This window comes from Nelumbo lutea, chromosome 7 (genome assembly GCF_056320005.1).
Source record: "Nelumbo lutea isolate HS-2025 chromosome 7, American lotus-T2T, whole genome shotgun sequence".
Lineage (NCBI taxonomy): Eukaryota > Viridiplantae > Streptophyta > Magnoliopsida > Proteales > Nelumbonaceae > Nelumbo > Nelumbo lutea.
In genome coordinates, this window is record NC_142690.1 from 2,333,411 (window position 1) to 2,405,499 (window position 72,089).

Here is a 72,089-nt window from a genome sequence, read left to right on the forward strand (position 1 = left end):
ATAGATTTACTAGCTTATTTGGCTTATTGTTGGTTTGGTTCCACTGTGTTTGGTTTAAAAAAAAGGTAAGGAAAGGAAGGGAAAAGTAGGAAAACCTTCACAACCTTGTATAAGTTTTCCTTCCTTTCCCTACCTTTTTCTTCAAACCAAACACAGCCTTGGAGATTGAGTAAAGAAAGATTCTCTGTAACACTTGATACCTTTGGTTCAGCATCTGAAAGGAAATATAGGCAACAGCCAGCCTTTGTAATTAATTTTCCTAAAATAAAACTAAACTTTTTATTCAAACTAATTGAGGGAAATGGAAACGTGCATATGAGTTGATAAATATGACAAAAGAAAATATAGTTGAGCCCAATTATTGTGTAAATACAATTGTGGAAGAAAGCTTGAGTGTTAATGAAGTGAACCAAATATTAATATTAAATATTCATTGAGATAAGCTTGGCAGAAAATTCATAAAGGAAAATATAGCTTGAGCCCAATTATTTTGTATTTATTGTAGAACAGTGGAAGAAAGCTTGGGCACATCATAAAAGTGGGACCTGCCATGCATAAGATGTGCGGTGTCAGATGATATTGACAGGGTGTTGGAAGATAGGTGATCCAAAATTCACATGCACCAGTATTGGGGATATGGGTTACCATTATATATATATATATATATTAAATAATAGTTGAGATAAATTTGACAAAAGATTCACATAAGAAATTATAGTTGAGCCCAATGCTACATGATTCCAAAATTGCATATAATGATGGAAAGTGTGGTTCCCATTTGCATTTTGGTCTTATAATAATGGGTTTGACTATAATGCCAAAAAGACATGAAATCAGAAAAAAACTTACGGCCAATCAGCCCCTATCATAAAAGAAGTGACCAATCCTAATACTCAATATTCATCATAATTCATGGGGGTGATTTGATTGGTTCCAGTACCATATTTTTCCAGTATCATAGATTTCCCCCTATGATAATAGAAGGAATCAAAGTTAATTTGAATCACACTTACTGCAACAAGCTGAAATTTGTTAAAAATTTCATGAAATAAAGAAAACATTGGAATCACAAAACCTACCCAAATATATGATCCATCCATGCATCATCAACGGTTTGTTAAAAAATCAAAGTAATATATCATTAGGAGTGGGTGGAGACATATTTGATGTGTAGATACAAATTTATAATGAGAAATGGACACGTTCTTTTGGATGGTATGGACCTAAATAAAAAACAAATCCGAATCTGTTGAGTTGAACAATCGAGGGTAGAGGCAAAAAACAAAAAAACGAGTTAAGAATATTATTTGAATTCAAAAGTTTGATCATTGATAATAGGTTATGGATTATGGATACTGTTCATCTGGAGTCTTGATGAACGATACGAAAGGAACGTTCTGAGGTTATTGACAAATGAGCTATCTTGCGTTCAAAGGAATAAAAAAAAAAGAAGGGTAAATTATATTTTGGGTAGTGTACCTTCTGAATTTTCATTAATGACAGATTTTTCTCTGATGGTCAATTAATTTTGAAAAATATCCTCTTGTAACTGTTTAAACTTTTTCTAAATCTTCGAACTATCCTTTTTTGAACATTTCAACACCAAGTGTTGGGGTTCACTTAAAATTGTTTTCTTCGATTTCCATTTGTTATTGGTTTAGTGGAGATCAACTTCATGTTGTAGCCATATAAGATTCTTGATATTTTTTGTCTTAATATGACACATGGCACCTTAGAACAAATAGGTGATACCCGAAATTACTTTGGCAACAACTTGCTTTAGCCAAGTTGATGGTGTCCCACCTGGCGGCCTGCCCTGGCACGACTTGGCAACCTGGCACAGGCACAACCTGGCCCTGGCGTGAGCTGGCAGCCTGGCATAGGCACGACCTAGTAGCCTGGCATAGGCACAACCTGGCACAGGCACGAGCTGGCACAGGCACGAGCTGGCATAGGCACGACCTAGTAGCCTGGCATAGGCACAACCTGGCACAGGTGTGACTTGGCACAGGCACGAGCTGGCACAGGCGGGACTTGGTACAAGCACGAATTGGCAACCTGGCCAGGCACCGACCTAGCGACTTACAAGACGTGCTCGCCAACGAATTCGGCATGCATATCCTAACACTCCCACGATCTTTGAAGTTGGCCCACATGCCAAACGATCTGGAGAGTGGTCAACGTGCATGGTGGTTGCCTCCGGGAATTTCGAACCACTAAGACGACCTCGCAGAAATCTCAAATATGGTGCGTGAAACCCACACCAAACAATGCCTATATAAAGGCACCAACCCCAAGGGCAAGGGGGGAGCAAGTAAGCAAGTAAGCATTTTCTAGCTCTCATATTTTATGATTTTTAGCTCGTAGTCTACTATGAGAGTACTGACTTAAGCATCGGAGCGACCTCGCCGGGTTAGCCACCCCGGGTCCTCTGACATTTGGTTCCTTACAGGACTCTAAAGAGCAAGAAAGATTGTCACCTAACTTGCCCAGCTCGGCACCTGGTCAGTTCGGCACCTGCCCAACACCTCATATGCAGCTCGGCACCTCTTAGGCAGTTCGCCACCAGGTAGCTCACCACAAGGCAGTTCACCATCAGGTAGCTCACCACTAAGTAGTTAGCCATTAGGTAGCTCACCACCAGACAGCTCGTCACTAGGGAGCTCCACTTCAGCCTCTGAGTCACAGGCCACTTGGGAACAGACATCACTGACAAGGTACTTAACCAAAAAATTGATACATCACAAAAAAATTGATAGATGACCAGGAAACGGTTAGATCACGTATTTTGGTAAGTTAACTTCCCCACCACGTAACCTAGGGCTCTTTGTCGGACTTTAAAACTTCACGGGGGTCTTGTCGCAAAAATTTTGATACACTCCGGTAGGCCAAAAGGGGTGTATCATTTTATTTTTTTTTATCTTTTGCACTTAATTCCAATCCTTTGTTTTAGTTTTTTTGTTTTTTAACAGCTGTCAAAATACTTATCAAATGCTCTATATTGTGCCCAATGGATCCTGTCACTATCTTTGGATGACTTTTCAGCCCTGCAAATTCCACGCGTATGAAACCAACAACTCTCCGTCTAGAATGCAAAAAGGTCTTCCAACTACCAATGGTGGAAAAATCATTCGCTGAGCTCTTTTTTTTTTTTTTTTTTTTTTTTTTTCTGTGGAGCAGAAGTGAATTCCCTGAATCCCATTTCTATGACGTGTTCCACAATTCTGCATTTTTTTTTTCCTTTCCATATTCTTCCGAGATGGTATGCATAACTATCTGAACAGAAAGTTGAGAAGTCCCTAAGAAAATTTCTCCTTATTTTTTGTCAAACCAAGTATAGCATCGATCTTTCTTCTTCTTGTTCCTTTCTGCACGTTCTATGATCGAGGTCCTCAATTACCTTTTCTGGTCAAGTCTAAGAAGTTTAAATTCAAAACGACCCATTATTGGCAAGCCACGATTGACCTCTTCTGTTACTTTTACAAGTTGTCGTGGTTAATCTGAGTCTAGATCTATACCCACAAAACACTACGACCACATAACTGGAATATATCATCATCATTAATGATAACATACAATTAGTAAATATCTTCCCGATGTACGGCTGTAGGCGGTAGTGTGTGAGTATCGTCTTGAGAGCAGAAAGAAGAAAACAAAAAAAAAAATCTTACTTTTACTTTATAATATGAAAACACATTTTGGCAAACAGATTCAGGGCAATGCAAATTTTTCTTCTTGTTTTTATAAACCTTTCAACCATGTGGCCTTTCATTCATTTATTTTCTCCAAAGTGTCCATAATTTAACAATGAATGTAACACGATAGAATGAAATGATGAAACAGAATTCATGTAACAAACCCCATGAGACAATACTAAGACCATTATGATAATATAATTTATCCAATTGGATATAGGTTTATTTATCTTTCTATCAATCACAAAAATTGGATATATTTTTACTACTGATTCATTGGGCCCTTGGTCATAAAAATTGGATATATCTTTACTACTGATTCATTGGGCCCTTCATTCACCACTTTCAAAGGTATTAAACCTTTATAAATTTTGTATAGATTTTTCTGTGTTTCCTTCCCTTTTCCCATCTTTTCCATCAAACCAAATATAAACTTTAGGGGTTGTATGATATTAATACATGGGTATTTCAATTGTAAACTCTACTATATCAATGCCACACACATTAACATTTTGAGGTCACCAGTCTTTTTTTCCCTATTATAGACATTTTGAGTTAGAATAGTTTTCAAACACTTCACATGAAAACATTGCCGGTACACGAGTTCACATCTTCCAATCCAAGGTCGGGATGTACTGTGGGGCGCTGATCTGAACTCACCAAACACGGCCTCGGAATTTAAGTTTAAAAAAATTGAAGCAACAAAACAATTTCTTCTTGGCTTGTTCAGGGACAAGCCATCTTTGATTCTTTACCGGTTTCGACCTACTCCTTTTTTCTTTAAATATATAATTTTTTAAGTATTTGGCTTGTTCAAAACTTAACCTGCATAGCATTGACTGAGACTACTTTATTTCTTGGCAGATTGATATATATAGAATAGCACCCTCCATTAATCGTCTTGTCCACTGTCCAGAGTCCAGAATCATGGATAGAAGGCTTCTCAAATCTTCTCTCTGGTTCATGGTTTTCTTCTTCATTTTCTTTAACTTGGAGGGCACTGCCGAGGGAAGTTACTCTAGGGTCCTGAATCCGGCAACACTTGGGCTTAAGAAAGAGAAGCTAACCCATTTCCGCGTCTATTGGCATGACATTGTTAGCGGTAGTAACGCAACTGCCATCCGGGTCGCAGAGGCGCCGACGACAAACACTTCGGCTACCGGCTTTGGCGCTGTGGTGGTGATCGATGATCCTCTGACAGAAGGACCAGAGTTGAGTTCGAAGCATGTCGGACAGGCTCAGGGATTTTATGCCTCGGCATCACAGAAGGATGTGGGCTTGTTAATGGCCATGAATTTTGCTTTCATGGAAGGAAAGTACAACGGCAGCACGATAACCATAATGGGGAGAAACCACGTTTTCTCCCAGGTGAGAGAGATGCCGGTGATAGGAGGAAGTGGGCTGTTCCGGTTTGCTAGAGGCTACGCTCAAGCCAGAACCCATACCTTCGACCTGAAGACAGGAGATGCTACCGTTGAGTACAATGTTTATGTCCTCCACTATTGATTTCTGTCATTTTCTCTTGCCGATTTTGAGCGCTTCTGTAGTCTGCTTTGCTTCTCTTATGGAGGAGATATGTCGTGCTTACCTTCCTATATGCATTATTGTCTCAGTTAAAATTTCGTATTTGTTTGTGACTTTGTGTCATTAATACATTGAACTTATTAGTTTATTAGTAGAAATTTATATATGACTAGTGTTCACATGCACTTCTCACCATCCGATCTAGAAAGTTGTTTGAATCGGTGATGGCCCTAAAAGTGGTCTGATGATCCCATTTCTGAGCGAAAAAACTTTTAGCTGTTGGGGGCTAACAGTTTGTTGTGTTAAGAGAATTTTTGGAAATGCCAATGTTATCTTAAAAATAAATAAATTAATAATTATATCTTAATTTATTTTTATTAAAAACCAAAGCATGGGCATGATTAGGTGAACTGCCCAGAATATGCCCAACCCAAAAACTGTCTCAACAGCCGCTGTTGGGCCCCACCAACAGCCAATGTTAACCCTTTCTAAGGGGGTTCAGACTTCAGATACTGCAGTGAATTGTTTTTTTTTTTTTTTTTTTTCTTTTTGATAGAAATGAAAAATAGGCTACAGACAGCGGGGATAGGCGGATAGCCCTACCCCCACAATCCCAACAATAACACAGACGAGTGTGACTGTTGCAGTAAAGTTGACCGACCATGTCGCATCTCTCGCATGCGACCCAGTGAAAATGAGATCTCATTTAAATATCAAAATTACATCTGTTGAGATCGGGAGCGCCCAATGAAATATGATCGCGTTAGAGCTTTGTTTTTTAGAGGCTGATATATTCTTATTTTATTGTGAGATTAAGGTGCTATTTGGTACGTTTTTTTATGCCGTCTTTCGATTGTTTATAAGTTAGAAGATTGAAAATCAGTCTATATTCCTATTTGGCATATGAAAAATCTTGCCGTCAAAAGACACGGCACCAAAAAGATGCGCAAAGCCCATTTTGGGCTGATTTTGGGAAATTTCAAATGAAGCTTCTCGGTCTTTCACGTTTTAATCTTGCACGAAAAGACCCAAAACAATGTACGAAAAGACGTGTGTCTGACAAACGATCTTCAGGCTGCCCATATCTTATGTCAAAAGCTCAATGCGTTTATTGATTGTCAAAGCTACGAGAAAATCTTCTCAAAAAGACTTGCCAAACAGGCCCTTATCAGCCTCCCACAAGACTACGCCCCACAACGTCTCACAACACATTTCTGCCATGTATTAAGAATATTTCTCAATAATAATACCAGAAATGATTATGTCATCATCTGAAGATATTTTCAATACATGGTGGGATGTGTTGTGGCCTGTGGGACATTATGGAGCGCAATCTGGTACTATCTCCCACAACGTCCCACATCACATCTCCGCCATGTATTAGAAATATCTCTCGATGATAGTACATCATCATTTCTGGTACTATCATCGAGGGATATTCTTCTAAACTAAGCCTAAGGCTCAATTTGGTAAGAGTGCAAATACAAATATGTAGAGTGCAAAGCACATTTATACAAAAGCATAAGAAAAAAAAAGTTCCCAATTAATACCATGCATATTGGGCCTAGTGCCACTTTGGTCCCCAAACTTTAAAATGCAACAATTCAATACCCAAACTTTCAAAACACGATAATCCAGTACATATTATTAACTAAATATTAACCAACCGTTAAGTGACATTTGAAAAAGACACAAGTGCCCATGAAAAATACAAGGATTTGGGACAATTAATTTGTTATCAATGTTTAACTGATCAATAAAAAAAATTAAATAACACTTGAATGGCATTTACGTCTTTTTCAAATGCCATTTAACAACTGGTTAATAGATAGTTAAGGGCAAATAGTGGATTATTACGTTTTAAATGTTTAAGTATTGAATTATCATATTTTAAAACTTGGGAACGAAAGTGATACTAAGCCCAAAGTAAAGGGTAATAATGGATAATTTTTCCCTAAAATAAATGAATGCAATCTTTTCAACTATGGTTTTTAATTAATATATTTGGATCGTGGGGATTGCAGAACGACTCCTGAATACCAATCAAAATAGTTAGAATTTTGGTGCAGCTACTCTCCAACCTTTCTCTCACCATCTGTCTCTCTTTCTCTCTTCTCCTCATTTTTCTTCTTCTTCCTCTGCTTCCCTCCTCTGTTCTATTTTTTGAATCACTGAAATCACCCAAAGATACTGTAGATCATCTTCACCTTCGACACAAATGTAGAACGTATGACAGTCCTTCCTCTTTCTTCACTTTGATCTTTGCCTCTTTGAAACGTCTGCTAAGAAAGTAGAATCGACTATAGCAGTGACCATGTGAAACTTTTCCTGATAGCATGATTCCCCGGTCGTAGAAACGAACTCAGGCCTATATTTGAGCAAAACTGGTGATGGCGCGGCAACTCTCTCAGCCCTCCTTATTCTGTGTCGACTACAGTAGCTCCTATCTTAGGTTTCATCTTCAATCTATTCTATGTCGACGCTCTCATTGAATGCAATGTAGTACCATCTTTAACTATTGTATCGATTACATTAGCTCCCATCTCACCGAATTTACACTTTGACAACCAAATATGATCGGTGTAAATTTTCAAAATCTATCAATCCCAATTTTCACCGACAACTAAATTGATTCACATTTCCCATATATGTAAAACCGAATTTACACTTAAAACAAATGAAGCCCAACGGATCTGGGTGGACTTGGCTTCAGGGATGTCCATCTTAAAAATGAGGCATTAATTTTGAAATTGGGCTGGAGATCTCAATAAGTCCAATGCTTTATGGTCAGAGGTTCTATGTGCCAAATATCTAAGGAATACAAACTTCTGGTGTGCAGATTTTAAAACCACTAATTCCTACATCTGTAATGGAATTTTAAAACGTATGCAGAGTTAATCTAAGACCAGGCTGCTGCCATTGGTTGTTTGGTGATTATTGGAAGATTGAAGCTCTCCATGATCCCTCGTTACCGCAAAACCCTCATTTTCACCAAGTTAATAGGTCTCCCCAAGTACTGAGAGTTGCAGAACTAATCAACCATTAAAGCACGTCGTGGTGTAGGGATGTTATCTTCTCAATTTTTGATGCCTCTACTGCTCAAACAATTTTAGAAATTCAACTGCCACTCACTGCAAATCCAATGCAAGAAAAACTCATCTGGAGCTTCACACCAAATGGCCATTATACAACGGCTTCCGGCTATCAACTTCTGGCTTCCTTCCAACCAAGCAACTCCTGTGCCCACCTTATTTCTGATGACTTCACGTGGAGACATTTCCAGAAGTTTAAAGGCATCTGTCTACAATGTCAAATCTTCATATGGCGCATCATTCATAACATTCTTCCTACACAAGCTCGTCCGATAAAGATTTGGAACCAAATTTGATTCAGCTTGTCCCTTCTGTGAAGAAGTTGAAGAAATAGTGGAACAAATTTGGATTTGACCTTGGTATTCGAACTACTGATTTCCCAATCAAAATTTCACTGATTGTTTCTCTCACTGGTTCTAGCCTATTGACACACTTGAGACCAATGATCTTACAGCTTGGAAAATCACTGCCATTCTTTGGACAATCTGGCTTCCTAGAAACAACATTATTTTTAATAGTCAAAGATGGAGTCCGGAATTTATCATCCATAAAGCACGACTTATCTTTCAAATTCATGCACCATCTCCTGTGTCTCATAGCTTTTGAAACGTGGTTAGTGGTTTCTACAACTACTTCTTTACAACCACAACGTTAGATCAGACCCCCCCCCCACCATAGAAATTGAAACTCAACTTTGACGGGGACACTCCAAGTTCAAAATCTGGAGCTAGTTTGATTATTCGTGACAATAATCGGGTTTGACCTGAATAGACACAATTATAATGATAGCTATAATTATTTAAATAAATAACAACCTAATTTTGGTTTTTGATAATATATTTTTAATAAAACGACACAAATAATAAATTATTTATATATTAATAAATCAAGTGCTTCTAATCGAAATTGTCTTAGACATTATCTATCAAATTTATGCTTTTACAATATAAAGTATAATAAGAATTAAAAAGAACTAAGGAATCTTTATACATTATTAACAAAATAATTGGTTTGTGCCTGAATTGAATTGTTTGTAACAAATAAAAACCAAAACTGATCCAATTATTAATCGGAATAAAATGACAAAACCAGAACCGATATAATCATCTCAATCGGTTCAGATCTGTCGAATTGAATTGACGCGTACACAGCCCAAGCCCCAAGGTAGTGGTGGGGTCGAACATGAATCTAACTACAGTCAAAGCTGAAGCCCACTAAGGCGCAACTTTTGAACCAAGCTGAAATCGTGTACTCATATATAATATTTTAATTCCTTGGACTTCATTGTTAGTGTTAAATATCAACAGTTCATTAACAAAAATCAAATAAATATGTCATTAAGAGTGGGTGGAGACATATTTGATGTGTAGATAGAAATTTATACCAAGAAATGGATTCGTTAGGATAGTTGAGTGTTGTGGCCTAAATAAAAAACAAACTAGATTGAGATTATGTTGAGTGGAACGATCAAGGGTGGAGGTATTAAATAAAAACAAATAAAAAAAGAATTGTTTACTAAAGCATTCCTTATAGTTTTATGGATTTATTAAAATCTATCCTATAATTCAATTCTATTTGGTCAATTTTGTTTTCTCTATAAACTATTAAGGGTGTTTTTGGAATAAATAATCATGGATCATGCCCTTGAACATTTTTCGCTCATTTAGGTGATCAAGTTATTATTTTCAGATGGCAAAACATATACTTCTTAGTGAAAGGTCCATTAAGTAAATAGCCTGCAAACTATAGGGAGTGTTTTAATAAAATAAAAACTGTAGGGTAGATATAAGTAAACCCATGGAACAAGAGAGGGTGTTCTAGTAAATAACCCAAAAAAAGTTAAAAGATATTATGTGAATTCAAAAGCTTGGTCATTGACAATTTATTATAGGTTATGGGTTATGGATACAATTGGAAAATTGAAAAGAAAAAGGGAAAATTCCTGATTAGTATCCTGTACTTTGGGCCTAGTGTCACTTTGGTCCACAAACTTTGAAATACAACAATTCAGTGCCCGAACTTTCAAAACATGACAATCTAGTACCTATTGTTAACTAGTTGTTAACCAGCCGTTAAGTGGCATTGGAAAAAGACACAAGTGCCCTTTGACTGTCATCTAATTTTCTTTATCAATCATCCAAACATTGACAAAAAATTAATAGCATTAAATCCTTGCCTCTTCTATTCAAGAAAGTTGGGATCACTAAAATGCCCACTCAAACGTGACTCCAATATTCTTGAATGAAAAAAGACAAGAATTTGAGACTATTAATTTTTTGTCAATGTTTAAATGGTTGATAAAAAAATTGAATAACACTTGAAGGACATTTGTGTTTTTTTCAAATACACTTAACGGCTGGTCAACAGCTAATTAACGGTAGGTATTAGATTATCATGTTTTGAAAGCTTAGGTATTAAAATTGCTACATTTTAAAGTTCGAAAACCAAAATGACACTGGGCCCAAAATCCAGGGTACTAATTGGGAACTCTCCTGTAAGCATGCGTTCATGGATAACCCAAAAGCCTTAATTAAGTTGGATTCAATTTTAATATCCCAAGGATGCTTCTAAAGAATGGAGTCTTGATGAACGATAGGAAAGGAACGTTCTTAGGTTGTTGATAATTGAGCAACTTTCTTAAATTACAGAATACTACCCTGTATTTTGGGTAGTGGGAATTACCCTTTTGAATATTCGTTTGTGACAAAGATCCCTTACCGTTAGGGGTGTCAATTGGACTGGATTTGGTCCAATACGTTTTAGTCCAATGTGAATCCATTATAAATGGATCAAGTCCAATCCAATTCAATAAATGTTTTCAACCAATTTGGACATGTCCAATTCAATGTCTAGACCATCCAATCAATTCAAATTCATTTTGATTTAGATTGGTTTCAATCCAAACCCAGTCCATTGATGCATATATTCTTATCTTATATCAATGGACTAGATATTCGCTTAATCCAACCCAATTCAATATAAATTTGGTACGGATGGGCCAGGTCCAATCCAACCTGATAAATATTTTGGACTAGATTGGTCCAATCCAATATATCTTGTTGGTCCATCCAATCCGTCCAAATTGATTTTGGACTGAACGGGGTCCAATCCAAAACCGGTCCATTGACACCCTTACTCACCGTTAGCATCCCTTCGGTTAATTTTGAATTTTAATATTTTTTTAAGTTTTCAAATTGTTCTTTTTCCTAATAATTTTCAAAAACAAGTGTTGGTATTTAGTTTAATGTTTGTTTTTTTATTTCCATTTATTATTGATTTAATTGATATTTGCACATGTTGTGTTTGTTGCAATTTCAAGTTTTGATTTGGCTTTTTTTGTGGTAATTTCTATTTTCCAGAAGTTTCTTGGGTGGGAGATTGTTGGACAGTCTTTGTATGCCCTTAGCTTCAATCGAATTTGATGTACTTTTAATATTTAATGCAAATAAATAAAGTACATGTTTGATTCATGCTGTGTGATATGCTTCTGTGTAAGACTCTAAAACTAAATATTTAATGAGACTTGTGTTAGTTTTAAACGTTCACAGCTGTTGGATAAATCTGGGGAGATCTATCCTGCCAAGACTGACACTGTGGTGTGCTGCCAACTGTTGGGGTGGCTTGTCTCAGCCACTAGGGTGAGACCCAAGGCACACATAGTGTAGGATTACTTAAACCCTTGAATCAGACCAAATTTCCAGTATTCCCTAGACCTTGGAGATTGATGGGAAAAACTGGAAAGTTACACCTGACCCCTAGACCCGATTATGATACTGCACTAGGTGTCGGATCGGGCTATCTTTGATATGCCAATCAGTGAGATCCTTAGCAAGGGTCAAAACCTATGTATGTTGGGACAGTCTGAGAATTCATTTGAGTGGGTGATCATAGTGACGGGATCAACCCCTTTGTTGGACAAAGGTAATTATCGTGGATGCACTCTCTCTGATGGAAAACAAATCGTCGGCAGTTGATTTCAATCGTTGGAATTTTGTTTTGCAAAATTTATATATATGATATATACTTACATATGGTTTCAAAATGTTTGCAAATGGTTTTAATTCCCGGGATCCATGTGAGTAGAGAGTGCAGCACTGTTCCTTGCAGCCGAGGGAGAGGTCCTCTCTTATTAGACAGTGTTTGATCATTATGAGATGAGAGATTAAGTATAAGGCCATTTAGGATAATACCTGATGGTCTAATCTTGCATTTGTCCAAAGTCCTTGGGTTTTTATAAGATGGCTTGGCCTAGGGACCACTTAGTGTAAGTGTTGGGCCTATAGGGTCTATGTGATGGGCTCAAGGGGTTCATTGGGCTTCCCACTGAATTCGGCTAGGCCTTGTAACAGAGGTTGGGCCGAACTCATGTGGCTAGTGTGTAGGTTAATGCTTGGGACCCACGTCATACAAAGAAGCCCAATTGGGCAGCAGTTTGGGAGACTATTGAGTACTCATTACTAATGGGCCTAAAGCCCATTTTGATCTGGGCTGATCTGATCAGTCACTTAAGGGGGCGGATCTGAGATTAGGTTAAGCCCAAAAGCTTATCTAATCTACAAATAAGATTAAGAAGAGTCCTATCCAAATACAAATTTGGATAAGGGCAACTCCTGATATGATTAGGAGGCTTTTTGATCACTAAGAAAGAGGAGGAAAAACCCTAATTTCGAATAACAAGAAGTCGAACCCAAGGGATTTCGCAAATAAACCACATGCATTCTGAATATTAGATCTCAGAAACCCTAAAGAGGAAAATAGCAGTTCGCCATCTTCTTCTCTAGCATTCTCCTCTACCAACAACCACCACCTTTCTGCCAGTTCGAGTTCTTAGGTAGAGAAAATCAAGAAAGGTTCTTGATTGTACGTGTGGTGCTCACAGTCTTCCATCGAGTTCTTCAGAAGAGCCTAGTTCGTGGGACGAACACTGCTGGTTCGGCTCCATCCCCACTGTGTCATCTTCAGTGGGAGATGATCTTGGGATATTCTTTGGGCGCGAACACCAACTTTGGGAGATACTGCATCTCTGGATCAGGTATAATCCCTCAATTTCTTTTGGTTCAAATCTGATCTGGTTTGGTCCAAATAGATTCCTTGAATTTTAATTTTAAAATTAGGGAATATGATTTCCAATTGGAAGGAATGTAAGAAATTTTTAAAATTCGCTCACCTATTCCGCAACAGTTTTAATGTCCATACAATGAATCCTACCATACAATGAAATCACTGTTACAAATAACTTTTCAAGAGAATCACTGTTGCAAATAAATGTGGATTCAGGCTCAATTTAAAATAAATACAAATATATCATGTGAAAATTTGGATCCATGGTTGTAAATAAATGTTTAAGAGGATAATTGCCACTACACCTGAAATATATAGGGCAATAATATATACTTTACCCCACGACAAAGAAAAGAAAAGAAAAAAAGAAAACTATTAGTAATCATGACCAACCAAACCATCTAGCAACCTCACTAATAACGGTCCGTCAAAATCTTAATGAAAAGCAACATCTTCCGTCTTGAGATGACTTTTCAGCCCTAGAAATCCCACGCGTTTGAAACCGACAACTCTCCGTTTAGAATGCAAAAAGGTCTTCCAACTACCCACCCATGGTGGAAAAATCTTTCCCTATGCTCTCCTTTTTTAGGAGCGGAAGTGAACTTTCTGACGTGTTACACCATTTTGCTATATTCTTTTTATCTTTTTCTTTCCATTTTCTCTTCTGGATGCCCATATTTAGACATCTCGTCATCAATAACAACAATTAATTATAAAATATATTTCCAAATGTGGACTCCAGATTTCCTGCCCACGTTTACTTACAGTACATTACTATATACTCCTGCTGAATTGGGAATATCTCCCCCTGCATAATACTATATGGATGATGAAATGTTTTTTTATGTATAACTCAGATAAATGTGAACAGAGTTCTCCTAAGCAAGAGATCTGGAGAGCAATGGTAGAATCTTGTGTATAGTGTGTGGTCTTGTAGGTAGATCTTTTCATGGTTGATCTAAGAAACCAACTTGAATTAGCACAATAAATTAACCAAAAAAAGAAAGGTAAAAACTAAATTTTACTTAAAATAAACAAAAAGCTTAAATTATAAATAATGTTTTAAATATATTTTGATATGTAGAAATAATATAATAATATATTTAATATAAATAAAAATAACATTTAATATATATATATATATATGATTGGGGTCAAGGCGAGGCAGAGACCTTAATCCCCACCCCACCAAAATAATCCCAATCCCCAACCCGATGGGGAAAATTGGCATCCCTAGTCAAGACACTGTCGAATTTGCATCATTGCCCCACAAATGTGAGCCACGAGTGCCCCACAACACATCCCAATTTACGTTGAGATGTGCATTTGGGGGGGAATGCTCTCTGGGGCGCCAATGTGAATTCAACATTGTCACTTTTGACCCTGGTTTCTGTATTGGTTTTGACTTATTCATTCATTTTGGGGGTGGGGGCGGGGGAGGGTTTATTGTTTATTCCATGCCATAAATTTTAAACTTTAGTACAGTCTTACAATAGATATAGTGGAGAGGGTTTTATAAACTCTAGACCCTACCCATTTTCCTAAATCTCTTAACCCATATCTACCTCAAAACCCGTATCAGGTTGAATTTTGAGAACTAAAACCCTCCCTGACCCTACCCTCTCCATATTCAAGGATAGAGAGGGTTGGTTTTAGAACCCGTATCTAATTTTCTATTATTTCTTGTTGTATATAAGCAATAAATAAGTAAAATAACACAAACAAAAAAATTCCAAATGTTTGATTAAAACATGTAAAAACACATAAACTATCAGTTATCATTCACATAAAATTCAAAATATTATTAAGTTCAACACCTAATATAAAAAGTTATATGCTTTTCAACAATGTATGAATCAGGTTTAGCCTAATATTATACCCTATCCGTACCCGTTATAGATGTTATGTTAAATAACAATAACATTTAATATATATATATATATATATATATATATATATATATATATATATATATATATTGCATATATACCAAGTATTCTTACAATTTTTTTATTCTAACTTTATAGGGTTAAATTTTATAATTTATTTATATGTTGATTTTGATTTTTTTTTTAAATGGAAAAAATAACACCTTATAATTTATAAAAAGATTTCCTTACTTAAATTAATGTATTTTAGGTCTTCAAAATGTGTTAGAAAAAATACATTAGAAATTATATGGGTCAAGTTGGATCGTAACCGGGTTAAACCCTATAAAGTTGGGTAAATCGATGCCAAACCTGACCTATTGACATCCCTAGTAGAAATTATATGACTAATTTTCACACCATCCCACGTAAAAAGGTTGTGTGAATCGGTTATAGCCTTGAATTTATTACGGCATCTTCCCTATCATATGGGATCTCGAGTTTACATCGGTTGAGATGGGAACACCAAATCAGTTTTGGTCAACGCAAGCCCGTGCTCACAGCATGCCAACAGCCTCGTGCAACTTTCTATTAGGAATATGTCCTATGAAATAAAGAGACCAGACTACCTGCTAACAAAATACGTTCTAATCCAACATTATCTCACACCGGACATGGCGGGTCCCACTTTTATGGTGGGTGTGTCATGATTAGATGTGTGGTGTGAGATCATATTGATAAAGGGTTGAAATATGTTTTCTTGGTAGAAGATCCTAACTCTAAAAGCATATAAATTCAGAGATATTCCCAATGCAAAGTTATAAAGTTTGTTGGAATGAGCATTGTGATTGAAGTGAAACTCCATTGAAATACGATTACATTAGAATTGAATAAAATGGTTTTTATTGTTCAGTCCACCCCACAAATCTTTGCTCCACTTTACAATTAGGGTAGGTGCCTGTTCAGAATTGATGCCAATATAGGAATAGGTATTGGTGTTTAGATGAAGGTATTTAAAATTTTGAATTGTCTTAGGTTTACAATGAAATTCAGGATTGTGAACTAAAGTGCAGTCTACTTAAATCAGCTAACGTGATATTATCAAAGGCTGATATGGTATTATTTCATTGGGCATCGCTCCTGGAACCACAGTATCAAAAGCAGGCAGACGTTTCTTTCTTTTCTTTTTGTTTTTTCTTGATGAATATACCCTTCAACATCATTCATTCCACATGAAAGATTATTTGTGAAAGAATAATAATAATAAAAAAAAAACCTTTTAAGTGCAGCTGCCGGGGCACCTTCAAGTGTGACTCGGTATCCCTATTATGAGTATGTGTGCTTGCATAAGGCCTAATTTGGAAGGAATATAAATATAAATATGTAGTGTGTAAAATATTATATTTTATATTATTTTATATGTATTTAAATTGTATACATTTATATTTGTCCTCTTGAGCGTAGTAGGATGCAACCTGGGTGTACTTTTTTAGTATATACTTATCGCATAAACTTAAAGACGAAAAAGAAGAAAGAGGATGAGGAGGCATGCATTAGTTTCTTTTATGCAACTCGGTCCATGTACCTCGATCAAAGTTGAAGCCCTTCCAATTGGGCTCTTGGTTACTTATTTATCTTTTCAAATTATAAGAATATTGATTGCAAATTGCAATTACTCCGTTGCCTTACACTCATACTATTTTGTCATGCACATGATCACAGTGTTTGGCATTGATACCGTTTCCACATCAGAAAAAGTGGTTTCCAAAAAACAGCTTCATATTTGGTCCCATTCTCCGGAAAGCCCCATACCACACCATGGAAATCAATAAACCGTGGTATGAGGAAATGTTGAATTTGATGTTTTTTCAAGTTTCAGCCCATTGCTTCCAATGGTACAATAATGTGGCGGTGATGTAGAGTATGTTTGGTTCTGTTTACGTTTATTGAAAAAACGTTATCACCTCAGCATCATATTAGCATTTGGCGCAATAAACGTTTATTGGCTTTGAACTTATTTGATGAGGGTGGATTTGGCCCTCCAATGACATCATGACACATGGCATCTTGGAACAGTTACTTGACACATAGACACCACCCAAGCAATGACTTGGAGTCCCAAATCGTGGTTTCTCTTGCCCAGACCTAACGATTTGCCTTCACCGTCAACCTGGCAACCTCGACCACAACTCAGGTCGGATAGAAGCAATTCGTCCAGGGTCGACCTGCAGCACCTCGTCACTGGCCGAAGTGACCTTGATGCAAGGAGCGACCTCCCTTGAGGGTGTACTGGCTTGACTGAGGTCTAGGTGGTGACCTGCGAGACGTGTTCGTCGACAAATTCAGCATGCATATCTCGACACTCCTACGATTCTTGGAAGTTGGCTCATGTACCGAACGTTCTGGAGGGTGGTCAACGTGCATGATAGGATTTCAGACCGGTTAGGCACGATCTCCCAGAAATCTCGGATGTGGTGCGTGAAGCCCACACTGAATAATGCCTATATAAAGGCGTCAACCCCAAAGACCCAGGGGAGAGGAGAAAAAAAAAGAGGTATGCGTGATTAGTCTACTCTCTAGCACTCAATCTCTCAAGCATTCAACTCGCATTTACAACATACTAACTTAAGCATCGGAGCGACCTCGCCGGATTAGCCACCCCGGGTTCTCTGATAGATTGTTTTGCAGACAGATCCAACTCGCCATCCACCTGGAGTCTGAATCGTCCTCCAGCTATGAATAGTCAGATCGTGCGCCATCATTATTGTTTATTGGCAAAAGTGTTTATTGAAAAAAACACTGATAAACGTTTTTTTCACCGGTTTCGGTTAGACGAGTTATTGGGGGAAGCACCCCAGCGGCTAGCCGTTTCACGAAACACACAAGTGATGTGGCACTGATGTGTCATCTGACGTGGCATTTTGAGTTTTTGGTCCGGTGGAACGCGGATCTACCGTCCCACAATAAACATTCTTTTGAAGCCCTAACCACAAACAGAAGTGGACACCCTCTGCAGACGATCTTTGGAGTTTTTTCTTGGAACACAGTGACGCGGACTAGTGGACGTCGGTAAATTAACCATCAATACCCGTTAATCCCCCGCCTTGCCACCGCCAAGGTGTTTTTTTCTAACAAATCGTGAGATTTCTCCTTGTTTTTGCAGTGCTATAACCGTCGGCAAGGTGCTTCGTCCGCAATTCTTCGTCTTGCAAATCGTCCGCCAAACACAAAAAGGTTGTTGTGTTTGTGAATTATAATTTTCTTGAATGATGAATTAATTAACTCTTTTGTTTACAATGATATGAGCATTGGTAACTCTTTTGTTTACAATAATTTTTTTGGAAATTAACTCTTTTGTTTACACAAACTGGTGATTGTGAATTAACTCTTTTGTTTACACAAACTGTTGATTGCGACCTATCAATAATTCAAGTGTATGTTTGGCATTATTGCCGTTTTCTGGAGCAACGGTGTTACATCTGCGTGAGATAGGAAAAATGGTGCTCCAGGAAACAGCCATCTGTTTGGAACCATTTTTCCATAGAAAGCGGTGATCCAAGCCATGTCTTTCCGATTTCTAAGGTATGGTTTGGAGCAATGTCAAATTTGTCGTTTCCTGGAACTGCAGTTCATTGATGCAAATAGGGCAGTGATGTGGTACTGGATAATGGGTAAAAATGTAAAAAACATTTCCTGGAGCATTGATACCAAACACAAAAAGATATTGTTGCTCTAGGAAAGGTTTTATCTAGTAGCAGCGATTTCAAACAAAGAAAAAATGTACTAAGAAAATGGTGTTCCCAACCCATACATCAATGGTGCTGCAATTACAGCATCGATGCCAAACATATACCAAGTGATTCACATGTTCGTTTTGTAATTGAATGCTCCCCCTCCCCCGTAATGGTGCTATTATGATTTTCTTCTTTTTAAATTTTTAAAATCACTTTGTACAATTGAATATGCTAATACTGAATGTTCATTAGCTAGTCATTCTCCTTACTCCTGGGATGATCCATAGACAACCCATCTCCCTCATACTCCTTACTCCTTAATAGGATTATGTGGACGATGGAATTCTTCAGTGAATCACTTGTACTGTGTTTGGTTTGAAAGAATAGGAAGGAAAACCTCTTAGGTAATTGACTTCCTTTCCTTTCTTTTTCTTTCAAACCAAACACATCCCTGTGAGCTAAGCAAATTACCATCGACACCCTTTAAGATCCACAACTGTAGTAGATAGGATAAATGATATTAATGTCTTTTTTTTTTTTTTTTGTATGAGTCAGAAAATAATGTCTGAAATAGTTACTGCCACTAGAATTTAGGTAAATACTTGTTGAATTCATGGTCAATTGATTTTAGAGGAATCTTGAACTGATTCCTATCAAGTATTCAACGAAATCTTGCTTGATCGGATGAATTGAACCATTCAACCTGTTTCTTTACTTTGGATCTATTATGCTCAATAATGGCTCAAAGCCTAGTTGATGCTATTGCATTAGCCATTTTAATTATTGAGCCACATGTGGAGGAGGATTTTATTTAGATGCAAGAGTTTAATTAGATAGGGATTTAGATGTCCTCTTCCATACATCTTCCATACATGGACAGAAATTGATGGATTGACAAGCAGACAAGGACTTAGATGTCCTCTTCCATACCCAACTCCAGTGAAACACATTAACTTCAGCTTTAGTCCTGCCTGTACTTAGACACTCTTTATTAGGAAAACTACCTACTGTAATGTACCACTATTCTCTCATGTCTCCAAAGTGTTTGTGTCTATACGTGAGAGAGAGAGAGAGAGGTTCTCCTCGTGGATGTTCTTCCAAAAAATCGGTTACATCATAAACCTGAAATTTTTATAATTAAATACCCATTAAGACAGACCTTGAGATTCCATGAGATCTCGGTGAAGAACAAAAGTGGTCTAAAGAAATGGGAAGCCATTTGCAGATAATTATGTGAAAGATTAAAGTCACCTTTCCCTTGATGAGAACCGGATCATCTTTCTTGGAGGTATGGCGCGAGATCTCTGACAGAGAGTAAACTTTGCGCTCTTCCATTTCAAAAGAGAAAGAACCAAGTAACTGAACGAAACAAAGAGAAAAGTTAACAAACACAGAGCTTCTTTAAGCGCGCGCTCTGACCTTTTTACTTCATTAATGTCATTATCATACATGTGACCCACCTACTGCTAAAATAATCTGAAAGATTCATCATGGAGCTGTGACAAACCAGAGGCAAAATTCAATTTGATCATCAGCTCGCTAGTTAAGACCCAGTAGTCAATTTGATCGTTTGGGTGCATCACATCCCTCATCATTGGTTTTGTGGGTCAGTTTATTACATCATTGGTTTGGAAAGGAGCTTGCACATTTGATATGTATCAACTGAACATATGCATGAATCAAGTTGTTGCTTGAGCTTGCACATTTTGAATCCCCACCCTCCCCATATGTTAACCTAGGAAGGCATTTGCTAGTCAAGCCATTTTGTATAAAAGTTCAAGCATGTTAGAGTTGGTCGAATAAGGGTAGATTAGTCTTTTCATTATGTTTTAAGTTATATGCTGATGTGGCAATTCTAGTATTACTTCTGTAGTTCTCTTGTCCCATATTTAAGTAGGGGTAGTTTTGTCCTTGTACACTAATTACAATATAATACAGATTATGGTCGACTAGTAGGGTTTAGACTCTCTACTTCGACAGATTCTTCTTCTTCCTCTTCTTCCTCTTCTTCTTCTTCTTCTTCTCTCTCTCCTTCCTTTTCTCAGAACAAGACTGGTTCGAATTGCTAAAACATGGTATCAGAGTGCTAAACAAAGGAGAAGAAGGCTGCGGCTTCAAGTTTTCTGACCTGTGATCTCTCCTTCTTCTCTTTTCTCCTTCTCTGGGCTGCAAAATCTAAGGTACACAACTTGGTGGCTGTGACACTATTTTATTATTTTTTAGGACTACCGCAATCCCTATTACAGGTGTTAGGAAGGTGCGACAGCCCTAGGATATTAGTCTAATATTTGTTGTCACCATAAGTGACAGTCCTGGTTGTGTGGTGGTGTTTGTAGTGTTTACCCTCTATTGAACAGTTTCAAGAGGGTTTGTGTGGTTGTTTGAATTGTTGTCATGGTGATTAATTGTCAGTAGTAGTGTGAAAAGAACCAAAAAAAATTTTGCCAAAAGGAGTGGCTGAATATATTTGAATGGTAGTTTACATTAATGGTTTTGATCTTAATGGTAGTTGAATCTGCCTGAATGGTGGTTTACATCAAGTTCTTGATCTGAATGTTAGTTTACATCAAGTTTGTTGATTGTGACTAGTTGTGAGACTATTATAAGTGATTTGGAGACTGTTGTAGCATTGCCTTGACAGCAATATTTGTTTGGTGGTTGAGAATTCAGCATTAGAAATAGTGTTGAGGGACATGATGGCAACAACTGGAGATGGTGGTAGTGACCAGAAATCTAGTGTGATGATCCCCTCAGATTAGCTAGGTGTGCAGATGACTTGAATTAAACTTAATGGTGAAAATTATGTGCCATGGGCCAAGTTAGTGGAAGTTTTTCCCAAGGCAAAGAGAAAGGTGAAACATGTGAAGGAAGATAAACCATCAACGGAATCTCTAGGTTTGATGAATGGGAATAAGAAGACGCCCAAATTATGACATGGTTATGGAACAGTATGGAACCCAAGATAAGTGTCAACTTTATATTCTTAGATACAACCAAAGACATATGGGAACATGCCAAGAAACTTTATTCTGGACACAACAATACTACGAGAGTATATCAGCACTATCAAGAGTATTTCAATCTATAGCAAGGGAATCAAACCCTAGAAGAGTATTATGCCCGTATGAGAAACCTCAAAAATAAACTCAATGTCTATCATCCCCTAACTCTATATTTTAAAGTTCAACAATAACAGGAAGAGCAACTGGATGTAACTAGGTTCTTAGTGGGGCTAAAATCAAAGTATGAACCAATTAGAGCACAAATATTGGGTAGTTTTGCTCTTCTTACACTTAAGGAAATATTTACACGGTTTTGTAGGATTCCTTTGGAACCCATAGAGAGTAGCACAACATCTGACATATCAGTATTTGTTGTAGCAAGAGGAGGTGGATGTGGTAATAGAGGGGGGACATGCATCTTGAGGAGGTCATGGTGGTTCCATGTTTGGCTGTGGTGGTGGTCATGACTAGACCTATTCATGGGCCGGGCCGGGTCGGGCTTGGGCTGAGCTTTTGCTCTTTATTAACATAAAATTTTCAAGCCCGAGCACGAGCCCAGCCTGACCATCAGGCCTAAAACTTGGGACCGAGCCCGGCTCTCATAAAAAGCCTGAAGCCCGACCTAGGAGTCTGAGCGTCGGTGCCCTTTGAGGATTGAGAGAATGGTGCCTGCTGAGTTCGTCGATTCTTGGGAGTCTGAGAGTGAGAATAGAAACTGAGAAAGTGAAAAGATAGAAAATGACACCAGTGCCAGCTAGAAAGAGAGAGAAAGAGAACTTACCGCTCGAGAGAGAAAGAGAGACGATCTAGATTTGGTGGCGCCAGCCGCCGGTGCCTAAGTTCGTAGAATGAAAACGATGCACCAAGGTTCTGGTGGCGCCAACTGGAGAGAGAACTAAGAAGATAGAAGACCTAGTTCTAAGAAGAGAGAGAACTGAGAATGAGAAGAAAGAAGATGAAAACAGTGCTAGCTGGAGAGAGGGAGAGAGAGAGAGTGATCACTGCCGAAGAGAGAGATGACTACTTCTAGTGGCGTCGACCGTCGATGACTGAGTTCGCAGGTGCAGCTGGGTTCGCCGGTTTTGAGAGTGAGAGTGAGAAAGGAGAATGAAAAGAAAACTTTTAAGTATTTAGGGTTAGGGTTAGGCAGTTTAGGAAAAGTCAGGCCAGGCCGGGCTTGGGCCAGGCTTTTTTAACAAATCCCGAGCCCAGCCCATAAAATATTTAGGCTCGGGCTTTTAGACCCGATGTCAAGCCCGCGGGTTAAAATATATGCTCAAGCCTGTCTATGGGACGGGCCAGCCCGTCCCATTGGACTACCCGGCCCATGAACAAGTCTAGTTGTGACTCAGGGGGAGGTCATGGTAAAGGAAGAGATAATACTGTTAGGAAGTGTATACACTGTGGCAAGAAAAGACATTCGGTTAATTTTTGTTATAATCTACATAGCCCACCATCTACATGGGCTAATCATGCAATTGCTAGTGGGGTTGACGTGAGTGATAACCAACAGACAAATCAAACACCTTCTACATCTACATCTACTTCCGGGAAGGATTGATAATGATTGTACCCTGAGATGAGTATGAAAAGTTCTTTCAAGCTATTTTACAATATACTATTGCCACTCTTACACACTTAGGTATATCTTGTATGGCATCCAAACCCTCTCCCTGGATTATTGATTTTGGAGCCTCTGATCACATGACCAAGACTCCATGTGTGTTTTCTTTCCTCTTTGAAACTTTCACATCTCAAATTATTACCTTGACCAATGGCTCCTCTTCCCCCATCTATTTTGTTGGTAATGTTGACGCTGCATCTCTTTCTTTATCATCTGTTCTATATGTGCCTAAATTTTCATTCAATCTCATGTTAGTAAATTAACTAAGACCCTTAATTGCTCTATTACATTTTTTTCCTTCATCTTGTGTTTTTCAGGATCTTAAGATGGGGAAAAAGATTAGTGGAGGGCATGAGGCCGGTGGATTGTATTATCTTGACGGTGGTGGATTGTAAGTTGCTCTTTAGACTTCCTTAACTCCCCTACAATGGCATTATCGGCTGGGACACTCATCTCTCAAGACACTCAAGCTATTGGTTCTTTCTTTGAGTCATTTGTCTTTTTTACAATGTGAATCGTGTTAGTATGAGAAACATCATCGGGTTTCCTTCAGTCCTAGAATTGATAGTCGTATGGTGAGTCATTTTGCTTTAATCCATTCAGATGTTTGGGACCCAATTAAAATACAATCATATAATGGTTATAAGTATTTTTTTTTTCATTTTTATTGATGATTGTTCAAGGATGACATAGATTTATTTAATAAAAGAAATGACTAAATTATTTTCTATTTTTCAAAAATTTTATGCTGAAATACATACATACGCAATTTGATGTACCTTTTAGAAATTATTTTGAGTTGATAATTCGATGATTCATATGCAGGAGGCATCTTATGAATCCCAGCCCTAACTTCTTAAGTAGTTTTGAATGAAGCTGATTTTTGGCCCTCTTGATCAATTCATTTCCATGAAATTAGATCCTAATTCTTGAATGCTTGTAATAATATTATAAACTGATTTTTTTGCCCATTAATCTCAGATCCGAAAACCATTATCAAGAGAGGACATCAAATTCACTCATTATAGAGGAAATGATTTTGATAAATCCATTCCTCCAATCAAAAACCCCTTTGGGTCTCACCTAACGTGAAACTGTTGAATTTAAAAGTTTAAGCTGTTATGCGAGATGTGAGGTCCGGAATAGGCTTTTGTTCTCTAATACTCGTTCACGGCTTCTCCCTCCTCCCATACATTGTGTCGAAATTTAATTATTAATTATAATGAGCCACAAGAATCAAACAGTAAACTGTTGTTGAATTTTCTCTTGTTTATTGAAAAGAAAAGAAAAGATTAAGCTGTTAGGTGAGCAGGTTTGAACCCATAGACACGCTTAACCAAATGTATACTTCCAAAATTTTCATGGTAGGAGCCTTCCAGCCATGGTGGGTCTTTCTTCAGAATATTGGACAAGTGGAAAGTATGGGCCCTGTACCATTTCACCAATCCGTAGCCCTAGAATCAACTTGAAGAAAACTTTAAGCCATGGTTTTTAAAACCGAACCAGTCAAGGGTCCGGCTATCGGTTCAAACAGTTTGATCGTTCAACCCAAATGGCTGGTCCGTTCTGACAAAAATGAAAAAAAATTAAAAATTTTGAAAAAGGGTCAAAACTATTTTGAAAACCATGCTTTAAGCTATAAGCCTATAATCGCTTCTCAGAGAAGCATTAGCATTTTTCTAGAACCGCCATGCCTTCATGGTTTTTACTGACCAACCCTCTTATCAAAAGTCTTTGTGATCCGTGCGATCTGATACAACCACCATTAGAGAGAGGGGGGCGGGGGGAGAACTCCATCCACTCCAGTATTGTTGCTTGGCCCCGGTACTCTAGAGTCTGAGACCCTTTTGGTAGCCATGGCTGAAAGTCTGCTGATTAAGTCGGCACTCTCATTCATTGTTCTCCTCTTCATCTTGTCTAATATAGAGGCCGATGCCGAAGGAAAACCTCATGGATTCTCTAGGGTCATAAGTCCGGCGGCAATTGGACTCAAGGAGCAGAAGCTAAGCCACTTCCGCCTCTACTGGCATGACATAGTTAGCGGCAGTAATCCTTCATCTATCAGAGTTGCGGCAGCGCCTAGCACGGACACATCGCCTACTCAGTTTGGAATTGTGAGGGTGATCGATGATCCTTTGACAGAAGGACCAGAGCTGAGCTCGAAGCTTGTTGGACGAGCTGAAGGCTTCTACACCTCTTCGTCACAAAGTGATCTGGGCTTGTTAATGGCCATGAATTTTGCTTTCATGGAAGGAAAGTATAACGGGAGCACAATAACCATTCTGGGGAGGAACCACGTGTTCACCAAGGTGAGAGAGATGCCGGTAATCGGAGGAAGTGGGCTTTTCCGATTTGCCAGGGGCTATGCTCAGGCCAGTACTCATACCGTAGACCTTAAGACGGGAGATGCTATTGTTGAGTATAATATCTCTGTCTTCCATTATTGATGTGTCTTGTCTTCCTCAACACTTTATTTTCTTTCTCTGAGTTGTTCTGCATGTTGTCTGCTCAGCCAGCTTGTAATTCATTGGTGTGGAGATTCTAATCATGGCTGCCTGGTTCATGGTTTTTTAAACTGATCAACATATATATTGCAATTTGCCCATACTTATCTCTGTGACTTTGTTTTTCTTCTACCCAAATTTATTAATCTAAGAAATCGTTAAAGGAGCCAGCATTTTGTTAAGTACTTAGGGAAGAAGCTTAACTGTAAATTTAATTTGCTAACCTCATGAATGGAAATTAAGATGATATGCTAAAGTTTCTGTAGTTGGAAATAATTCTTGCTAAAGAGTGTCGTTTTTTTTTCTTCTTTCCAGTCTCCAGTCTAGTGTCGTGGCTGGGGAAGATGGAATGGTTGAACCGTGAAAGGAGACATCCTGTACCTAACATGTATGGAGAAATACATCACAAAGCTGCTTCCACCTGCTTCCACCTTCCAGGAATCACTAAAAAACTATGTTAGAGTATGGGTATGTTCCCAGACAACTTGAATCCGGGCCAAAGGATCAATCTTTACACAATAATAAATAGGGATTTTTGGACTGCAATCCTCCTTAGAAATCAAATTTGCAGCCCCTAATAAATAAATAAGGGCTCAAAGACATTCACAATGATCAATGAACCAAACTCAACCAGCGTTATGACAGGCAATAGCTGGCTCCGCGCCCAACCCAATCCAAATGTTATAGAGGAAAAACCACTGATTAATCTTTGGTGACGGACACAAATTAATCTACCGCATCAGGTCAATCCTCTACCAAGTACCAAGATCAACTTTCAACTCTCTCCTGATCTCTTATTGTATCGTCCTGGCCACACCATCCTTGAACTGGGCCGTTTGTCCAGGTTGATCGTGAATCATCACGATGCCTTGTTTGCCCTTGATTGCTTTCAATTATTCACTCAGTTTGAAAAGAGTACAAGTACAAATATGTACAATATAAATATATATAAAATAATATAAAATACAAGGTTTTATACTCTACAAATTTGTATTTATATTCCTTTCAAACTGAGATTTAGGCTGAGTTTGGAATACAATGCAAATATGTAGTGTAAAACCTTATATTTTGTATTATTTTGTATGTATTTATGCTGTATATATTTGCATTTTTATTCTTTCCTAACTAAATCTTAAAAGAAAAATTTGTATTATTTTTTATTTTATTTATTAATATCTATGATTTACTACCCTTAGAATTCCCACTTTGTCACTGTTTCAATTGTACCATTAATGTCATCAATTGTAGATACCCGAGCTTTTGTGGTGATAGCAACAATGGTCCCCGTTTTCTTTTGTACTTTTTTGTTTTATTAGTTGGTGAAATGTCAAGAATTTTTGTTTTGCCAATAAATGTCAAGACCTTTTAAGGTCTTTTTCAATCACAATCAGTTATGCATTTATTAAACTAAGGGCTTTCAGAAAAAAATTATATATATATTAATCATACGCTTCTGTAAGTAGGGGTGGATTAGAGACGAGCCGAGCCAAATAATACAACGTTTGAGTTCAGCTCAAGATTGTTTTATAAGGTTCGAGCTGGAGCTCAATTCGATTCGAGTTTAATTTTGAGAAAAAAATATTTTATAAAATAAATATATATAAATATTTTTATTTGATATTTAAAAAATTAAGAATTATAATATTTTTATTATATATATATTTGAGCCAACTCGCATGCCTCACGAGCCAAGCTCTATTAGGCTTGAACTTGTTTCATTTCTTAATCAAACCTGTGAATTGAACTCAAGCTCGGCTCATTGCCACCCCTATCCACACGTTCCATTTTTCCATGGCTTCACCCGTACAAGTAAAGTGATTTTCTGCTCACTACTCTCTACCCACATTCTATTCACCTTGATTGTAACCACACATCACCATCTTATATTGTGATACGTGCAGCAGTACATTATGAGTAGGATGCTAGTGGAGAAAGTTAATTAAAAAATCTGAGTTCCCCATGCAATGCACAGGATTTGTTATAAGTAGATGTTTATTTTTTTTTTCTTTTAAACCTAAATAAAACAGTCACAATCTATTCATCAATCAGCAAGGAATTACATCTCATCCATGATGGTATATCTGATAAAATCAGGGGTAAAAGACCAGGTCTGTGAAACATTATGCCCTCATGAGCAAGCCCATGGGCGACTCTATTGCATGTGCGAGATGTATGCGAAAGCACAAGAGATGAGAAGAAAGCAAGGTTCTTGCAATCTAAAACCACATCATGAACCTTCCATGGTGGATCCATGTCTAAGTTCAAAGATTGGACTATCACCTTGGCATTACTTTCTAGCTGGATGTGGTCCATAAACATGCTCTTTGCCAGCTCCAAACCTTCAACAGTGGCCATGGCTTCAGTTTATTCCAAAGATGAACAATTTATCATCATGGCTCTACAAACAGCAAAGCAGTCACCATGATCCCAACCCTAATTACTGTACCAAGGGAAGCCTTCTCAAGAGCTCAAACCCATCATCGGTTTTAATTTTCAAACAATTTTAGTTCATCCAATAGCAGCACCCCTTTGTAAATTCACCCCAGAGCTGTAGGCGGTTCTCAATCTCTGATCAAGTACTTAGCAAGGTCAGAAATCAGAAATTTGGGCTTTAATAGACATCAAAACTGAGGGATGGAAGAAAGAAGCATTTTATTCATACACCTTACCTTTTTTCCTCACCTCCCCTTTTTTTCTCTTTCTATTATATATTATGTCACATTTCCAATAATAACAGAAAGTCTATAATTTCCTTGGCAATAGTTATTATCATTAAACTGATAAATGGGATTATTCCATCAATTAAAATCTTAAGTCATGGGGCTGATCAGTTCCCAGAGGAAGACTCGTGAAAGAGAACCAAATGGGGATTGTGTTAGGGTAGTGAAAATCAATGATCAGCAGTTTAAGGATATGTTTGGCACAGATGTATGGTTGGAAGCACCATTTTCTCAGAAATTTATGCCTTTATTTTTGTTTGGAATCATTGTTGCAATGTAAGACGTTTCCTGGAGCAACAACAACTTTTTCTGCTTGGTATCAATGCTCCAGAAATGTTTTCAGCACTGGTACCCATTATTCAGTGCCACATCACTATCTTATTGGTAGCAATGAGCTGCAACTCCAAGAAATGCCAAATTTGACGTTAATCCAAGCCATGGCTTCCCAATTTCTGAGGTATGGTTTAAAACACCGTTTTTTATGGAATAACAATTCCAAATAAACGCCCATTTTCTGGAGCACCATTTTTTCCAATGTGACACTGTTGCTCCAGGATACAACAACGATACCAAACAGCCTCTAAGTTGCTTCCTTACACAACTTACATGTCGCCTCCATTTGGGGAGTTCTATTTGCCAAGGGGAGTTCTATTTGCCAATTCAGCACACACCGGAATAGCACCGAAGGTCCAACACAAAATCTCTATAATGAACGGGTGGGAAGTGGAAATTTTCAATGCAACCCACACATTTGCAATGACAGTGTCCTAGTCCTGTGCTATAATGAACGGGTGGGAAGTGGACATTTTCAATGCAACCCACACATTTGCAACAACTAGATCAAAGCTTTTGATTTATTGCTATGACCTCACCTTGAATCAGATGAAATGACTCCTTGGTGGGGCCACTGTAGTACATCCCTTTGTATCATGCTTACTTTCAAACCAATTAATCAGTTTCTTGCAGAATATAGAGGATGTAGTCTTGGTCCCTCCAATAGTTGTTACAGTATCGTTATGAAATAAAGAGGTTATGAAATCAATGTTCCACAAGACCACAGCCCAGAGCTACTAAGCAATATGACAACTTTGTTGCATTGCAATGGCCAGCTGGCTAGCTTTTCCAGGAGATGATGTTCGAGCTAAGGATCATTAAAAGAGTTCACTTTTGCTATGACATTGTTCATAGGGCAGGTCTAAAACAGAAATCATTGCCTTTTGATATTTGGATTTTAAAATGGAATTAGTAGTTGGGAGTAAGCAATGGAGAAGTCCTCTAATGTTGTTAGGAAGGGCTACAACTTGGGTGGGCCCTACCCAAGTTTGATCCTACCCATCAACCTGAGTTTTTTAACTATGGGCTATGTTTGGGCAAAAAAACCTAAGGATGCGTTTGGTTTGCGGACAGGACTTGAATCGGAATTCACAGGAATCGGAATGGGAATCACCTATTCCTGGCATCTGTTTGGTTCAGCCAGAAATCGGAACCGGATTCCGATTCCTGCTGTTTGGTTCAACTAGAAACTGGAATCAGAATAACTAAAGTTTCCAATTCTGCCACTGTTAAAAGAATCTCAAAACATCCACTAATTATATATTTTCAACATATACACACAATAACAACCTGCTACCAAGTGCATATATGGAGAAAATATGAAATAGAAAAAAGAAAAACACATAAACAAACAAAAATCACAAAAAAATATAATTCTCCATAAAAAATGAAAAGAAAAAACATCTTCTATAGTTCTATCTGGGATATGAGTTCAAGTTCATAAATACATTTCTTCTATCTAGAGAAGCAATATACCAAAAGAATAACGTGAGTGGAAAAATGTGGTAGCTTGGATTAGCATTCGGTATCCACTCCACCCCATTGTGCAAGTCTGCGAAAAACCACTTTGTGCAAGAAAATGCTGGAGGTAGGTTCGTATCCACTCCACCCCTCCTGAGACCCGAATAACCAGTATCAGCATTCGATAATGATCCTAGAGGGAGATAAAAGCATCTTAACATTTCATACAACAAAGCTTTTTACTTCTTTATTTGTAATAAAATGAACTTTTAGTCAATTTCGTATTTCCATAAGAAATTGATATAGTCTTATATGGAAAACAAAAAATGAGACTCACCACAGTGTACAACAGAACTCGAATTTGAACTTCTCGTAAACTTGTTTCCAGCAGTGTCTGTGCAGAAATCTTTATCCATCACCACTATTACTCGTCCATAACTAGATGATAACCCCACAAGAAGAGAATATTTGAGGTAAGGCTGAACAATCCTTAGGGTGGATGGTATAACTTGCCTAGCACCAAAAACAAGCAGCTGTATATAAAGAGGAGGGTATCTATAAGAGTTGTTTAAATGCTGTTGTCAAACTAGAGCAAAAAATCGATTGTTAAAAGCTAGTAAAAAATGGTTGTATTGAGCTCACAGTGGAGCCATGGGAGATAAAGGCACAGCTAAAGTGAAGTGACAATCCATCTTATGGGATCCTGTATTGCCAAGTACCCACAAAAAAATAAAAAAATAAACTTGTTATAGAGCTCATAATGCAGTTTTTGCAGATGGCCTAGCTATTGAATGGGATCAAGAAATTCTACAAGGCATGAAGATTCAAACTAGGTGGATCTTCACCCTAGTGAACTGAACTTGGCTTCTTGATTGCAGGTAGTGTGGCCAAATAAAGCTTCTGTATAGTGGCAAACTGGCAACTCTTTGCCCAAGTAATATTTAGCAAATTTGCATGTTTGTACATCCTCTTGAGTAGACATCTTTTTGCCATACAATATAACATTTCCCTTAAGAAAAAATATAAGGAAAAAGAAATTGCTATAAAAACAACGTTAACAAAACCATAAATTTGATTAAAAGGTAGCGTCAGCCATCTATCAGCACTTATTTTGACAAAACCAAACAAAATCCAAAACTGAAAGAATCAATAAACAATGTGCAGAAAAAGATAGAACCAAATGATAATTACAAAGACCATCATCTCTAAGCCTTATCCCAACTATATCGAGTCAGTATCTTCCTTCACCTCCATTCTGTTTAAAAAAATATACTGGACCAGATGCTCGAACCAGAAAACTTCACAAGGTCCTAGTTCCCAGTTTGGAACAGTTTTCATGGCCATTATTGTTAAACCGAATCCTTAACCTAGAAAATCAGGAACTGGACAGCTTTCCTGTTAGATCTCTACTCCAGTAATTGAAATATGATACAAACCCACTATCCAAAATGTGTACCTGCCATTATAATTCCTTTTTACCAAAACCTGATTTGGCCAGCTTTGTTGGACAATGGATGAACCAATAGGTAGCAAGTTAATCAAGTTGTTCAATCTGGAAGAGGCATAGGTCTTTGAAGCCTCCCTTGGCCAATTGACTACCACACTGAAATCCCCTTCAGTCACCAACCCACTTAACCAGTACCAAAGGATAGCCTAAATCCTCCAAACTAAGGACATGACCTTGGCTATACCAAATCTCCACAAAATGGGGCCAGAATGATATACAGAAATATTGCTCTAGTCTTTAGCCTTGGTTTTGAGAAAACACTAGACCTTTGACCCGGGAACCGGACCCCTAACCGGTTCATTGTCTAGTTCGGTTTTAAAAACCTTGGTTCTGAGAGAACGCTAGACCTTTGTAAACGGCAATGGAACAAACACCACCTAAGTGGATTCCAATCTTCAACCTAAATATCTCTCTCATGTATCAAAGGAGCCTATGATTATTTACCCAAAAAAATGGGGGCCCGTAATTGAATCAAAATCCATAATAAAAGGAAGAAAAGTTGCATTCAAATTCTCTCATTCCCTAACTTGATAACCTGGTAACCTTGTGTTCACACAAGTCGGGACTATGACCAACCATTTTCTAATTTATCACCTCTATGAAATGGGTTGATTGAGGTTTTGTGCACTTAATTAATTTCAATAAAAAAGCAATAACTTAATTTAGATGGCAGTACAAAGTACAAGCACTATTAGGGTTAGATCTGTCAACGGTTGAATAAAAAAAGGGTAGATGAGTTATTTAGCAGAAGTCAAGAAGGAAATTCATTTCTAGGCTTTTTTATGCATTCGGTATTCCCATCCAAAAATGGAAAAACCCACAGAAAGGGATGAAAGCATTCTGTTTTTCTGATCTATTTGTTACTGTTATTAATATTGATTGCTGTTTTTAAATTTTAATTGATAGATGGTAGAACCCTAGAATTCAAATCATATTTATCTGTTCTGCCGGTGGGTTGTTGAAGAGCTTTCAATGCTCACAGCCCACTCTCCTTCCTCAAGCCAAGACCATCACAAACTTTCAACTATCACAGAGTTGAAAACTCTGCTCACAACTATCACATATCGATTTAATCAAAACAACAAATTAATCAATAGATTATCAATTATGAGCTATACTCACCGATTGCCTAGATTGACTGGTGTGAAAAACGAGTTAATAGTAGCAGTGAAGAAGTAGATCGATCCCAAATAGAGTAGGAGCAGATTTGCAAAACATAAAACCATATTTTAGTTAGTGAAAAAAAAAAAAAGGAAAAAGGAGGAGGAGGAGGCAAGGAAGCAGAGCATGGGCGGTGGATTTTGAAGAAGAAGAAAAAGAGGAAAGGAGAGAGAGATCCATGATGACCTGGCTAGAGTAATACAGGTCGGATCTTCGGAGTTCAACCACCGACCTGCAGAAGGTTTGAAGGAGGAAGTGACGAGAGAGAGGAGAATGAGGTTGGAAACTTCAATCAGGGGTTTGAGGGGGTTTTTTCGTCATTTTTCTTTTTATTGTTTTAACCGGCTGGAATGGGAATCCGATTCCTGGGGGATGGATCGGGAATGGCCATTCCCTCAAATGGGGGATTGCCAGTCCGCTTTGAATGGGAATCGGATTCCGATTCCGCCCAATCAAACCAGATATCGGAATGGATCATTCTGATCATTCTTTCCATCACCATAGTCGAACCATTTTCAAAACGAAAATTTATGATGCCTGAAAATATCATACCAGAGAGGCTTTGAGCAATTACAACCGGGTGATAAATTTTTTGTCTATCTAGCATTATAGTCGAACTCATTTTCAAAACCCTTGACTGTCTTTCGTTGCTGTAGGGATAACACAATCGTTTGAACCGATGACCATTTCGCGCTATAGTGGCGACCGGTGACCACATCGTAATAAACGCCGTTTAGGGGCATTTTGTCCTTTTAGCCTATACCGTCAATTCCACAATTCAGTTCACCCGTAAAAATTTTAGCTCTACCGTATATGTGGGATGAATCTTGACCGTGAATCGATGTAAAATTTACGAACAATATGTACTTTACAGGAGGAGGGCTACCGGTAAAATAGGAGGGGACTGTAATTTCATATTTCTGAAACATATTTTTATATATTTCAGTTTTAAATATATTCCAAAAAATATATCCTAAAATTTTATATATAATATGTATATTTTCGAAATAAAGCTGAAATATATATTTCTTTAAATATATATCCGAAATATATATATGTATAATATCAGATATTTCAATATATATATATATATAATATCAAAATATATATTTTCAAAAATATATATTCCAAAGCATATTTTTATTATTTTATATATTTCAGTTTTATTAATGTTAAATAAAAAAATAACATATATATTTTTTATTAAAACCAATTAGTTGTTTTTTTCTTAATTTGTTACATTAGGGATGTTAATCTTGAGAAACTCAATAATCATTATAAATTTATAATGGTATTTTGTTTTCAAATGGATCCTAAAAGAAGTGAAAATGTGCATGGAGTTGATGAAGTTGAAGATCCCATAGCAATGGGTAGGGTTGTTCATAAGAAGGCCCAACCCGACCAAAACAACCAACCAAAAATCGACCCAACCCGAGTCGGTTGGGTTTTCATTAGCATGAGTCGGTTTCGTGTTGTGCAAATTCCTAAACCGACCCGAATCGAACCAACTTAGTTCCTAGTTCAAACATGAAGTTCCAAAGCCCATTAGGCCACCTAGTTTTTGAATAGTTGCAAGAAATTTTAGATTAGTGAATAGTGATTAATGAACAACTTTTGTGATTAACTTTTCATTTAAATTTTCTCATAGGAGATGGCTGAAATGATGTTCAATTTATGACTGGTTTTAAAATTAGCAAGATTTTATCACAGGAATGAACTTAGAACCAAAACCGACCGAAACCGACCCAACCTGACTTAAATCGACCAGGTCGGTTTTGCTTAACACTGGGTCGGTTTCGGTTTCTATGTCAGGTAACCCGACCAGGTCGGGTCGGTTGGAAAAACCGCAGTAAACCGACCCAACCCGACCCGTGAACAGCCCTAGCAATGGGCTCAAAGCAATAACATTTTGAGGCTGCAAATCCGGTAAAAAATCCCCCTTCTCCTCGTAAAATTACTATGACACATCCCACTAAGCAAAACAAAAGGCAATGTTCTAAATTAAAATCAGAAATTTGGGATCATTTCACTAAAATGGAGGATAATAATGAATCTAGGGTTGCATGTAACTATTGTGGCAAAGATTATGCATGTGACACAAAAAAACCATGGCACTAGTAACATGTGGAGTCATTTGCAACAGCAATGCATGAAATATCCCTATAAGGTTGATAAAAGGTAGAAGGCATTGTCTTTTAAGCCTAAAAATGAAGGATGAGAAGATGGTCTCACTACTGGTAAGTTAAAAGCAGTGACCTTTAGTGTTGAGGAAGCTAGAAATGGGCTTGCTAAAATGGTTATAATGGATGAATTGCCTTTTAGAATTGTAGAGGGGGAAGGATTTAAGAACTACTCTCGAACTTTGCAACCTAAGTTTATAGTCCCATTCTGTATCACAATTTCTAGAGATTACATAAAAAATTTTCTTAAGGAGAATATGAAACTAGAAAAAGTGATGAAAAATCAACATATATGTCTTACCACTAATTCTTGGTCATCAATCCAAAATTTAAATTATATGCGCTTGACTACATATTGGATTTATAGTGAATAGAACTTTAATAAAAAAAATTTAAACTTTTGTCAAGTTCCTAATCACAAGGGAGAAAACAATTGATAAGACTATTGATGATTTTTTGCTAGAATGGAGCATTGATGAAATTTTTACAATTACTGTTGATAATGCAAGTTCTAATAATGGTGCAATTAGATATTTAAAAAGAATAACTAGGGGATTGGAAAGGCACCATCTTAGAACATGAATTCATGCATTTAAGATGTTCTACTCATATTGTGAATTTGATAGTAAAAAACTGATTGAAAGACTTACATGAGTCTATTATCAAAATCCAAAATGCAATAAGATATGTGAGATCATCTCCATGTAGGTTTCAAACTTTCAAAATGTGTGTTGAGAATGAGAAAATAGAAAACAAGAATCTTGTATGCTTTAATGTTGAGACTAGGTGGAATTCTATCTATTTGATGTTGGAAGTTGCTGAAAATTTTGAAAAAGCTTTTGACCAATTAGGCAATAATGACCCAAGATATCTCTTATACTTAGAAAGCGGTGATGATGATGAAAATGAGGAGAGTGGAGGTGGGAATAAGAGAGGAAAATGGAGAGGGAATAAGCATGTTGGGCCTCCTAATTATGATGATTGGGATAATGCCAGATGTTTTGTGAAGTTTCTAAAGGTTTTCTATGATGTAACATTATGGTTTTCGGGATCTCTATATGTTACTTCGAATGCATTTTTTTATGAACTCGTGGCATTGTAAACTAGTTTGATTTGTTTGTCTAGAAGTGCATACAGTCTCTTGAATTCTATGGCAGAGCACATGAAACGAAATTTTGATAAATATTGGGTGAACCTTGAAAATCTGAATTTCTTGTCATATATTGCCATTGTTTTGTATCATTGTTAAAAATTAAAATATGTGAAATTTTGTTTTAGTCAAATATATGATAGTTTGAGGGTTAGAGAGATGAGAGAGAGAGCATAGGCAACACTTAATCATTTATATTACCATTGTCATGATCACGAATGCAATTCAAATTTTAATGTTGGACATGAAACATCAAGTTCAAGTAAAGCTTCTAAGGAGATGGATTTTGATGATAATGAAGAGGATACATGGAAATTCTTAGCATCTCAATTTGCAAAGCACTTAAAAAGTGAATAAAGTATAGAAAGTAAATCTGATATTGCAATGTATTTGTTAGAGAGTTGTGAAAAGCCAAATGATTCAATTGACATTTTGATTTAGTGAAAAATGAATTCTCAGAAGTATCATAATTTTTCTCAAATAGTAAGAGATGTCTTAGCCATTCCAATTTCTACAGTTGTTTCTGAATTAGCATTCAGTACAAGTGGGAGTTTACTTGATCCATTTAGGAGTTCACTATCTCCAAAAATGGTGGAAGCTCTTATATGTAGCCAAGATTGGTTATGGTCCCAACCAATCCCAATTAATGTTCAAGAAACTATGGATGAAGTGAAAAAAGATGAAAATTTTGCATTAGGTAATATTTGTTATCTTGCGAATAAACTTTATTTCATAATATTATTTATAACTTATATAATATTTTGGGTTACATACTAATATTTGTTTCTTTGTTTTAGAATTATGAGAAACAACAAAGCAAGTGTAATTAAGTGATGATGATTGATGTTTTGATAAGACTTAATAATCTTTACAAGTGTAATTGTTTTTTCTACAATTTAAAATTTCATTTTCCAAGTAATGTGACAATATAAAATAAAATTTTCTTGTTTGTTTCTTGACAGTTGAGTCCTTAGCATGACAGCATTTCTTCTTCAAACATGAAGTTCCAAAGTCCATTAGGGCACTTAGTTTTTGAATGGCTTCAAACAATTTTGGATTAGTGATTAATAAACAACTTTTGTCATTAACGTTTCATTTAAATTTTATCATCGGATGGCTGAAATGTTGTTCAATTTATGACTGTTTTTAAACCTCACTTGACACTTAGAATCTGTTATTTACTTGAATTGAATTCGGATTTGTCTTGACCAAATCATACTTGAAATCCAGTTTAATATTAATTTGGAGTTTTTAGAAGGTCCAAACCTGGAAAATATGGGTAATGGGTTTGGATAGAGATGGGTCATGGGTCTAGCAAGAAATGCCTCAGGCCGGAAAACCCATTGAAGTGGGGAAAGAACTCTATTCAGTCTGTTCATTCTCCGTCTCATGTATTTTGTCACTATTTTGGAGTCTTTCCACAGCCTGCTAAAGTGTGTTCAGCTAATCCAAATTCTAGCCCATCCCCATGCCCATAACCTCCCTACAACCAGTCAAAAAACTTACTAATTGAGCCACTTCGTGATTTCAGTTAAATAACTATGGAAGGCCTTTTAGGAAGGAGTATTAACAAAAAATTAGACTCAAATTATCATAAGAAGATCATCAAATATATGTTTTATGCGATCAGCAGAGAAGGTATTCTTCAAATATGCATTTGCAAGTGCAATTTGGGTGTCAGTGCAAATTGGAATCAATCCTGATATTGTTGAAAATAAATGCATCTACCATGGAAGGAGAAGTTTACTAGCAATAATGAGAAAGTAATATATTTTCTGTTTATTTTTAAACCAATTTATTTGTTAAAATGACATTAAAATAATCAAAGGATACACTTTAGTATCCTTATTGTCTCTACAAATTAATGGCTTCTCCGAACAGGATGAGAGAACCCAAAAGGAATGAATAAATCAAGCTCTACATCACAAAAAAAAAAAAAAGAAACCCAGCAGCTTTGCACTGGGTTTTCCAGCCTCAATTCCGAGCTCTACATCCATTGATGCCAATTCCCTTAAATATGTATCTGATCCCCTACAACTTAGCCACCTATAACTGGTCCAAAAGTCAGAATGAACAGAAACATTATAACAATTTGATTCTGCTGCATTTAAATGGAAAGCAGACACAAATTATTCCTATAAATTAAAAGAGTATATTTCTTAAAATACCCTTATAGTTTAGCTAAGTGATTAAGTGTATCTTTACTGTTTGAAAATTGACTATCGTTATCCTTATTGTTTCTGACAATTGACTAATACTTCCTTTACCGTTAGCTTCCGTTAAAAGAAAGACAAAAAATACTGTTTTATCTTTTATTCTTCTTCAAAATTTCAAAATAAAACAATAAAAAGGAAAAAATGCTAGTTCATCAAAGCCTGAACCACATTTATAGGAACATATTTGGTTCCAAATGACAAGAATCCTAAACTCTATAATCAGAGAAGAGCATGTTTCCCATCTCACCCAATAACACCTACTGTCAAGAGAAGAAAATAGCGCAGTAACAAAGTGACAAGAGTGGAAGTGATTCGGAGATGGATCAGTTACGGTAGAAAACATGTGTTATGAGAAGACCTCTCTCAACTTGTACTCTCCTCCCTCCCCCTTTCCTGTTTCTTGTTAATCATGACGGTCAACCATTTGGAGATGGAACCGTGGAAAGTCCTGCCTTTCCCTAAATCCAATAGGTACTTAGAGACCACCGGCAAAAATAGCATATACCCTTTTGTACATGTTTTTCTCCTGCATTCTTTGTTAGATTTAGGGTTTTTCATCCTCAAGGAAATCAATCATTTTCCATCTGATGCACTTTTCAGCAAGGATCGTGAGAAATTGTTGATGGATTCTAATATTTAAACTATTTTACCATAAATTAGGGCATAAAAATTTGTATAAAAAATGTCTACTGCCGGTGTCGCTCTTAGTCTGATTCATAAAGAGTGTATTTTTCCCTAGGTATTTCCATGGTCGGTTAGGTCCTTGCTCCGATGAATCTATACTAATTTACCTAACAATTGCCAGTTCTTTGATTCTCATGCATGTATTGGAGCCTGAATCGATTGCCTCAATGAAGCTAAGGATACAAACCTCCAAAGGCTTTGTTGTAAGTAGACGCTAGTTTTTGGGGTAAGGAGTTGGCGTGGAATGATTGTCTTGTCCGGGATTATGGAATTGCCGATGGAAATGTTTTGCATTTAGTTTTTCAAATGGGATGGAATTTGAATTTCATGGTGAGAGGTTTAGAAATAGAGTTCTGATGTTAACAACTCTGCATTGGGATCAACCCCTCTATTGTACTCCTCTCCCTCTCTATGCTCGACAACCGACAAAGCCATGTTTCCTCTGAGAATCCTCGAATTGATGAAACCCCCCCTTTTAGCATGAGCTGATTCTCATGTCTTATTATTCTGTGTTTGAACCCAACAAGAAAAAAAAAGGGGAAAAATGTAAAGGGTAAAATTGGATTTAAAAAAAAATATCAGGTGTGAATGAGTTTTGATGGAATATTAATGGACTTTAACCCTAAGGGTAAAAATTAGTCAAATGTCAAAAGCAATAGGGATAGCATTAGTTAATTTTCAAATAGTAAGGTAGACTTAATCAATTAGCTAAACGATAAGAATAGTTTAAGAAATTTATCCAAATTAAAATAATTCCAATAGAATCATTCACAAAACTAATCCAAACCGATTCAAACTAGATAGGTCAATTTTACTTAACGGTATCTTAAATATCTAATAAATGACAAAGGGACGGCCAAATTTTCCACAGGTTGTGTGTCCAGTAACTCCGGTCCATCTGCACATGTACCTTTAAACGGTAAACGAGAAACGACTGAACAACCCTCAAAGATATCAGATACATGGTTCGCTGGTCTAATTTTAGTTTTTTCGTAGAATTTTGATGTGATGGGAACACGAGAGGTGTACGAAGAGAAACTTAGGTCTGGTAACCTGTACCACGACCCTACCATAAACCCCGGCCTCGGCTCCCCGCGCTGCCCTCGTTGCCTCTCTCTCTTAAATCCTAATTCGGTAAAGCCCAAACCATGCTGCAGCTCAATTGTTCGATGAAATTACTGTATAGAGAATTTATCTGTATTCTTTATTCGTATTGAACCAGGAAAACGGAGAGTGGACTATAACTGCTGTCTTACACGATGCAACTGCGGTGGTATGTTCTGGTTTTTTTTTCTGTTAATTAGCATCATATTCGGCATAGGGAAATTGATGGTTTATATGATTAGATGAGTTTAAGAGGTTTGCAGGCAACTAGGTGGAACTGGATAGACTGAAGATTTGATAGAGGGGGATTTTGGTTTATATCATTTACTACTATATAGTTGCTATGACGCTGTTTCTGATCAGTGGTTAAGAGAAATATACATTTGTTGTTGAATGGAAAATGTGGAATAGCAGTTTGTAGAAATTTGGTTGACTGTTTTTCGGTTCATGTTCCTGTCAACCAAGAATGGCCAATTGACGGGAAAATATCACAAATCCTGAGTTGCTTGAACAGTCCAAGTAAGGAGTTGGGTGGATTTTTGGGGTTATCTGGTTGATCTGCTGTTGAGTTATTTTTATTATTATTATCTAGAAATGTGCACATACAAGTACTTAGAACGAGATGTTTTATGCTTCATTTTTTTTTCTATTTTATTTATCTGTTGTTCTATCTATCAAATAGGCTGGTTCTGGTGCCGGTGCCATGCTTAGCGCAGTTCATGGTTTCAATACAGGTAGAAATAATTTTCTCTTTTTGTAAACCTTTATAAATTCTCAAGAGTGTTTAATTACGTTCATTTCATTTCAGGAATCCCATATGTCCAGAAATATGTGAAGGGGCCTAAGTGGCTTCCTTTTCTTATTGGGGTATTTTCTTTCATCCATTGTTTCTATTTTAATACTATAACTTTATATATGCTCTTAAGAATGTGCTCTTGTTATTATTTTTGTGGTATTGACTACATGTAAACAAACTTAATGGTGTCTTCTACTCTTCTTTGCAACAGCTTCCTCCTCTACTTGTATTTTCAGCTGCCAGTGCTGCATTTGGAGGTACCATGCTTGCAATTTTAATGCAACATTTTAACTTTCTTTTATTGGCACTTGAGAAATTAGTTTGTTATAGGAAAAATTTTCCTCAACCTGCGAAGTTTTGGATTATGTTTGTATCAGACTCCTTATTCTTTCTTTTTTTTTTTTTTTTTTTCTGGGCAAACTTGGGAGAGGGGTAATGGGTTGGATTATATTTGCATCAGACTCCTTATTCTTTCTTTCTTTTTTTTCTGGGCAAACTTGGGAGAGGGGTAATGGACAGAGAAGGCAGTATTAGGTCCCAGCCTCCCAGGTCAGTGGGAACTATATCCACTTCCTTTCATCAGCTCAAATATCTGGCACCTTAATGTCCTTTCCATGTTATTTCTTGATATCTCTTATTTTGTCAACCTATGATGCCAAGTTGTCAGTTTAGATATGCTTATTTGGACTTTCTTTTGGTCACATCATTTGATCGGGATATGGAAAATTATATTTCATTCCTTTTGCTAGTGAAATTCTTGGCATCATGATATGATATCCAGTGGGCCTTCTTTTGAAGGAGCCATGTTACAAAATTCTTGGCCTCACTTGATTGTGGGAAGTAATTACACATTTACAATTTGCTGATGATACGAATTTTTGGGGAACTTAGGGCGATTCAAGATGTGAGAAATCTAATGAGGATATTAGAGATTGTGGAAAGAATCACAGATTTGAGAATCAATCTGGCGAAATGCAGCTTGGTGGGTATTCAGATCAAGGACAGAGAGTTGGAGGAATGTGCAGCAACCTTAGGGTGTGGAATTAGATGGTTGCTGATCAAATACTTAGGGCTACCTCCTGGGGGCAGACAACCCTCAAGATGTATCTTCTTGGGAGGTGGTGGTTGAAAGATTTACTGAAAAGATGGACAATTGGAAAAAGAACTACCTTTCCTAAGGTGGAAGACTGACTTTAATTAAATCCACCATGTCCAACATCCCAATCTATTACTCATCAATGTTTAAAGCCCCAGTGAAATTGTGCAAAGAATAGAAAAGATAATTAGTGGCTTTTTCTAGGACCTAGATAATGATAAAAAGGACCATCTCATGGGGGGGGGGGGGGTTTAAAGCTAAAGAGGAGAGTGATTTAGGAATTGGGAGGGCAAAGGAAAAAATTTTGGCTTTTTTGGGTAAAATGGTTGTGGAGGTTCCCCAAAGAGGAGACACCGTGGAATTCAGTAATTAAAGGCATACACGGGATACACCCAAATGGGTGGGATACATGCCTTGCTAGAAGTATTACTTTGAAGAGCCCTTGGAAAGCAATTTTGACCACCTTCCCCACCTTCTACAACATTTCTTTTTTATGATTAAAGAAATAAAACAAAATTTATTAAAAACGAAAAAACATACATAAGAGAGGTGGCAAGCAGTCACCAACAAGACACTAGGCAACTAGCCTACACAAAACTCAAAACAGAACAACCTAAAATAAAAACACAAAAAACGACTTCCCTCATAACCAAACATCTACCACCCCCATCAACCTAGCCCCACAACAAAGACAAAACAACAAAAATGGGAGAAAAGACAGGTGACAGCCTCCATTAATCCTCCTCCTCGTGCACATCTGATCTCCCATCATCTGCTTCATTTCAAACCTCTTCTTCTTCCCCCACGATAATTTTCTTCAAACTCTCCCCACAATAATGTTCTCCCACACCAGTATCACCTGACTCTGACGCCTTCGTCTTGCCACCCTTTCTCTTGTAGACCTTCTTGAATTTTTGTGTGGGACCAGATCCAAATAATCCAAGCTTCAACCTAGAGAAAACTTTAGTTACATGGATAGTGTGCATCTTGCTAGAAGTCTGAGACTTCTTAGGACCCAACCCAACCTCATTAGCTTCACATCTTTTCTCTCTCTTCCTTCTGCGACCCAGATCGGCTCCCAGCTTACCCACTACAGTCTCCCCAACACAAGCAAGAATCTCAGTTGAAAACTTGTCTTCACAGATGGACTTGTCATCTACATCTCCGATAGGGCCATCCTCTTGGATAGCAACAGAAACTTTTTTCTTCATAAAATTGATCAGATGTTTCTCTTATACCCCCACCTTCACCCCTTCTACATCCTCTTCTGAAACTCTTGTACGTGGTTCCACCAAGGAAAGGTTGGAATCTTGAGATGGCCAAGTATTTTCGCCCTGATCCTGCATCCTTGAAGACAAACCAGACTTACCATTACGATGATCATCACTGGAACTGATGAGCTTCTCCCCATCATCTTCAGGGATCTACGTGCCCTCTTCGTTGTCTCTCGAGCTCTCCTTGACCCACTCCTTTTTTGTTTAATTTTCAACACTCTCCTCTTTTTAAAAACAATTCTTCTTTTATCGACTGGTAACTTAGAGTCTTAGACAACTGGTTTCAGCCTCCCTTCCTAGTTATTCGATGCATAAAATGCTGAAACCCACTCAAGCCACAATCCACCTTCTCTTCCCAGACCCGCCTCTTTACCCTTTTGACCATCCATGTGCCCCACCTGACCCAATTGCACCTCATCCCTGAAGCTTTCCAAGGAGAGTGTTCCCAAGGCAAGAAACAGAATGTCACATGGTTGGGACACCCAAACCTCTTCGATTCCCAACTACCACCACACTTGTTGAGACCCATATCACTGACCTCCTTGGGGGAAACAATTCCTGAAACTCCCAAACTTCCCTTGTCTTCAACCATCGCTACCTCCAAGTCAGTCTGACTGTTGGGCTTCCAATCTGCAACACCAAGTGACTGCAGGTTTTCATCGTTCATCTTCCCCCACGAACCAATGTTCTCCATCCATCTCCTTTGATAAGAACCTTCAACCACAAGCCTCAGATCATAAATCTCTCCCACAGACCGCAGAGCAAAGAAGAAGGCACTAAATGGATCTCATCCACTTCAACCAAGATACGAGCACAGACAAGATTCCTCCAGGAATTGTCTTTGGATCAACGAATCTGAGTCCTCCATAGGCTTCTCCCACTGCTTCAAAAGTTTGAAAACACCATACATGAAGAGGAATACCGAAGATGTTAATCCAAACCAAGCTTGTTGGTCCTAAATCTCTGAGAGTGCCTACTGGTGGATTCCATCTTCCAATCCTCAGGTCAGGAGATCAAAGTTGTTTATGTTCTCAGTATATGTCATCTGCTTCCTCATCTTTGAAGATGAACAAGAAGAAACCCCGTTCAGTTTCCTCACTTAAAAGAAACTCTTTGGCCTCCAAGCAGCAATTGCTCATTCCTTCACAGGTTCCTCGTCTGGGTCCGAGTTAACAAATCGACCCCCCAAACTCATTGAGCAATCTTAGTCTCCCCAACAAACTCTCGTTTGAACTCACTTGCACATCCCTAACAGCCATTTTTTTTCCGTTCTTCACATGTTTATTGGCTGCACCTACAGCCATTTCAAAGATTGCATGCAAATGAAAGAACTAGCAATGGTACACATGAAAATTTGAACAACTTATTATCCATTTGGAGAGAATTTCACAGAATAAAACAACGAAGGTAGAACTATCACTTCAGTAACCGACAAATCTTGACTGCAACAGTTGAAAGCCTCCTCTGCCTCATAGCCTCCCTAAAGTTATTTCCTACTTGTCCAGAGGTATTGAGAGATAAGGACATCAACATCTTGGTAGAGTGGGTTTGAGGATAGGTTCTTTGAATTGGGGTTCTTCTTTGGCATAGGGGTCTTTTATCTTTTGACTTGTCAAGATTTCACCCTTCGATATTTCTTTCTTTTTCTTTTCTATTTTTTGGGACTTCCCTTTCTAAGCCCCTCCTTTTCCTTTTATTGCTTTTCTACTCTTTAATGTTTTTTTTTTTGATAATTGAAAAGTTACTTTTTTATCAATAACAGAGCATTTTATTAATTAATTGAGAAAATTACAGAGCAAGGGAGCTAAAAACTCTTAACTCTCAGATACAGCCAAGATACACCCAAAATATAAGAGCAATTACAACTGAGCCCAAAAAATAGAGTTTCTGTTCACCCCTTGCTTAGCTAGACCATCTGCCAATGAATTTGCATTTCTCTTTACAAGTACATTGAACTTCAAGCTTCTTAGTTAGCCACTTAAATTTCCTCTTTTCATTGTTGTAATTCCAAAGCCTAGGGTTGTCCTCTTTTAGTCAGTTCACCACAATTTCAGAATATCCTTCTATGATCAGTTTGTTGATGTTCATGTCTTTAGCCCTTTGTACCCCTTCTAGAACTGCTAGCATCTCAGCCCTCAAGGAGTCTCCCACCCCAGTTGGACCAGAAAACATAGCTAACAGATTCCCTTTTGCATCTCTTATAACTCCCCCTATTCCGGAGGGCCCTGGGTTGCCCATACTGCTGCCATCAAAATTCAGTTTAGTAAACTTGTGAGGTGGAGAGTACCAACAAGAACTTGAGACCTTCTTAGCTGAGACTGATTCTGCAATTTCCTTCCACTTTCTTAGCAACTCATCTACTGAAAAATCTGTAACTCATCTACTGAGAAAAGTTACTGCATTATCAATATGCAAACAAAGTTACAACACCCCAAAGAGAGAAACAAGGTGTGACCTCTCTTGAAAGTAAAAGAAAGTGTAAAAAACCACAGTACACTATAATCAAATCATTACAAGGTTGCCCAGTACAGATGTTCCCTCAAGACCCCTTGTTTAGTGAGACTAGCAGCCATAGCATTTTCTGACCTTCTTACCCAACGTGAACTAACATGCATGTTGCTTGTTAACCAACTTGCCTTTAGGAAATCCTTGTATCACCAAATTACTGAGCTTGGGTTCGTTAACCAGCCCACAACCACCTTAGAATCTCCTTCAATTAGGAGAGGCTCCACTCTTATTTGATTTGCTATCTGAATACCTTGTAGAGCTGCCAATAGTTCAGCCTTGACTGAGTCTCCTATTCCCATTGGACCAGAGTATAAGGCTAAGATGTTGATGTCCTTATCTCTCAATACCCCTCCTTTTTTTTGACCAATACCCCTCCTGTGCCTAAGGGGCCAAGATTTCCTTCACTACTGCCATTAAAATTCAGTTTAACCCAATCTTCAGGTGGCGGGGTCCAATCTACAATGATCTTCCTGGAGGAGCTACTTGCCATTTCTGACTAGTTTCTCCAAAAGTCATCCAAGGAAACACAACAGAAAGAATCCAAGGTTTTCAGTAAGTTAATTGCCCTTATTAGGATACATTCCTTGACAAGTAAGAGACTTTGTTCTTTTTCATGAAAGATTCTTGCATTTCTTTCTTCCCAAATTGTCCAAAGTACAGTAGCTCTAATACATTTCCACATAGTCCTCCCTCTTCTAGTGGGCCATACAAAGGTCAACAAATCAAAAAGCAGACTTACATATAAAGGTCGGTTCCACCTACATCCAAACAAGGCAAAAATCCAATCCCAAATAATAACAACAAAAGAACAGGAAATTAGTAAGTGGAAGCAATCCTCACCATTGGCTTTGCAAAGAAAATACCAATTAGGGGATAAGCACATGAAAGGATTTTTTCTTCTACAATAGTCTAAAGTATTAATTTTCCCATGAAACACTTCCCAAAAGAACAAAATAACTTTAGGGGGAATAGGTCTAGTCCAAAACTCCTTAATTGGACAAACACCTTGAACAGGGGAAGAACAAAGGGCCTTAAAGAATGAAGCACAAGTAAAGAATCCTTTGGGGTGGGAGACCAAATCCTCATATCTGGCTTTAGAGGATCCAAACAAACACTATCTAGGACATGAAGAAGTTTCAAAACAACATCATGTTCAGCATCTCTTAAACCCCTACGGAAGCCAAAATTCCAATTCAAAGGTAGAGGGGGAAAGGGGAGGGAAGAAAGTGGGAGACAAGCTTATGCTTAAACAAGGAGATGGAGTATAGTGAAGGGAACATGTCCTTGAGAGCTGAATTACCTACCCAAACATCTTCCCAAAATAAAATAGAGTTCCCTAAATAAGCATCATACCTGACAAAGTTTAGAAAAAGGGGCAGGATACTATAAATTGCTTTCCAAGGAGTGGTCAAAGTATCCCAACAAGAAACTCTAGCATCCCATTTGTTTTCCAGACAGCCATCAATACTAGCTATCACCTCATGTGGTCATGCCACAACCTCTCTCTTTCCAAAGGCCACCTCCACAATCACTTACCTAACAATGCTACATTCTTTATAGCCAAGTTCCCTATCCTCAACCCACCCTCTTCTTTTCTCCTACAAACTATCTCCCATCTTATTGAGTGATCATTTTTCTCCTCCCTAGGCTCCCAAAGGAAGTTCCTCATTAATTTCTCCAATTTCTTTTCCTCCCCAGAGGGTATCCTAAACACAGAAGATAATAAACTGACAAATTAGCTAGAGTGGCTTTAAGCAAAGTTACTCTACCTCCTAGAGATATGTATCTCTCTTTCAGGTTAGCCCCTAGGGAAAGCCCAAGATAAGACAAGGGCCAAGAAGCTAATGACAACTTAAGCACTGAGCCACAAACTCAATAAACCCTTCATCTAGGTTAATCCCTAACACACAGCTTTTGTCCAAGTTTATTTTCAAGTCAGAGACCCCTTCAAAGTAACTTATTAAATCTTTAAGATTCCTCTCTTTTCTTAGGTCAATCCCCTCACTAAAAATAATAATATCATCAGCAAATTGGAGATGGGTCACTGGGACTCTATTTCTTCCTATCCTCCAACCTCTAATTGCCTCTTCCCTATCTACCTTTGAGAGTAGCCTACTGAACACATCTACTGTCAGGGTAAAGAGAAAGGAGGAAAGGGGGTCACCTTGCCTTAATTCTCTAGAGGTTGGAAAGAAGTCCTTAACCACACCATTTACTAGAATTGAAAAATGAACAGAACTAATGCAACCCTTCATCCAATTGCACCACCTATCACCAAAACACAATTTCCTCAGGACCTCAATCAAGAAGTCTTTTCTAAATCTTGGTAGCTTGATCTCCTCATTTCCTCCACACATTTATTGGCTATGAGTATTTGATTAGAAATTTGTCTCCTTTGCACAAAAGCCCCTTGAGCTTGGCTTATTAGAGGAGGTATTACTGCTTTAAGCTTTAAAGACGAAACCTTAGCCAAGATTTTGTAGATATTCGTCACCAAGCTAATCAGCATAAAATCCTTAGGGTGTTGCGCATCTATGTTTTTCGGAATTAGGGCTAGCAAAGTGGCATTGACTCCTGGGCTCACTAAATGTATTTCTGCAAACTCTCTAACGACCACAAGTAAGTCTCCCTTCACCACATCCCAATAGTCCTGATAAAATACCATGGTAAAACCATCTAGGTCAGGGGCTTTTATCTATCCATTAGGAACACTGCCTGTTTTATTTCGTCTTCCACAAAATCTCTCTCCAACCATCTGACATTTTCCTCACATTGCCACTCAACTCCTTCCACCCTAGATATGTTATTCAAAGGCTTTCTCAATGAGGATTTAAAAAAAAATATCCACAAATCTCCCTACAATTTCTTCTTGATTTGTTACCTCTTCACCCTCAATTTTGAACTTTGCCATAGAGTTCTTTCTATTTCTTCCATTAGCTAAGGCATGAAAGTACTTAGTATTCACATCCCCTTTATCTATTTATGTCTAGACTTTTGCCTCCAAGATATCTCCTCTCAATAAAACTTCATCCAAATCCACCTTGAGTTTTCTTCTCATCCCTCTTCCTTGCTCATCCAAAGTTCCTTGAGATTCTTTAATACTGAGCCCCTTAACCCTAGCTATCAATGATGCCTTTTGTTCCTCTGTTCTGCCAAAATGGTCGTTATTCCACTCTTTTATCTTGGACCTCAACCTCAGTTTTTTATGAAATTTGACTCCCTGCCACTTGACCTTTCTTAAGTCTTCGCTCCACCACTCTTTCACTTTCCGCACAAATTCAGGGTGATTTAACCATATGTTTTCAAATCTAAGAGGGCGAGGTCTTGATCCTAAGATTTCCGGGCTTAACTTGATAGGGCAATGATCAGAGGTTACACTAGGTAGAGCCCTAGCCACCAAATCTCTCCATTGGTTTTCCCACCCTTCATTGAAAAGAAATCTGTCTAGTTTGGAGCAAAGTGGGTTTTCCTGAAAGTTGGACCAACTGGAGTCGGCTAAAACAAAAGATGGTTACTCTTTATTGTACTTTTTGATTAACGCTAAATTAAAAGTTCTTCTACTGCAGGTGCCATCTTGTGTGTTTGAGCTGTGAACCTGTGATATATGTTCCACTTCCCACCATTATCTATATCTGGAGTAATTTTACCAATACTGCCCTTGGTTCACCCATTTTCATACTATTATCAGATTTGTTTTTCAGTGTTTGGAGATACCTTCAGTTTTTTCATATTTTAGTTGCTGAAAGAAGTTTTTCTTTAGGTTTGTCTAATGAAAATATGGTCCGAGATCTTTATTATCAAGTTCTTATTTTCCTTTTTTTTAGTTTTAGGGAATACCAATTGATTTCATTGAATTTTGTCCTTTCCTTAACTGCGACAGTGCAAGTGTAAGGAGTGAGAGAAAACATGGTTCCTAATCATGCTTTCAATGGAATTTTCAGTCACTTGGGGTCAATGTTCCTAATCATTGAAAAGGACGATTTTAGGTTTATGGAAAATTCCCTAGGTTGTGAGAAAGGAGAGTGGCCTACGAAATATTTAGGTTTACCCCTAGGTGATAATCTCATATCCGCAAATTTTTGGTCTCTAGTGGGGGAAAAGATTGAGAAGCACTTAGTTGGGTGGAAAAGGAACTACATCTCGATGGGGTGGGGGGGGGGGGATAACTCTTATTAAGTCTACCCTTGCAAATCTTCCAATGTACTCAGTGGTTTAAAAGGCGCGCCTAGGTGCACAGGCGAGGCTCATTTTAGGGTATGTGCCTCACCTAGGTCCTAGGTGCACGCTTGGTGCACCATGCACCTCAGCCCAGGCGTGCGCCTTTTGAAAATTTGACGCTTTTTTTCTTAAAAAGCAATTAAAATTATAAATCCATTATTTTTTGTGTGAGAACTAAGAACTTAACACCTAACATGGACTTGTTTGGACTTGCCTCGAGGGGTATGGCACAAATGCAGCTCGTAGAATCAGGAATGTAATATGTTTTACATTACATTAGCAACTTGAAGTCTGCAATTGAGTGAAAAAAGAGATTAGAGGTTTTACATGCTTGGCAATGTTTTATATGTTTGATTTTATTTTTAAATTCTCATTTGAATATGTTTTACATCTTATGTTTACGTATTTTAATTTTAGATAATAGGTTTTTTAAAACATTTATTTTAAAATTTAAGTTTATATTTTTTCATTAATATTATGTTTAATATTTTTTGATTTTTTTTGGCATTTTTTTGAATTTTCTGACATTTTTTTTTTATTTTTTAGCATTTTTTTTTTGTTTTTGCGCCTTGCTTCAATAAGGTTCGTGCCTTGCCTTGCGTCTTGTGCCTCAGGCGCAAATTGACCTCTGCACCTTTTTTGCGCCTTGCGCTTTTAAAACACTGAATGTACTACATGTCAATGTTTAGGATGCCACAAGGGAAAGTGAGGAAAATAGAAAAAAAAAATCATGAGGGATTTTCTTTGGGAGCCGGGAGGGAAAAAAGAAGGGCAATTTGGTTAGATGGAGAAAGGTGGTGAAATTGAAGGAAGAAATGGGATTGGGAATTGGTAATATTAAGTTGAATAGGCTTTGCTTAGCAAATGGCTGTGGAGGTTTCCAACGAAAATGAGAAATTATTGGCACAAAGTTGTTGCAAGCATTCATGGCATGTCAAGCAATGGATGAGATTCTGGATGTCTCTCCGTAGAGCTACCTTGGCTTCTCCCTAGAAGGCCATCCATGATTTTCTTCCTACCTTTCTAAATCATATCAGGTATGACTTGGCTTTTGGTCAGAAAATCAGATTTTGGGAGGATGCGTGGATTGGGGATGCCCCTTTGGGTGAGAGATTCCCTTCTCTTTTTAATCATTCCAGGTTCAAGGGTAGGCTTATTTCTGAATTCCTAAGTCATCATTCTCATCCTCCAGGGCTGAATTGGAACTTTGGCTTTAACAGGAACCTTAGAGTGTTTGAACTTCCTAGTGTGTCCAAGTTGTTAGGCTTGCTGAATTCAGTGTTTTTGGGAGAAGGTGGATCAGATTCTAGGGTTTGGGGCCCTAATTCTGATGGGCTGTTTTTTCGTAAATCCTTCTTACACTCTTTGGTAGCCACCTCCTCTTGTCCTTCTTTCCTAGTTAAGGAAATTTGGTACTCTCCTGTCCCCCCTAAAATTAGTGCTTTTTGTAGGGAAGTGTTTCATGGCTGTATTAATTACCTATGATCTACTTCAAAGAAAAAGACCAAATTGGTGTTTGTCCCCCAACTGGTGTCTTGTGTAAGTTGAATGGTGAGACTGCACTTCATCTTCTATCTCCTGCCCTTTTGTTAGCTTTATTTGGAATTGGTTTGCTTCCTTCTTTAGTTCCAGGTGGTCTTCTCCTTCCCTTTTGTTAGCTTTTAAGGTTGAAGATTTTTTCAGGGCTTAGGGTGTTATTTCCGCCTCTTCATCTACAAGACAGAAATCTGTTGAGACATGGTCTCTCCCAATAGATGGCTGGAAGAAGCTGAACTTTGATGGGAGTTGTGTGGGTAATTTGGGCCCCTTAGGCATGGCGAGGCCATTAGAGGTGAAGATGGAAACATCATTGTTCTATACTCCTGTCTTGTGTTACAGGGTGATTTGGCAAGGTCAGAGTTTCTGGGTATAGTACATGGGGTTGAAAAGGCAAAATAATTGGGTATTAATAGACGGATCATTGAGGGAGACTCGAAAACTGGGATAAAATGGTTGCAGAAGGAGGAAGGGGTGACATGACAGTTGAGGAATGAATCAAGGAGATTTAAATAGCTATCAAAGAACATGTCAATCCGAGTGAGATGGGTGAGGAGAAATGCCAAGACTCAGTATACTAAATGGGACAACGCATAGCCTCTTATGTCAGGCTATCTTGACAATTAATGTTGTTTGTCCATGTTTTTCATTATTTTAAGTTTCTTTATATGTTGTTCTGTAATTTCTTCAACTTTTGAAGACAAAAGTACTTTTTGAAGTGTTTTTAGCAGGACTCAATCTATTCTTCTCCATTGCACCATTATTTTTTTTTTCTTTGTGTGGGTAGGTTTATCTTATATCAAAGTCTGGGAGTTTTATTATCAGATTCTCTCCTGTCTTGCGGATCTCACTTGTGTGTCTTCCCCTTCTCTTTAAGGCATAGTTGAATGGGTTTTATCTTCACAAGAGTTTGGCAGTTAGAGTGTGCCCCTTTTGCCTATTAATAAATAAATGAAAATAAAATAATGGTTAAGTAGCTATTGTGACAAGATAGTAGTAGCAGCAGCAGCAGTAATTGTAGATATTAGACTGTATATTTCTTTTTCTAACTACTGTAAGTTTTCGGTATTCAATGAGCAGGTTTTGCAGTTCCAAAGTTTGCCCAGCTCTCAGTGACATCCTACTATGCTGCCTCAAGTGCTTCACACTATGCGATATCACACCTCACCAGATATGTTGAAAAGGGCCATATCTCTTCCAGTGATCAACATTAAAGATCAAATGATACATTGCAGGTGCACATGTATGTAATGGCTGTTCTCTTATGATTTTGTAACGTATCTCTTTATCTCATATTTCTTGTTTGACCTTTACGAGGCTTGTTGGTTAAGATGTTTGGCATCCAGTTGGTCATGATAATTCCACAAGCGTGTTTGAATCATCTTGCTCTTTGTCTGTTTCCTTCTCAAAATTCATATTCCAAATCTCCTGAATTCTATGATTCATAATAGTTTGACTTGATAATAGGCATCCCAAGGTGTTCTTTCACAGACCAACTTTTTAGCACAATTATGGCATTGCAACTTTGTAAATAGGAGTCCAACTGAGGTACTGAAAAAGGTAAAGTACCTAAAAAACTGAACCAATCAACCGGTACCATCCAATTGGTAATCAATCAACTGGTATTGATACAAATTCATGAGGATTTCTGATTGATCAAAGTTTTTCAGGTACCATACTTTTCCAGTATTATAGAAATTGCCATTCAGACATTCAGGGGGCATCTGGTTCGTTCCAGAATTAACTTTTATTTCAATTGACTATCAGTAGAAAAGTAAAAAAGTATGTTTTTCCATCTATAGAACAAATTTAATAAGTAAGCTGAACTGCTGAAGTGAAGGATGCTAAAGTAAAAAGGAAAAAAATAAAACAGAAGAAACTTACGACTGATGATAACATATTTTTTTGGCGAGTCAGAGACCCATCGGACAACCCAAATGCCACCTAAGGAGCAGGCAACTTAATAACTTATTCACTGAAAGATAAAGAAATAAGTCATTCAGTTCAGCTTCTTAAGCCATTAGCAAATAGCCAGTCTCAGCCTCAGCCGTTCTCCTAAAGCAAAGATAATATTGAATAGCCTTGGACAACTGCAATTGTCCATTTTAATGGAAAAACTAAATGACAGTACGCTAATATTTTGTCATTGTGGTCTCTTCTGTTAGAAGTCCCCAACTTGTCAAAACAAACAGCTGCTTGATCTGGTAAGCTTTCCCAGCTGGAAAATTCTGTTGTATTCTTGCATGTTTGCATTTGGAATCGCATGCTAGATTTGTCAACATATCAGCTTGTAGAGAACACTGATGTGGGCCCCACAGCTGTGGTCCCACTCTGTCCGTAGGGTAGAATGTATCTAGTCATAGCTGATGGTCAATCTATTATTCTGTTATTCTAGTTGTTATTTACTTTTCAGTTTTATATTGTTGTGTTATGATGTAAACACCAAGGGTAGATGTGTCCTTTCATGTAATTAGCATAACATATAAATATTAAATTGAAGTGGCGACAGCAGAATATTGAGATTCTGTTCTTCTCCTCAAGGCCTGTGTTCTACTGCTTTCTCACCACTCTTTCTCCTCTTTCTTCTTCACTTTCTCTTCTCTTCGAACCTGAAGTTTCTTAGTGATCAAGACTGATAGCAGTCTTGAACACCTACACAGCTATTTCATTCCCTTATCTAAGAATATTGTTTCATTTCCATTTCGAAATTCCTCACCTCTTGTAATTGGTTGCCCTATTCATGGACACCAGATCTTATTTTCCACGCATTGAATTAACATGAGGAAGCCACCGTCAATCAATACCTTGTTCCTCAAAGTCCTGCAGCAAGGCCATCAATTAATGCCCGGCCTTATCTCGCGTAAGTAGTGAGCATGTGCAAAATTTGCTATGTCTGCACGGTCATAGCTTACTCTGCAACCTGCACTTTCACCTTGATTTCCTCTCCATGCTCCGTGCCTCCACCCGCATTGAGTTGAAAGTTTAAACCTACCTCATCTTGGGGCTACTCATATAATAAGCATTCTTACCTTTGAACCCGATTCTCCCCAATTTCCGTGTCACATTGCCAGTTTCAACATGTTTATGAAAACTTTTGGATGGATGCGGTAGTTCTTTAATCCAAGCTTCCATCCATGAATCCTCCTTTCTTCTAGTGCACCTTTCCATAGCTCCCAACAATCAAGAGCAGGGGGTGGTACTTCACACAGAACATGGATGGTTGAATCTACAAATAAAGGTGACCGCAACAATTATGAGTGACCAGGTCCGACTTATGACTCTTATCAAGCAGGCTTCTGGCATGCCTCCATACCTTGTTAGGAGAGTCCTTGATGCCACCAAATGTTCAATAAGTCTCCACCTTATTTTTATCCTGGTAGGAGTTGATACTTCGATTGTAGTTATATGCCAATCTCCTATATATTTTTATCTACCAACATTATTCTCAGTATAGTTTTTGAAGGAGTACACATTATTCCCTGTATATTTTTATCTACCAACATTATATACCTTGAATTTTGTATATATTTGTATTGTACATATCTGTACCTGTACGCTTTTCAAACTGAGCCTTAGATTCCAAAAGGGTCAGCAATATGAGCATAGAACAGATCAAATATTTTTAACGAGTCCAATCATGGCTTGGGGTTGAGGTCCACGCTAAGCACATGTAGAGTAAACCGTCCTCCTATAGATGCGGGGGGGGGGGGGGGTGAGAGAGAGAGAGTAATTATGAGCTTTCATTGGTAGTCATTTTCTGTTTCTTTTTCAAGTCCCCCATTGTAAGGCAAGTGGGCATAATTCTTTTTTTTCAGATTTTTGTGAGGCTGATGAGACTTCTCTGTTCTCCGCAGATCTTCCTTGTTAGTGGTTTTCGGGCTTGATATATCATTTTCTCCTATGAACATATTCTTAAGGCATCTTTAAAATCAACATAAAATCCTTGTTTTTTTGTCTTTTTTCTTTTTCTTTATTTTTCTTATGACCCATCAAGCCAATGATGATGCTTACGCACAACTGGAATCAAAGCATGATGCCCAAGTGCAATGGCTAATAAAGTTTTTTACCATAAAATTTGAGATGTAGAAGTTTGGTAAAAAACAATAAGTTTGATCTAAAGAGAAGGAACAATGGTCTACAAAAAGCATTTATGCAGTTGAGAACTCAAGAAACAATATAAAGATTTCTTTAGAAGATCATTTAAGACTTGATCAATGAGACAGCTGATTCATGCACCCTATCGGGGTAGTGGAGAAGATGATGGCATAGCATTTTTTATGGTTTAGTGGAATTCAAATTGAGGTGAAAATTATTGGGTGGTGGCTTGAAGCCCACACTCCACACACACCGAGTGTTTTTTTTAAGTCAAAGATATCTGGATATTAAGAAAAAAAAAACAGAAAAAGGGCCCGGGGGGGGGGGGGGGAATAAAAGGAGAGAAATACATGTGAATTGTCATTAATTATCAATTTTAGGTGTTTTTAGGTTTTTTTCTTGTGAAATTAGTTAGTCGATAAATATGTGATATTGATTTTTGTGAGATGCTTTTAGGGATGTGAGAGACTTCAAGGCTCTCCACAGAATGTTCATTGGGTTTTAGGATTTTACATTATCTATATGTTTTCTCTTTTTTTGGAATTTTACATAATTTATATCTTGGATTTGGTTTCATGGCTTTTTCGGTGATTGATCAGATGCTGAAAGTATTTGACGAGTGTCTCTAAGAGAAACATCGCTGCTTGGGAGAGTGTTGTTTCGGGGAAGAGAATTTCTCTTCACCTCTCTTTTAGATTTAATCTTTCGTTGTAATCTTCATTTTTAACACAACAAATTTTATTAATTTTCTATTCATTTTATTTATTTTTTATCACTCCATTACTGTGCCAATAAAAAATAAAGTATTTGATACTTGCTTTAATTTTCCAAATCTTATAGAATAATTTTTCAAAAAGTATGTTTTTGAAAAATTTTCGTCCAAACAATTTTCATAGTAAAAAACTAAAAATATCAAATAGAAATATTACAGGTATAACAGGGCCTGGATTTTTTATTATTTTTTAATCTTCTAGGTATTCTTTCTGTTCTATTTGTAGTCACTCACAAAGCATATTAATTGCATGGTTTGGCTTTCAAGAAATAAAGACATCTTCGATTGGTATAAACCGAATCCAGATTAGCCCTATCACAGTAAGCCTTATGACCATTTGCATTTGTGAGAGAACCATTTGCGTTGTTGTTGAGGTGGCGTATGAGCCCTGACTCCCTGAGCTTGGAGTTAGACCAAACTATAAAGGATTATCTGAATGTAAGACGCTATAAAGCACACCTAATACAACTTTGGCGGTGGGTTACGATGTAGCAAATTAGTTTCATGGGTTAACTCCTACGTCGGGTGAGTTTGTTCTTGGGCCTTGGCCCCACCAGTGTTGAAGAATTTATATTGCATCAGGCCCAAGCTCCGGAGCTGGGCTCATTCAATCTAACAAAACTCCAACCCGAGCCCGCCCAAGTTACACCCCAATCCACTCAGCCCCACCTGTTTAAACCGAGCATTAGGATGCTCATTTACCAATTTCTAGTTTTCTTTATTATTAGGGGATCAATCTTATATTGGGTGAATTTGTCTTTGGCTCCTCCATCAGTACAAATCAGATGCTTGCACTGGGCCCGGGCTTCAAAGCCGGGTCCATCAAATTTTAACAAAATCCCAACCCAAGCCTGCCCAAGTTGTTCCACTACCCATTACCCACCTTGTTTGCGTCCAAGCAGTTAATATCCACTCTGAGGGCCATATATACACTATTATCTATTTAACGGGTTGACCCATTTAACTCAAATGGTCCAACCAGTGAGAATCATCACCTGGATAGAAAATTAGGCCAAGCGGTCGATCTCTGGTTTGTTTTGTAAAACACTGGTTCAAACCAAGGTTCAAAGGATCTGGTTTAAGGCTGGTCTACCCCTTGAACCACTTGCTGACCCGAAACTTCCCCTATAGAGGTGTATCGGGAAGGCTCTGGTACAGGCTGATACGTATCAATATTTTGAACTTTGGTTCAAACCGATAGCAAAGTAGGCTCTCGGTGTTGTAGTGGCCCTATGTGCATCATTTCTCCTCCAACTTCACTAATCCACTAATTGGAGGGGACAAAGCTGCATTATAATACCGGGAAAAAATCCAAAACAACTGTTAACATCATCTAACCTTCGCTGGATTTTGATGGTGACTTGTAAATGTTGATGTGAATGCCATCACAATCCCATTTGCTTAAGAAGAGAGATTAGATACCACAAAGACATAATATCTTTCTCCATTCTTTGGTGGGCACTGCCCAGTACAACTGAAGTCCAGCCTTTAACTGTTAATTTCATTGGCTTTGCACTATGCACCTCCAGTGGTAGTAGTCGATGTTTCTCTTTCCTTGGATCTCTCATAAAAAGTTGGGACCTTGGGATATGTCAGCCTCACAAGAGTACTGGATTATAAGGATATTGGACATATATATATATATATATATATATATATATATTTTAAACTTCATAACTTTAGGATGATAAATTATAGGGTAAATTGCATATTAATATCTGGTACTTTGGGCTATTCTCACTTTAGTGCCCGAATTTCAAAATGTAACTTGAACTTTCAAAAATGTAACGACATTAAATGACATGTGAAATAAAAAAAAATGCTTTTTAAATTTCTTCTAATTTTCTTTATCAACCAATTACATCCAATTCACCTTATCCTAACTCCTCTCTCTCTCCCCTAAACAAAGTCCTTGCTATTGCTGCCACTTCAAAATCCTTATTTAATTCTTACCAAAAAATCCTCATTATATTGGACGTCGAAGGACTGTTGGGAGGGCAACTGTGAGTTTGTGGAGCTCAATTGCTCAAGGGAATCTTAAGTGTTAAGGCACCGTTGATTGCTGCTCCTTACTAATCAATAAGGGAAAAATTGGAAATAAAAAGAGAACGAGAAAAGAAAATCGTCCATATCCATTCTTGGTGAGGCCGGTTTAATCGAATCATATTGATTTGGGGCATTTGTGATCATTGCACGGCTTGGGGCAATGTACGGGATGTCCCACAAAGTTAACAGTGGAAATTAATGCACAAGTGAAGCATGTGTACAATGTTGAGATGGCACTGCCCCACTTCATTAAGGATGATGGAGCTGGATCCACATTCGTACATTTGTTAGGGAGTCATTCGTACCTGATTTTTTTTGAACCCCTCCGTCCCCCCTCTCTTCATTCATGATCAGAAATGATGCTGTTGGCCTCAAATTTTCACATCCATTCACTTGGTTTACTATTTGTGAACCTACTGTGCCATGACGTGGCACAAATGACAACACATAATTTTAATACATTTATAATTTGAAGATGAAGAAGAAAAGGAGGGAGCCAGGGAGGGGATGGGGGGACAAAGGAGCTTAATTAGAATCTTCACCACATGATAAACTGTCCGATTCTCCATGTCTTTCTATGAACTAAAGATTGATTCGCCCAAATAAATTCTATTTTTTCTCATATTACTGCAAAAGGTTGAGGGTATCAGGTGGGTCTTTATCTTTAATCTAGCTATATGATTCACGAACACAGAAATTATCGTTATCTTAATAAATATGATTTCTGGCAAGGGTAAACCAAAACCTAAACTTTTTAAGTTAAAACCCTAATTACACTAGTGAAAATGAGAAATTAATGTTGTGAATCTGCTGAATTGACATCCTAAAATTATTAGATAAAAGGTTTGAATTTAAGGGATTAGAAGAAGCAAGCTGAGAAGGAATTGGGTGGAAGTAATAAAAAATGATTTTAAATGCCCCTAATTTAAGAAAGGATAAAATTGAATGACAAAGTATAATTTATATAATCGTTCCATGTAATTGTGATAAGGCTTAAATGATGATGATGAATGAATTAATCAGCATACACCAATTTCTCTATAACCCATTATTGATTTCAGGATCTTTTTCCATCTTAGGTAGAACTAGAATTTGGTGAATAAGACCATGGTTTTTAAAAATGACTCGGAGACCAAATCGATTAGGGGACTGGGTCGAATGGTCGGCTCATTTTGACAAAGAAATAAAAAATAAAAAACTGTCAAAACCGTTCGAACGGTTAACCGCCCGGGTCGGTGGTTTACTGACCAAAACTAATGGTTTTGGGCAAATTTCCGATTTTGGGGAAAATTGAAACCGGTCACCTAATCGATTCCCGGTTTTTCGATCCAGTTTTGAAAACCATGGATAAGACTAATGAGCAAATTAATAAAGAAAATGAGAAAAGAGATTGAATAGACAGTTAGAGAGATTGTGTTAGAAAAAAAAAAGAGAGAGAGAGAGAGAAAGAGAAGGAAGAAAAGATAAAGAACAGTTATTATAGAGACCATCATCTCCTCTCTTGTAGCATCACATGTTTGGCCTATTTGAATAATGTTAAACTGCAAGCAACCAAACAGAACCCACGGCTCCGACCAGTAGCTTTATAGTTTCTGCATAGTGGCATTGACTGCCAACGACTACTACCATCACCAAGACATGCAAGTGGATTGGTGTCACAATGTACAGGAGGCGCAAGTTAGAACTTAGAAGTATCCCATTCAGAAAACTGTAGAAATGTCTTACTCTTACCTCGTTTTGCAAAGTCTATAGGGGTGTGAGCCGGCATTTCTTAAATTCTCGACAGGCCCATTAAACAGTGGCCTCTTTTGTCAATTTTCCCAAGTGGTCCAGACCAGATGATAATGTATTGTGCTCTTTCATGCCTCCTGTCGTTCTTTCTTTCTTTTCTTCTTTTTCTTCCTTTCTTCTTCTTCTTCCACTTCTCTCGTGCTTGTTTTTTATGTTTGTTCTTTGCTTCACCAGTACACGATATGTTTCTTCTCCTAACTGCACCGATCAGTTGGTGGCTCCCTGCTTGATATTTCACCATGTCTATCTCCTTGCAGCTTAATTTTCTATTTATTAAATCAATTTGTTAATGTGATCAGTTTACTCTCTGAAGTATTCACACTCCAAAGTCTACACCACCAATTGCTTTCCAAATTTTCTTTGGCATAATTTAGTAAAGTTCCAAGGCTTATAAGTCCACAATATCGATAAGCTCATCAAATTCTTATATGAACCAGACCAAGGATTTCCAATTCCATTCGGATCAAAGCCAAATCCAGAGTCCTACATTAATTGATGCTACTTCAAAGCTTATCCATCGTTTAATACATTTAAATTCCAATGGACTATTGGGAATAGAACAAACGAGATCATGGAATGGAGCAATAATCAATCACAATATCAACAGGCCCAACTGTACCAAACTACCAATTAAAGAAGCCAATTGGGACCCACATTGTAAGTGGCTCCATATGTATTCAGCAGAGCCTGACCCAATTATTGATTTAGTGATCAGGTTCAAAACATGGGAACCTAGCCCCTTGGATATTGGGTTATATATCCAGATACCTATGGACGCCAGTAGAGAATACATTAATGACAAGAGGAATTCTACAAGCATACAATGAGGGCCCCCTCATCATAACAGCATTTAGAAGCAGGCCATCTAAAGCTGCCATGTGGCTAGTTAAGGATCAGGACTCACCATCAGATGGGTCGACCTAAATCACATTAATAACAACAGATTTGTAAGGTTAAACCATAATGAACTCAAATCCAGAATAAGAAGTCAGTCTGGCCAGGTCCTTGGCCATGAGGAGTTAAGAAACACCACTCCAAGTACAATAATCAATATCAGTCAGTCTATGTCTGTGGAGTGAACTTCAGAATTTGGTTGACTACAGGATTTCACCTAATTGGTATTAGTATGAGATTTGTCGTTGTTGAGACTCTACATGAACTTTTGATCATTAAAAGAACTGTTAAATTCTATCACCACAGTCACAGGAGGGCTCTTAATTACTGTTTCCAAACAGGGGGTTCTGTTTGTATTTGTTGTCTATTTTTTCTTGATTTTTGTCATTTTTGTGGAGTAGTAATTGAAGGATCCAATTCAACAATATCGTTTGTCAAACAACAAAACTACGAACGTATGAACTACTTTTCAATACCGTGCAATATAAATTTTAGGCAGAAAACATATGGCGATGGAGATGGACACATCCTATTATTCTTGCTTGTAAGTTGGGTAATGCATTTCCAAGCTCCATGATTATGACGTTTCCTAGTAAAGACTAAAAGGACGCAGTGGTGATATATATATATATATATGTATTTATTATGTTAACCACTACATTGGGTCAAATGAGTTATATATCACTGAAAAGGAAGCTTTTGAGTTGATGAATTCATCTACTTTTAAATGGGTCCCATGCATTCGCATCTTTTCTTATTAAGAGCAAGTTTACTCCCCTGTGGCTCTGGATTTTCCCTTTTACTACCTTGTGTTATGTGTAATTCCTCCTAGTTGGGGACCCAGTTTCGCCATCACACAGGCCTAGAGGTGGCAGTAGTAGACACTTCGCAATGGATCGGTTTGGAATTTGAATACCCAAAACTCGAAGTTAATTTTCTTCACCTTTGAAGTTTGAACCGACCCGATGATGAGTCATGAGTGTACAGCCGGGTTAGCCACTATAGTAGCTGGTTCTCAAAACATGTGTTGAACAATTAAAACAAAAGGGGGTGTCCTCTGGTAATTAATTAATTAAGAGGTCGACGACCCAACTCAGCCTGGAAGCCTGGAAGCGACCCAATTGGAAACCAACTTAAATTGAAGCTGGGTCTGGATCTGTAATAGTAGTTTTCTGGTCCTATGATGGTTCCATGGAGATTTGGTCTAAACTCTCCTTATTTATCCTTGGCATCCCTTTTATTGCATATGTAGTAGTGGAGTAGTTGAGATAAAGCAACCTTGTTTTACTGAAACATCAGCTGAGAGTTGAAGGGATTTAAAATTTCACTTTATGTAAGCCAAGACCAGTACAGTGACTCTAGTGACATCAGAACGATAATTACCGGAGATTCCACGTTTCATGAGTCACCCACTTGCATAGCTAAGTTTCAGTTAGAAGCAAAAGCTTTAATTTGTTGTTTGGGCTGAGCTCTTATGTTAAGCCCTAAACAAAGTATTCCATTCTAATTAAGAGACTGGCTAATTTGGACCTTATTGGGAAATGCAACAAGTACTCCATCCCCAACTTGAGCAACTCTACCCCAGTGAAAGCTAAAACCTCCTCCACATCTTGAATCTTACTGCATCTGCATCTGCTGCTGCTGCTACTGCCACTGTTGCTACTACCACTACTACTGCTCTATGTGTATGTATATGTACTAAATAATTAAATTGAAGGTCTGTATGCATTCCTGAAGGATCCAAGAAAGAAACACAGAGCAGTACTTTTATTAGATCCCAAATCTCCATTAATATCCGGGTTTTATTGAATTTGCAGGACCGGAGCAGAGGGAGAGGGAGAGAGGGAGACATGTTTATGAGTATATATCTTGATGGCTAATTAATCACACGTTTGAGCAAGCACTCATGCACACGTGCATAAGAAATGTATGTAAATGTACAGGAGGCAGGAGGCAATGATAAAAAGGATGAAATGTACATTAAAAAAAAAAAAAAGTCTTAAGAGTCTTAATGTCCATGTTCATGTGTTGCTTCAAAGTAAGCCACATAGTGCCTGGGACACATCATTTTCGTGGCCAGTTTTGTTATTTTCAAGCCATGAAAGCACCGGTACCACTGCCTCTCTGTTAGTGAGAGATGGGGTTTTAAAAAGAGAAAAAAAAAAAACAAAGACAGTGAGAACTCGCCAATGCTCTTACTAGTCCCTACCAACACTATTCTCACCAATCATGATGCTTCTTTAAAGGTGAATGATCCCATTCTGAATACACCACCCAATATGTTTGGACGACGAGTCCACATCACAGCCATCTGTTTTTCACTCAAGTCAGTTGTCAAATAACGGTCCCACAACCAGAAACCTATTGAGTGTTTTGATCATCACCTTACTAACTTGTGTATGTCAGGTTGTAGATCGAACAGTTGTCATGAGTTCCGTAATTTCCTTTTTATCTCATTCAACTCTAGTTATTGCTTAATCGTGGCCTCAAAACTGCCAGCAATGGGGGTTTCTTCAAACTCTAGTCTTGACTCCGACACGCATTGGCTTTAGCTATCAGAAATTAGCTATGGTTGCCAAGCTAATTTAGTTAACAGGATTGATCGATTCAGTCCGTGACGATAGCCATGGATATTCAATTCAGAATTCCCACAACTCCAAGGTGGACTGGAGGACATTGTTCTAGCTACTTGGTTCGAACAACCTACTTTTGGATTCACTTTCCAACTCGACCCGTTTCGGCCAACCAGTTTATCACATTTACGTGACTGTTTTACCATTATGGAAGCTTAATTTACCTCCTCAGACCCAGAACTGCAACAGGAATCCCCACCTCATTTTTGGCAGTAATTTTAAGTTTCCTTGGTTCATATGGAGTAGTAATTTAGATTTTTCTTTCTAATCAGTAATTCCCGCTCCTACCTTCTCTTTCTCTCTGACATTTCTGAAGCAAGCTTAAAACCCACATAAAGAGAAAAAGGAGTATATATTTAAAGAGGTGCAAGCAATGCTACCAGCTACCTGCAACTGTCATCGAGAAATTTAGTTTCTTTCTGCTTTCGGCAGAGCATCAAATTTTATTTTATGAGCAATAGATGCCATTCTTGATTTGTTTACCATCATCTGTTCTTTCTCCTTTCTGTTGCACTGATTCAGAAACACCACTCCCATAATCCGGTCGATCCACCGATCTTACTCGCTGCCCTCTACGATAAGTTCAATACAATGTACATGCCAAGCAACACTACCCACGTCACAGAATTTTCATATATACATGGCACTTCTGAACAGTTCTGCAGAGAGAGATAGAGAGAGAGGGAGATTGCACTTACATGGTTCCTGCTTATAATTAAAGTTTTATCTTTTTCAACCAATTTAATGGAATTTAACGAAAACACTCCATTTATACGTTAATTCGTACCAAAATAAGGGTAGTTTGCACAAGAAACAACAATGGGTATGCTTAAGATTGCCTCATACGCATCACAGGCGTAGGTAGGGCAAAATAAAGGATGTATTTAATCAGAAAATCTCATTTTTTTTCCTCATAAGAATTAAAGGATTACAGATGCAGATCCAAACTCACATGATCTTGTACGTTTGGTTTCTTAGCATCGTACATGTGTCGTCCTTGAGTACTAGAGCCGCTGAACGGCGCCGGTCTCGAATCATCTTCACCTGCAAAAAGCGGAAGCAATGAACGGTCCTGATTGAAATTAGGGGAGCTTTGGACGGGTGGAATTCTCCACAAAGCCATGGGGCTGCCGTTGATCGGAGTCTGAGAGAAGGAAGTATGGTGGCTTCCATAAAAGCGGCTGTTAGTAGGAATCATGTTGCCGTTGGTCCAAGAAGGGTAGCTGAGCGCTGGCGTTGCAGCGGAACCAAGCCGGTAATTAACCAGCCCGTAGACGTGGCCCTCAGGGATACCACCGTGCGCCATGGCCGACTGGAGGTGTGCACGTTTAGCATGCTGACGCTCGCGCTTGTGAGCGTTCTGATGGCCTCCCAAAGCCTGAGATGTAGGGAAGTTTCGGCAGCAATAATGGCACTCGAATTTGCGACCGCTCTCGCCGTTGTCGTTCTCCTTGGCGTCCTCGCTCAGGTTAGTTTCCACAGACTCGGACTCGTCTGTGACGGCAACTTCTCCGCCAAATTCAATACCAAAGAGTCGAATGCCCTTCTCTTTAACGGGTGCAGGCCGAATGAACGGTAACTGAGAGAAGGAATCTACGTTCATGAAGTCGTGAGTTTCTCTTTCAACCTTTTCCATGGAAAGGATTATGGAGAGAGAGGAGAGTAGTAGGTTAGAGGGACGTGAGAGGAGGAGAGACGAAGGTGCAGTTGGAGCCACCTTGGGAGACAGGGAGAGGGAAGGGGGAAGAGAATGGACTGAGTGGGTGGAGGGGTGGGGGGAAGAAAAGGAGGGGAGAAGAAGCAAGGAGAGGAGAGGAGAGGAGAGGCTACTCTCTTTTTGGGGTGGTAAGACTGTGTGGTGGGGCCTACAACGGGGAGTCTGATCTGTGGACAATTCGTGCTGACCCATCTGAGAGTAAGGCCTGACAAGTCCACCAGTGCTGGTGTGGTTGTGAGGGTGAAGGGGTGACTGTGCTCTCTCTCTCTCTCTCTCTCTCTCTCTCTCTCTCAGTCATATACAGCTAACCCCTCACCTTTTCCATATATTTGTTAGTAAACCCTACCTAATTCATTTATTTGGAAATATGCCTTGGGACCATCAAGCCCCAATTCCGCAAGTTTCTTATTTCTGCTGTTTTGCGCCCAATTCCATAAAGGAGCAAAGCAGGTTTCAGAGTGCCATCCATAGAAGTCAAGGCGTTCGAATTCCATTGAAATATAGATATAGAGAAACTGACGGGCAACCTGCTCAGGAAGGGATGCTTACCCATGCAAAAAGCTTCTTAAAAGGATTATGGAGCTTTTCTAGCAGCTGGGGTAGCATATTAGCATCGTCAACTTTAATTGTTGCAGAATTGATTTCGAGCAACAAATTCAACTGAGCTCATCCATCATGAAGCTCTCATTTTCCTTTTATTTCTGGAATTAGTGCTGTCATAAGTGAATTAGGATTAGGCAGTTGATAAGCCCAGGGTATGTTTTAGTTCCATGCTTACATTGGATTAGCTCCAAACTTGTGAGAAAACTTATCTCCTAAATCTATGGTTAGAGATTATCCATGTCTAATTAAGGTATTCTTAGAATTTTTAATTAGTAATTACATCCCTTGTTGTTTAGGTAAGATAGGAAATCCAATCCCCATTGCAATGCAAGTCTGCAGCCAAGGGTTTGACGATGCTTAACTAAAACCTAGTGGAGGGTTTCTTTGTCAAAGTGGCGAGGATTTGAAATCAATGCTAGGAAGCTAGTGTAGTTTGTCTAGGATAAATGTATCGCAAATGAAATATTTCAAGGATGGGAAGTGTTGTGAGGTGGAATTTGTCATAGATCGATCAAATTAAATTGATTATGATCCCATAAGAAGATGTAATAAACAAAGGCCCAATCTGATTGAATGTCGTCAAATAAATCTTAATTGGGTCATTTCTTGAAGAGTTGTATCTGTTTTGTGATCATCCAAATTAAAAATGTTTCGAGCTTCTAGTTGATTTCTTTTGATCGCAGAAGTCAGCTTCACAATGAACCCCTACCAGTTTAATCCTGATAAATAATATAAAATTAATTATATTGTTATTGTAGACTTGTGGTATTTAAGCTATGTAGCACAATATACCATTGAACATAAGGGGGGTCGATATTTTTATTATGCTATAAGGGGTTGCTTACAAATTCATCAAAATAGAATGGCTCTATGTAAAATTCCATTTGTTATTTCTTTTTTTCTCATGGGTGCGCAGGATAAGGAAGGTGGAAGTGCAAACCCCCTTCTCTTGTTGCATGTACGTGTACCCATCAGTCAACACCAAGGTTGTAAGTCCTAATTCTGATTTTCATTGCAGATCTAAGATAATTTAAAATTTTAAATAACTCCACCTATAACACCAATATCTGCTCTACATTGGCATCAATTCCAAATTGGCACCTATCCCAACTGTACCGTGAAACTAAGATTTATTAAGGTGGACTGAACAGCAAAATCCCCTAAATTGTAAGGGCAAGAGAGAAATGACGAACTTCGTTGGTGGGTTTCTCTCTTTTCAGGTACTAGTAGTTGGTGCTGGTTCTTTATAGCTGTTGTCTGTTTTATATCTGTTGCAGGGATTCTGCAAAGTGGTCCTGAAAATGTTAACCAGATTACACGAATGGAGAAGATAGAAATAATCATCTCCAAGCCCAACGTTGGGTAACGAAGTACGTAGACTCTTCCGTCTTTCATCCTTACATTTTTGTTCCTTCTAGCATTTTGACATGTATGTCCCTCTTCTTTATATCTTACTTTCACTCATTAGCGCTTTAAATAGATTCAATCATATCAAATCAATAGAAACTTATATCCATTGGATTCGAATAATTGAATGCTCTTCACAAATTAAACTGAAAATAATCAAAATATTATGTATCATTAATAAGACGAATTAAAATGGCTTTGATAACTTTACTCAGATTTTATTTTATGAAGATATAAGCGCATCTTAATTTAACAATGAATATGATAATGATGAACAGAATTCATGTAACCGATCTCATATAGTAACAGTGATCGATGATGATGATGACGATGATAAAACTATATGGATTGGATTACATTGAATCAGATTGAGGTGGAATGAATCCATATACAGTCCAATTATCAACTGATCTAAATCGAATTTCCTCTAATTGGGTTCAATTCACACTCGAATTTGGACAAACATATATAAAGTGTGGAGCTCTATCATTTCATATGACCCAGCCTCTGCAGCCCTTGCCAATTTATACAAGGAAGAGCTTATTACTCTTAATGCTATATTCTATTCCAAAACGTGCATAATGAAGTACAGTAGGTTTCTTGTCTTGTCTTTATCTTTGTTTAAAGCAGTAGTAGGTCTTTAGTTTCTATACCAGAAGTACGACTCTTATTATGTGGGGCAAGGACGGGACCGGACAAGCTTCGCTCACTCTTGGCCTAAACCATAAAACAAACCATATATGTGCATCATGAGCAAGCAAAGTGGGCCTAGAGGCACCATGTGAAAAGATGTATACTATGAAAGGATACGTAGTAGCTAGTTCTGGTTTACAGGATTTTGGACCGCACACATGTATATGTGTAAGGGTATGAGTTTCTAAGTTTTAACAGTAGCAAAACTGGTGTAATTGTAGAGAATACACATACCATATATACGAGGGTTCAGATCAATCAATTTATTGGCAAGAAAAGGACGTAATCGTCATATTCATAAGGGAGGAGGACTTCTCCGTCATCAAGTTCATTTTCCCCCTTCTTCTTTCCCTGTTTTCCAAGGACTATCACTCTGCTAGCTACCTCTTTTTTTTAACCGTTTGCATGCTTACAAGCTCTTATAAGGGTCAGTGATTATTGTGGCTATCTGTGAGAGAGAGAGAGAGTGTGTTGCTCACTTTAGATCTTTATTTGAGAGCTTTTCTTTTCTTTTATGTTCTGTTCTGTGTTGTTTTGGGGGATTGGGAGGGGGGGGGGGTAATTTGATGCGGTGTTACTCTTTTGGTTGTGGATATCTGTAGATTTGCATGAGATTTAGCTGAAATAGTAATTTAATGATACATTGGAGTCTCTCTGCAACACAGACTGCTTTATTCGTGCATGCTTGACCCGTTTTGCAATTATTCCCGGCCTTAACTGTACACATCCTCATAATTCTACCTTCTTTGCCATTCATAGACAAGTCGCTGTCCCCTCTCATCTAACACTATATACCTTTGGGTTTGTGATGATATATAGTAGAGATTAGAGGAGTTGGCCAACAGGGGGGAACCCATAACCTATTTGCTCATTTTGGTTAATTAAATGGAAGTATGTATACCAAATAAACCGAAATGGGCCCCACCGAACATGCCCCACTCAACATCAACATCTCCCAACCCTAACAACAGCAACCCTTCATTCATGCAAACCCTCTTTACCATTAAAGTCACAGTGTGCAAGGAGTGGGGAGAGGGGGGACCATGTAGAGTTGAATTGAATTCAATGGAATTGAATTGAACCACATTGAGATACAACTCCCAAAAAATGTCCTTGTTCTCACCCACCGAAAGGGTCACCATCTTTGGAAACCCTAATTCTCTTAGGATGGATGGTGTTGTTTGGTGTTTGGTGTCTGGTGTCTGGTGTCTGGCCTGGCCGGGTTCAGCATTGGCATCACGCACTAGTCTCCAGCTGCCGCGTTGGATCTTTCCTGAACGAGGGGGAAAGGTCGCTTTCTCATCGTTCCCATCGTCCCTCTTCCCCATTAGGTGTCCCGAACGCGACACTGCCTCTGGGAACTCCTGTCGTTTGGCCAAGCACATTTCATTGTTGGGACTTGGGATCCATGGCCATACCCGCAGATGCTGGTTGGGGCAACATGACTACATGAGTGTTCGTTACGATGAGTGGATGATATGGATCAGATGTTGATGCCTGAGATGGAAAATAAAAGGGTTTTTGCAGTCCTCTTCCCTCCTTGAGCACATGCTCTATCCAAGATATTTTAGCAGAACACAACACAAGAGTAGTCTATATATATATATAAAAGCAAAACCATGCAAATTAATGACCTTAGCCCAGGACCCAACACCAACCAGGCAACCACCCACCCATAGATTCTTACATATAACACAGTCCTTATGATCGATCAACATTCTTCTTCTTCTTCTCTTTTTCATATGTAAGAGCAGGATGCAGCTCTTAATAACTCTGAAGATATATTGATATATGAACATGCATGCATGGGTGGCTCTTTTTGAAGTCATTAAAGGCTTGATAATTGATGGTCTTTCCCAAAGAGAGCCATAGGGGATGTTCATGTTGTCGGAACTAAGAAGCAAGGACCACAACAGGCATCTCGAATGTGAGATAACCAAGGCTCCGAGGCAGCAAGAAAAGGCCATGTACTCTTTTCCAGATGTTGCATCATCAATGTGATAAAACCCTTGGCCCTCCTCTTTTGTGTTCAGAGATTTTAGAGAGATTTGAGTTTGACACTATATTGGATGGTTTTTGTCCCTTTTTGTCGTACTTCACCTTTCGTGTCGGTTGCCCCACTCTACTTCTATCCCCCAGCGTTAACACTATAATTAATGTCTTGATGAGTAAAACAAGTTTATTCCACCGCTTAGCATTAATTTCTATCTATCTATATATATATATAGATAGATAGATAGAAATATATATATATCCACACATCACGCCATTCCATCTCTAGCTAGCTAGTTTTTATTAAAATATCAGAACTAGATTGGGTTTCAGCTGGAAATTAAATCATTGGGAGTCAATACGTCATATCTGTCGATATAGAAACAATATCTCTAGTGAACAAAACATTAAATTGAGTGGTTGAAAACAAGATGCAGGAGCTACCAATGAAAATGCTTATCTGAAGAAATTTTTGCAGGCTTATCAAATTGGAGGTGGGGATCTTGCAAGGTGGACTCTATGAATAATTTTTCTAAGATAAATCAGAAAGCTATTAAAGGAAAATTTCCACCAAAATGGTCTGTAGGAATGTGATATATGTAAGGGTATCAATCTGATCTTACTTGAAAACTGATGATCATAAAAGTCAAATCATTCAAAGAAAATGATTTATGGAGATCTAAGTCAACCTGATTTTACTTAAAACATTGGGAATTGGATGATCTGTTCAATTGGTATCAGTTAGTTACATGGTTGCATCAACCATTAACTCTTCTCAACAAGTTGAAGCACTGACACAAGAACTTAGCTAAATCGTTGGCTGAATTTCTCTTACATTGGCAATCCATTTTGATTATGTTTTGTATTTTTTTTCCTTTTTCACTCTGGAGTTTTCTTTTTTACTTTAAAGTTTAATTATCTTAAATTTTCTACATTTATTACCGGTGATGGTTCTCTTTCTTGTTGGGCTAGGCAATCCCAGTTTAAAGTGAAATTACTGATATATATATATATATATAGGTTTCTTCTAAACAGTGCATGATTAATGTAGTGTATATGGGGATTTGGATCAAAGAGAAAATAGCTGAATCGAATGGATGATTAACTATACTTTACCTGGAATAGCCATTTTCAAAGAAAAGACAAGTTTCATTAACAATTATTTCGTCATTCCTTTTGAACACTAAGTTTTGTCTTGTGTCCAAATGAGTAAATGTTTATTTTAGTTTGCATTGTTACAGTTTACTTAAGTATGAAATGGATCTCCATTCCCACTTTTGCAAGTAGACTCAGCATTGTTCTTTTTCTTTTATCTGCTCATTATTTTCCTTTGTCAAAGAAAGTCCAACCCTCTTTCTGTTGAGAATGTTAATTAATTTCTTATTAAAGAAAAAGCCA

The 72,089-nt window shown here is 37.9% G+C and overlaps 3 protein-coding genes, 1 long non-coding RNA gene and 2 pseudogenes across 6 annotated transcripts; 4 read left to right on the forward strand and 2 right to left on the reverse strand.

Moving 5' to 3' along the window:
- Positions 1 to 4,338: 4,338 nt before the first annotated feature.
- On the forward strand, positions 4,339 to 5,377 carry LOC148844601 (dirigent protein 22 pseudogene; annotated as a pseudogene). Its single transcript, XR_016101848.1, has 2 exons — positions 4,339 to 4,452; positions 4,560 to 5,377. The product of XR_016101848.1 is annotated as a dirigent protein 22 pseudogene (transcript).
- Positions 5,378 to 20,971: 15,594 nt separating this feature from the next.
- Positions 20,972 to 24,339, forward strand: LOC148844602 (uncharacterized). Its single transcript, XR_016101928.1, has 2 exons — positions 20,972 to 21,154; positions 23,918 to 24,339. It is a non-coding gene; the product is annotated as an uncharacterized LOC148844602 (long non-coding RNA).
- Positions 24,340 to 25,259: 920 nt separating this feature from the next.
- Positions 25,260 to 26,205, forward strand: LOC148844603 (dirigent protein 19 pseudogene; annotated as a pseudogene).
- Positions 26,206 to 30,359: 4,154 nt separating this feature from the next.
- LOC148844604 (uncharacterized) lies at positions 30,360 to 33,968 on the reverse strand. The gene is made up of 4 exons (XM_088953301.1): positions 33,839 to 33,968; positions 33,248 to 33,263; positions 30,956 to 31,131; positions 30,360 to 30,811 (listed from the first exon to the last, which is right to left on the reverse strand). The coding sequence occupies exons 1-4, from the start codon at positions 33,906 to 33,908 to the stop codon at positions 30,573 to 30,575; spliced, it is 501 nt and encodes a 166-aa protein (XP_088809427.1). The 5' UTR covers positions 33,909 to 33,968; the 3' UTR covers positions 30,360 to 30,572.
- A 5,611-nt stretch (positions 33,969 to 39,579) lies between these two features.
- LOC148844605 (uncharacterized) lies at positions 39,580 to 56,966 on the forward strand. Of its 2 annotated transcripts, XM_088955089.1 has the most exons (8): positions 39,580 to 40,435; positions 40,513 to 40,650; positions 40,739 to 40,789; positions 41,303 to 41,354; positions 41,429 to 41,487; positions 41,628 to 41,673; positions 53,129 to 53,291; positions 56,743 to 56,966. In XM_088955089.1, the coding sequence occupies exons 2-7, from the start codon at positions 40,525 to 40,527 to the stop codon at positions 53,260 to 53,262; spliced, it is 468 nt and encodes a 155-aa protein (XP_088811215.1). In that variant the 5' UTR covers positions 39,580 to 40,435; positions 40,513 to 40,524; the 3' UTR covers positions 53,263 to 53,291; positions 56,743 to 56,966. The 2 variants fall into 2 exon arrangements, with proteins under 2 accessions (XP_088811215.1, XP_088811213.1); XM_088955087.1 differs by lacking the exon at positions 56,743 to 56,966 and having other exon boundaries at positions 53,129 to 53,429.
- Positions 56,967 to 65,029: 8,063 nt separating this feature from the next.
- On the reverse strand, positions 65,030 to 66,181 carry LOC148844606 (zinc finger protein GIS2-like). The gene has a single exon (XM_088954127.1). The coding sequence runs from the start codon at positions 65,913 to 65,915 to the stop codon at positions 65,208 to 65,210; it is 708 nt and encodes a 235-aa protein (XP_088810253.1). The 5' UTR covers positions 65,916 to 66,181; the 3' UTR covers positions 65,030 to 65,207.
- Positions 66,182 to 72,089: the final 5,908 nt, after the last annotated feature.

Excerpts from the sequence above, each read along its gene's own strand:
- LOC148844604 (XM_088953301.1), bottom strand. The coding sequence starts at position 33,908 with ATGAGTTCGACTATAATGCTAGATAGACAAAAAATTTATCACCCGGTT. Across the intron at positions 30,812-30,955 it reads GAGTTCTGTTGTACACTGTG|GATCATTATCGAATGCTGAT; the intron begins GTGAGTCTCATT and ends ATCTCCCTCTAG.
- LOC148844605 (XM_088955089.1), top strand. The coding sequence starts at position 40,525 with ATGGGAACACGAGAGGTGTACGAAGAGAAACTTAGGTCTGGTAACCTG. Across the intron at positions 40,790-41,302 it reads TACACGATGCAACTGCGGTG|GCTGGTTCTGGTGCCGGTGC; the intron begins GTATGTTCTGGT and ends TCTATCAAATAG. Across the intron at positions 41,674-53,128 it reads TGCCAGTGCTGCATTTGGAG|GTTTTGCAGTTCCAAAGTTT; the intron begins GTACCATGCTTG and ends TTCAATGAGCAG.
- LOC148844606 (XM_088954127.1), bottom strand. The coding sequence starts at position 65,915 with ATGGAAAAGGTTGAAAGAGAAACTCACGACTTCATGAACGTAGATTCC.